Source organism: Gymnodraco acuticeps, unplaced genomic scaffold (assembly GCF_902827175.1).
Source record: "Gymnodraco acuticeps unplaced genomic scaffold, fGymAcu1.1, whole genome shotgun sequence".
Classification (NCBI taxonomy): Eukaryota; Metazoa; Chordata; class Actinopteri; order Perciformes; family Bathydraconidae; genus Gymnodraco; species Gymnodraco acuticeps.
The window spans coordinates 1531397-1603485 of NW_022989819.1; the positions used below are offsets into that span (position 1 = coordinate 1531397).

The following is a 72089-nucleotide window of genomic DNA, read 5'->3' on the forward strand; positions in this document are numbered from 1 at the left end:
GACGAAGTGTCATCGCGGCCCACACGCAGCAAACTTCCAGGAAAACATCTAGGGTGCAGAACTCAACGGTTACCAAACGATATGAAGTAGCATTTTTACAAAGAATCTGTTAATTTTTGCAAATTGTAGAGTAGTCGTATCAGAAAAGCATGAGTGGTGCTGAGGCCAACGGTATGCTACAAACTAAACAAATGACCTTGCTCTCGCTCCTCTCTCTGCTCAGACGAGTGGAGTGCGTGGGTTTGGGCGGCGTGGTGTAGGACGCACAAACCCTGCTGAGCCCCGTGGGCTACGCACACTCATCAGCACATGGAGAGCACTTCACGTTCTTCAGCAGAATACGCATAGTCCCCAGTTACACAAATGGGTCTACAGCAGTGGAAAAGTTGTCTCAGCAAACCGCTTGTTTATTTCTCTCTGGCAGGCTAATTGTTAATCATTTTCCTTTTAATTGTGGTGGCGGGCCCGGCCTCTCCATCTCCAGTGGCAGGCCTCCCAAGGCTCGCCCCGGCCTTAATGTAATGTTCAGTCTCATGCATTAAGCGTTGCCGCGGCAGCCTGTCCCCCAGCAGCCACTGAGCACAGCGTGATGGCCGCCCTGGAGGGACATTACCCGGCCACCCCCTCGGATGTGTAATGTGTAAGCTGCTCCTCACTGGAGGCAGGGAGCCTGGTTCTCCGTCTTGCCCCGGCTCTTGCTTCTCTCTCTGGGGGCTTGGCAGTGCCCATGCGGGGGTGGCAGTGATTGATGATGCCCTCTCCGTTTAACACACTGTGGAAACCCAGCGGCAGATGGGGATCGACTGATACATGCTTCTATGCAAAGCTACACACACCCAGGGCTGGAGGGAGTCATTGTGGCAACAGTGTGTCAGTGTGTTGTTTTACAATCGCACCATCTTTCCTCATGTAGATCATCCCTTTGAACATCTAATGACACGTGTCAGGAGAGGGGTGACTAATGATTTAAAGTATCATTCTAGAGGCATAAAGTGTGAAGCCTGTTTAAATATTCCACATTTTTCACAGATTTGATATGCATTAAGTGTCAGATTTAATGCATGAGTGTTATTATGCAGTTATTGGAGCATTATCACTCCGTGTTGGTGTCATGCAGTGCAGCGTCATGTCCGGAGAAATTGCATTTGTGCTGCAGGCTACCACTTGTTTATGCTGTATAACATTTCAAATGCCCCCCCCCCCACCCCCATTTCCTCCACCAGTTTGATTTGATGCTTAAATGTTATTAACTTTACAAGAGTGCAGATGTGAATAACTTAAAAGTCACACATTTTACATGCAAAGGGGGAGAAGGGGGTGGGAGGAAGTTATTTGTCGGTCTGCTGAAGTAGGAGGAAGTTCCATTTAATTGGATTTTGATGTGCCCTGTTGTCATGGCACCCAGATCCCATCCTTACACATGAACCTATGTGTACACTGTGTGTGTGTGTGTGTGTGTGTGTGTGTGTGTGTGTGTGTGTGTGTGTGTGTGTGTGTGTGTGTGTGTGTGTGTGTGTGTGTGTGTGTGTGTGTGTGTGTGTGTGTGTGTGTGTGTGTGTGTGTGTGTGTGTGTGTGTGTGTGTGTGTGTGTGTGTGTGTGTGTGTGTGTGTGTGTGTGTGTGTGTGACTGGGAGACAAGTGGGAAGAAAAATGGAGACAGGAAGACGGGCGGGAAACAAAAGGGGGAAGAATGATCTGACAGAGGAAATTATCTTCTGTAAAGAGCTTTTAGTAATCGGCAGTCGTATTGATTGAGAGCAATAAATGTGTTTGACCATTTGTCACAATGGGCTCAAGCTCTACAGCTGGTTAAGTGGTCACATATCCCTTCACCAGTGGCAAGTAAAATCGCAGCCAAGAGGTTTAGTGCATGTGTAATGAAGGGACACAAAGCCCATCTGCATCTCAGTCTGCTTTGATGGCTTTGATGTGGCATGTGCGCTATTTCGATTCATCTCCAAAGGCGACTCTATAAAACCGCAGATTAGAAAGACACACACATTACTTTCCTGTGATCGATGTGGAGCGCAAACACAAGTCCTGAGCATATTCCTTTAAACCCTAATTAACTGGTGAAGAAAATGTTCTTATTTAAAGCAACCATTTGAAAAATAAGTCATTCAGTAAAGTTACTCCTGCATTTTCTCACCTTTTTTATAGAAATGTTCCATTTTTTCTGGTGCTTTGCTTAGTGGCATGCCATTAATAGTTTGAATTCAAATTTCAGCTTTATTGTATTTATTTCAAGCAGTGTAATAGAACTGAATGAAAAGCATGGGCTCTGTCTAGCTCCGTGCCACACACACAAATATATATATTCAATAAATGCAGATTGAAGCCCTATTTGTATGTATTCTTTTGCCAGCTGAACAATCTTTAAACACAAATATACATACAAATCTTATTTTTCCTTCAGTAGACATGTATCTAACTTTCACTAACTTTGTGGCTCTGTTTTGGACTCCAACAACTCTTGAGAAAAATATCTGGCTCGGCTCATTTGCTGTCTGCTTTGGCTGAAAACAACATTGATAACAGCTTTGATTCTGAAACTAAAGAGTGAATTGCAGGCCTTTAAACTCAAATAAAGAGCTAAAAGATACTATTATGTTGAAATGAACTGAATTCACAGCCAAACTTAGTAGCCTATGTGCACTACTGATTTTACTGAATGTGTGAAGAGGTCATTACTGTTTTGGCAATGCCCTATATATCATTTGAACTACAGTTAACTTAGTGCTTTATACTGCACTGTACACACAGCACAGTAGTAGTCAATGCATTTCATCAAATGGCAAAGCTGCCTATTTCACGACTAATATGTCAATAAGATACTGACAAATACAAAATACAAATACAAAAGCATTGCACACAATTTAAACCAATCAATGTTGTGTAATTAACAAGGATAATCTGGTGTTTTTTAGTCGATGAGTAGTGCAGATATCACTGTAAAATCAATCGACAGTAAGAGGAATACTTACTTCCGGGTGTACAATTCTCCGTTAACCAATGGGAATGGACGCTCACATTGCCTTTAAGGGCAGCCGACACAAACGAATGCCGTGCTTCCATGAGCGACAAATCCCGCCGCAGATGGGAATACATTTCAATCAGTTGAAAGCTATTTATGTAGCTGAAGGAGCCTAGGAGCGTCACAACTGCACGCCACAGACACTGACCAAACGTCGCTCCTGGACGATTATGGAGTGAGAGTGTGTTGCCCATGGAGCTGGATAGACTTCATCACTATAAGAGATTTCCACAGTATCTGATACCTGATTGATTTTATTGTTGTGTCTTAATAGTAAACTGAACTCACCCACAGAGCTATAAGCATGAATAAAAAGCCATCGTCACTGAGGAAAAGAAAGCAGACATTACTGATTCACTCCACCAACACTGTGCTGAATTAATTGCTAGTCCCAGCCCACAGAAACAGTCATTAGTCTATAAATCCGGCCATTTGCCAAGGATGTTAAGAGTGACATAAGGCAAGATTAACCATCCATCCTCAGAAGTACCAAAGTGAGTCACAGTTGAGTGTGAATTGAAACACTAATATTGACATGGGGAGCTCTTGTAGCTTAACTGTGCACAAGGGAGCTGTAGCCAATCCACTCTCAAAAACACACACACATAAAGAGAAAGACACTTCTTTTGAGGACGCCTGACATCGTGAAAACAAGCACAGCCTACTTTTGTGAGTTGTTTGATTTCAAGAGGTGTTCCCATTGCAGAGAGTACACTAATTTACAGCAGTGTTATTTGGAAAAACCCTGCTGTTTGCAGGGAATAATGGAGGAGGCTTTTAAGAGACGAAATGAGTCTCGCTGCCTTAAATAATGGACTATGATGATGTTCACAGTGATGGCTTGATGCGCTCCTTATTATTTTTAGATCATGTATTTAAGTGGTGATATGTGACAAAGAACATTTACTCAATTACTGTATTCTTAAGTAAAATATATGGGGTATATACTTTACTTCTCTTCTTTATGTATGTTGTCTTTATGTAACATTTTACTTCTACTATATCTGGAACAAACTCCCAGAAACCTGCAGGTCCGCTACAACTCTGACTATTTTTAAATCCAGGCTGAAGACTTTTCTTTTTGTCGCTGCTTTTAATTGAACTATTCATATCTTAGACTGCACTGTAACTTTTATCCATGTACTTTTTTCTTTTAATGTTTAATTGACTGCACTGTAACTTTTATCCATGTATTTTTTCTTTTAATGTTTATTTTATTAGCTTTTCTTTTTAATGACTGATTTTAAATGCCATTTTCTTAATCTCTTTCATTTTTTGTAAAGCACTTTGAATTGCCTTGTGTTGAAAAGTGCTATATAAATAAACTTGCCTTGCCTTGCCTTGCCTTACTCCACTTTCTTTTAGAGGTCAATATTGCACTTTTCAGTATTTAGAATGTTTACAATATTGAGTAACTTGTTGCTTCTTTACAAATTGATGCATACTAAACATATGAGCGATGAATCATTGCATAGATTAACTGATTTATTGATGGACAGTAAATTAATTGAGCAAAATAGCTGAATATTTCCTGATTCAGGCATCACAAATGTGAGGATCAGCACATTTTGCTTAAAGGTAGGGTAGGTAAGAATGGAGAAACCAGCTTAAGTGCACTAGAATTTGAAAATACGCAGCCGAAAAAATCTGCCCCTTCCTTCAGACTTCCTTCCAGAGCCCCTCCTCCAACACACACGAACACGCACATGACCAATGAGGGCACGAGATAAGTGTGTGCACAGATGGAAGGCTGACAGGCAGGTAGGCCATCCATTTATTTTAGCCGGGCCGGCTCAAATGATTGGTCGTGCTTTTTACAGCGCTACGGCTTCCACAGATGACATTTTTTTAATGTATTTATTGTCAAAGCATTTAATGTATTCATTGCTATCAGGATGTTAAGAGCATTCCATGGAATATAACAAGTGTTTCTGAAGTGAATTACCCTACTGTATCTTCAATATAGTTTCAATCTATTTTAATAATCTTTAAGTTTTGATGATAAGATAAATATCAGGACTTGTGAAGATGTACCTTTGGCCTAACTGTGACAGATTTGTTTGCAATTATATACTAATTTTTACAAACCAATCAATTCATTGATTGTGAAAAATATCACAGATTTGAACATAATGAGAAATAATCATTAGTTTCAGTCCTGTATTTGTAATCCTACTTTTATATTATTGCATGAGTACAAATAGTTTAATGACTACATATATTATTACACATTTTAGCAGGACTTTTACCTGTAACTGAGTATTTCTATAGTGTGGTTTGAGTACCTTTACTTGAGCAATAAGTACAGGATGAATTCTTCCTCCATTGCTGATATTAAAAATAGATAAGGAAGCACCTCAGTGTTACGTGAGAGTACTTAGATCCCACAACAGTGCCGACGAGAATCTGGAGCATCCAAATTTAGTCGAACGAAATCCAGGGTTAATCACCCAGGATGCTGCGCACACACCCAAACATCTGTTAGGAAAGAGAGAGCACGGTGGCTTGCATGGAAAATGCATTTTGTCCTCAAATAAAAAAGGGGGGAAAGAGTGAAATTACTTTCCAATCTCTGAGCAGAGAAGAGACATTAATTCAGTTTTTTGATCAAGCTAAAAACTGACGTCAAAGGGGAAAGAAAAGCACAATGAAGCTGTCCACAGGGCAGTGTTTTAGTGCATTAACATGCATAACCTATTATTCCAAAATGGCCTGGCTTCTCATTTCTCATTTGAGAAATTAATTGGTATACATATAAAACTTAATTGCATTTTGTGCTGAAAACCGGCTAGACTATGAAGCTATTCAGTGCAAATGTTAAAGTCAAATGAAGGTTAGTCAAATCATTCATCACCTCCTCCCTCCCTGACTCTCTTGCCTACAGAGCAAACAGGTCCACAGACGACGCCATAGCCCTCACCATCCACACTGCCCTCTCACACCTGGACCAGAGGAACACATATGTGAGAATGCTGTTCATTGATTACAGTTCAGCCTTCAATACCATTGTGCCCTCCAAGCTGGTCATCAAGCTCAGAGACCTCGGGCTCAACAGCGCCCTCTGTGACTGGATCCTGAACTTCCTGACGGGCAGACCCCAGGCAGTGTGGGTGGGAAACATCACATCCTCCACCCTGATCCTCAACACCGGAGCCCCCTCAAGGCTGCGTGCTCAAACATCTCACTCACGACTGCGTGGTCATACACAGCTCCAACACCATCGTGAAGTTTGCTGACGACACGACCGTCATCGGCCAGATCACAGACGGCGACGAGACGGCGTACAGAAATGGAGGTCGGAAAACTGACATCTTGGTGACTCCATCTCAACGTCAGCAAAACAAAGGAGCTGATTGTGGATTACAGGAAGCAGCAGAGAGAACACGCCCCCATCGCCATCAATGGGACTACGGTGGAGAGAGTCAGCAGCTTCAGGTTCCTTGGGGTCCACATCACTGAGGACCTGACATGGACTCTTCACACCACCATCACCAAGAAAGCTCGACAGCGGCTCTTCTTCCTCCGCAGGTGCACCATAGAGAGTATCCTGACTGGCTGCATCACGGCCTGGTACGGCAGCTGCACCGCCCTCAATCGTAAGGCTTTACAGAGGGTGGTGAAAACTGCACAAAACATCACCAGGACGGAGCTGCCATCCATGGAGGACCTTTACTCCCAGCGGCTCAGGAAGAAATCCCACCGGATTATAAAAGACCCCATCACCCCAGCCATAAACTGCTCAGTCTGCTGCCGTCTGGCAGGCGTTACCGCAGCATCCAGACTAAAACCCCCAGATTCAGAGACAGCTTCATCCCACAGGCGATACGACTGTTAAACACCTGAACTGTTGAAACAACATCCATAACATTCATCTGCTACTTAGTAATTATTTATCTATTTATCTAATATATGATTCCAATAGCTTACATATAGACTCTTATTTCACTACTTCACTTTTTTTTAACTATTTTTCTTTTTGTATTTACTTTTTAATATTTACTTGCACTATATTTTTCTGTTTTTCTGTATTATTGTGTTGCACTGTTGAAGAAGCCTGTGACCTAAGATTTTCATCGACATAACTACTTTGTAGCTATGTCCGTATGACAAATAAAGAACCTTGAACGCCTATTTCTGGTGAAGTAACTTAAGGGCCTCAAAAAATCTCAATATTTGGACTTTAAATCTAAAGCATTGACATAAGATATGGGGATGTTTGTTTGCAAGGACACATGCAGTGGCTAACCCTGCACGACAAAAAACTCAGCTTTGTCTCTGGAGAGTTGGAGCTTTCTAATTTTATTCTGCTCCACTTTACCTGTTGTTTAAACAGTTACATCAAAATGCAGTTCTCTAAAGATGAGTTTTCCTGGCTGTTTAATTGTGAGTCAAATCTATTTGGCTGGATGCCCGTTAAGCTCCCGCTAATTGTCACATTCAGTCCAACCAAAACAGTGAAGTGTGAGACAGTGAAACTGACTTCACTCCACAAACTTAAGACAGGATCCTATGGGAAGATCCGTGCACATTCATCTTTAATGTATCTCAACTTGTGCTTCGATACTCTGAGGACTGACGATGGAGAATAGACAGAACGAAAGAAGAATGGGAAAGGGAGGATTTGGAAGGAGAGGACGAGGGGTTAGCTTACTGGGGAATAGGAGTATACTGTGAATGATTGATGAGCAGACAGGGCTGTTGGGTGCGTTTGCCAAGCAATAAAAATGGACTAATCCATCCTTTTCACTCCCTGAGGATCATAGCTCCACAGCCATCACAGAGCTGGTGGGATTTTTTGAAACGTTCCAGTCTGTTCACTGACCAGTTTTCAAGAAGCAAAAAACACTGGAGGAAGTTAGTGCCAAATGGTATGCAGCCCGCTGGAGTCCCTTCCTCACCTCTTTTTCAATTTCAGATTTGTATTTTATTCTAGCCCTGCTGTCCATCTCTCCCTTTTGTCTTTTTGAACCCGTCCATCTGTATGTAGCTCGGTTAATTTGCTCCGATCAATCTGTTCTCCCCTACAAATGTCCACACTCATCTCCTGTGTCATTTCCCCCTTGAGCACCGACCCTCACCCGTGTTATTTTCCCTCCAAGCTCACCTTCGTTCAAGCTGCATCCTGATTACCCTTTTCTCCCTCTTGTTACTCTTTTTCCCATCAGCTGCCGGTTTATGTGTTTTTTCCTAAACACAGAGTGACCCCTGTTGGTGGAGGATATACTTGCAGGGAGTAATGGCACATATTTCTCTTCTCTGGGGGACATCAAGCGTGAAATCAGCCTGGCACTGGCTACACTGTGACAGACCCTCTGTCTCGGGGCCATATTTGCCCCCTGCTCTCCCTCCTCTCGTGGGAAGTAGCACCAGTCAGCAGGTGGGGTTAGTCTCCTTGCTTCACATCTCCACAGCGTTTCCTTCTTCTCTTTGATATCTAATGTACAGCTGTCATTAAAAAGGCTCTACTCTAAATGTTGTAGCTGGAAATCAGTGCCTCCTCAGGTTTTATGTTGGTCTCAGATAAAAAATGTGTCTATAGATGTGCAGTTGTGTAAGAAGAACTGAGATTATTCACTTCATTACCCATAATACAACGCATTAGAATATCTTTAACGAAGATAGACTTGATGAATATTATAATATAAATATTATGTGTGCACACTGGCTGTTTTTTAAAGAACATTTGTATTTATTTTTTTGTATTTCATGCAAAGCTGCAGCCCAAAAGATCAGACAAAAAAAAAGCAATAGCAATGTTGGAGAAAAACAAACGATACATTAATCACACAACACATAATAATGCTACCAGCAATTTAACCCAAATAAAAAGCCACATTAAAAAGATACCTCTTTAATTGATTTGCAGGCTTATTAAAAACCAATGCCACAATGTAAGCTGCAGTTGTGTCTTAATAAACTAAATGTTGTTTTGTCCCTATCTCGTAGTTTAATTTGTTAATGTGAAAGCACCTCATGGATAAACAATAATGTAAAATCGTGCCACAATTTTTGATGACTATTGGCTATAGCTTAGAAATGATTAAGTCTGTCTATGTTTGTGTCTTATAGTGAAGTTCATTTAGCAGTACAAATAAATGTCATCTCGCTTTAAAGGGGCCCTATTCATCTCTTTGGGGTTTTCCCTCTTCTGTAAATATAGGTTTTTGTGAAATGAAATTGTTTGCAAAGGCTAACATCCCTGTGTACCCTCCTTGGAGAGTTTCTCCCCCCCCCCCCCCCCCGCCCGCCTGAAACGCCTCCTTTGGACTCCTTTGTTTACTACTTTAATAGTGACATCACTATGTAACACTTGTGCTTCAATTGGCTCGCGCTCCAATTCATTGTACGTGATAGGCTATGGGGCGGGACATCTGTAAGCAGTTGACCAATCACAACAGAGCAGGCCAGCTAACCAATATGAGCAGACTGGGCTCTGGTTTCAGACAGAGGGTGAAAAGAGGTGCTGCATCACAGGCAATATGAGAAAAAGAAAGAGCTTTTTGAATATTATGAACAAATATGAACCTGAACATTAGCATAATAGTCCAAGACTTTGTAGAATGGATTTACACTAATTCAAACAGATTGGACTTTACATTTGCTGCTGAAACCACTGAGTGTCTCACACACTGTGAGGAACAAAGTTGATATCATTGTATTTATCCTGCCGTTGCAAGTCAAAACAGAGAAGAGTGAATCATCTTAAATTTGCAAAAACGCTTAAGTTATGATAGAGGCAGCAGAGATTTCCTTTGAAATGTGGAGTGCAGGGTGTCATGCTGTCTACACTAAGTGAAGTGTAATTGGGTTTCAGTGTAGAAAACATTTCCCGAGTTTGACTTCAAGTTTAATTTGCTACATAGTGAAAAGAATGAATAAGACGTATGCAGATGGAAATGTTAATATGAACTAGGATTTTTTTCTTGGCTTTCATCATTCACTAAAGGCATCATGATATTACCGATTTTGTCAAGTAGATTCAGCTGAAGGAGTGGAACAGATGTCTTCTTGAAAAAGGTGAGGAGAAGGTTTGTAGGGAGCATCTGATTTCATGTACAACAGCACTTCTATTAGGCAGGACTCAAAGTTACTTAAATGAACTTATTTCCTTTTTCAGAAGGTCAATTATTAAAGGTCACCTATTGTGCAAAATCCACTTTTTCATGTCTTTTATACATCAACGTGTGTCCCCTCTGTGGAAAGAGATTCTGAAAGTTTCAGGAAAAAAGATTCTCTCTCTTTTTCTCCTGATCCATTTATATAAAAACCTGAAAATGAGCTGATCAGATTTTGGCCACTTTATGATGTCGTAACGATGTGTTGGCTTGTGTAACCATTAGCCAATCAGCAACCAAGGTAACCCCCCCCCCCCTCCTAGAGCACCATTGTGTTCTTTTTAACCAAATATCTCTCAGAAGGGCTCCTTATTTTCATCTAAAGCAGGGGTGTCTAACTCAATTTAATCGCGGGCCACATCAGCATTATGGTTGCACTGAAAGGGCCGGTTGTAACTTTAAGACTATATACAAATACATATATAAATATATCATATATTTAAAATAATGTATTATATTACATTATTGCCTCTGCATTGGATTATTATCGGATAGGGTAATAATAGCTTCATGATTGACTATGACTGAAAGCAGAAGAAGTATAGGGCAAATAATTGCAAGTCTCTTCAGTGAGAATGTCACAAAATGATTTTAAAAGAAAAGCCAAAAAGTCTGTCAAATTCTGAGAAAAGGGCACATTTGAGATGCATTGTGTTCCATGTATGGGCAACGTGCCTCTGTAAATCGGCATGCAACCTTATAATAAATATTATATTCTTTGCAAGCTCTTGTGGGCCACATAAAATGAAGTCGCGGGCCGGATTTGGCCCCCGGGCCTTGAGTTTGACACCTCTGATCTAAAGTAACAGACAGAGAATCAGCACTTTTGAAACAGGGCTGAAACAAAGGGGATTATGGGATGATCTGTTTGGTATTTAGATCCAAACATTTCAGAGACATGTTTTGTATATATCTGAGACCTATAATATATTATATAGTATAATAGGGGACCCTTAAATAACATGCACCTAATGGGTTCAGTTGGAAGTTACTCCGGACTTCCCAGCTGCCATCACGCTCTGCTGAGAAGACATGTTTTGTCACCAGATGAGACTCTCACACTCTCAATTACCTGACATGATTTATTTCACATTTCATTTGATGAGACTGACCCTTCGCTCCAGCCACAGAGAAGACTGAGTTATAAACGTCAGCCATGAGATTTTGATTTAGGAAGATCCAAGTGATTAAAAGGTAATTGTTGAAATGTGTCAAGGTGGAGGTTTAATTATGGCGAACGAGGCACTCATTTGGGCTCCGACTTTAAAAAGAGCTCAGCGGGTAACTAACACTGCGAGGCTCGCCTGTGTGCATGCGGCGCTGCTTTATTTACTTTGCAGAAGTCACCGCGATGACCCCTGGGAAAGACAATTAAGGGGGAATCAACATTTCATGCCACACGTGACGAGCGTATCAAGACAATTACGCTCTTTAGGAAATGGACAGAGGAGCTTGAAGCAGGAGAAAATGCTGATAACTAGAGTTACGCAGGTTTAAATTGCGAGGTATAACAGACAGTTTTGAGTATTCAGATGCAGCTTATCCCCAGGCAGCTGCTTACCCGGGATAATTAGGTCCAATGTGGTATCTGGAGGAGGAAGCTGCTGGAGTGGGAGTGCATGGATTCAATCAGACTGCATTTTTTACCGTATTGTTAAGCACTTGAGCTATTCCCCACTCAGTAAGCCAGTTCCACCCGATGTCACTGGGGAACCAACAGAACGCTCTACCATCTCCTTTAGATTTGTCGGGCACGTATTCACCGCCATTGATTTTTGTGTCAGGTCATAGTCCTCCATTGGCATTAATGTATTCCATCTTTTCCGCTGGATTTGAGAAGAAGAGAAGCTATGAGGAATTTTCTCGCCTCCCGCAAAGTTTGAACTGGGTCACGATAAAGACCCCGTAGGCCATTTCTCTTTGCATAAGTATTCCTTTAATGGCGTGCCAGTTACACAAGGAAAGTTCATTTTCATATGAACTATTGCCTCTTTTCTCTAAGCACATTCGACTATCAGTCAATAACGACACAGCGTCACTCCAGCACAAGATGCCGAATTCAACAAATAAAATCAATGTACGCCCCTGCAGCTCTGAAAGCAGCGCCTCCTGCAGGCTGTGAATACAACCCTACAAATGCTACTTTAGTTTCCTCTCAATATAATGCAACTAAAATAAAAGTTATTTTCATTATCAGCCATTTTGATTGAGTATATCCCTGGTTTAGTCTATAAAACATTATACAAATTTGAAAAAATTGTCCAAATCATATGTATTCATTTCTGCTGCTTTTTTATAATAATAAGAATACGTTTTATTTCGAGGCGCCTTTCAGGACACCCAAGGTCGCCTTACAGTGCATTTAAAAGTTAAAACAGCTAAAACAAAAACGGAACACAATTTAATCGAACCGACATGGCAATACAGCAGCATAAAAGCATAAAACAGGCAAGACAAGAGTGTGGAGTGACGGAGTGAGAGGAGGATCCGTGATAGCAGGTTGAATGTGTTTTAGAGTGAGGAGGCCAGTTTAAACAGGTGGGTTTTGAGGTGGGATTTGAATGTCGTGATGGAGTCAGACTGTTTGATGTGTGGAGGCAGAGAGTTCCAGAGCCTGGGTGCGGTGCAGCTAAAAGCCCTGGCTCCCATGGTGCTAAGGCGGGAGGTGGGGACAGTCAGGAGTCCGGCTGAGGATGAGCGCAGGGAGCGGGAGGGGGTGTATTCCTGGAGGAGGTTTGAGAGATACTGTAGGTGGGGGTGAGGTTGTTGAGGGGTTTGTATGTAAGCAGAAGGTTTTTGTAGTCAATCCGGTGCTGAACAGGGAGCCAGTGAAGTTGGATGAGGATGGGGGTGATGTGGTCAGACGATTTGGTACAGGTAATGATCCGGGCAGCCGAGTTTTGAATGATTTGGAGTCTGTTGAGTAGGTTTGTGGGTAGGCCAGAGAGGATAGCATTACAGTGGTCAATCCGGGATGTGACAAATGCATTAACCAGGATTTCAGTGCTGGATTGTGAAAGGGATGGGCGGAGTCTGGAAATGTTGCGGATATGGAAGAAGGCAGTCCGGGTGATGTTATTTGTTCAACTATTGGCCCAAATTCAGAGACATTCAGTTAATAATTATATAATATAGAGCCAAGCTAAAACTCTGAGATGTTGAAGCGGCTGGAACCAGATCATTTCGTAGCATCATTCTTTTAAAACACAAATCTTGTTGGCATATTTTATTTGTAAAATGACTCAAAAGGAATAGTGGAATATCATGAAAGCTGATTAACCGATTAATCTTCCATTTAATGAATCAACTAATCGAACAAGCATCAAACTTGGGACCTGTGTATAAAGTAAGCATATGAGAAGATGATGGACATTTCTACAATCATCATTCTGTGGGGGGGAAATCTAGTACAAATCTGTTGTTTATAAGTATACTATTATTAAATCTGAACCATCTCTCTCTATTAGCCTTTTAAGCTAACTCTGAGCCTTATTGCAGATATTAGGAAATGGAAATACATGATAAATCACATTATATGAATAGAAAACCAATCATAAAAGTCCCAATTTGCATGTTTCAATGGCATGAAAACACAAACACACGCACATAAACTCATTCAATATAATTGCAAAGCTAATTTTATGGTGGCCATGGGGAAATACGAATTATTTTATGTGTGCTGTACTCATTTCACGCCTGATGGAGTTTCACATTTAACCGGGAATGTGCATGTCTTTCAATGCAGTTTCAGGCACGGGTCTTTTAATAAATGAATAATGGAAGCATTCTCCCTTTTTAATTGGACATTGTAAGAATGACATATCAATCCTGCTGCCGAGATGCCCTTTCCATGTATACTGTAATTGAAGCGTTCCCCATTTCCCCCTCCAGTCCCGCTGCACACGAGATTGAGACTGTTTATGTCTCGCAAATCCGTACCGTCGACATGATTGTTTATTGTTGACTCTTTCTTTTCTGAGCGTCGTATCATTGTATCAATTTAGATTTATATTCTGACTAATATCTTGATGCTCATGTGATTTATACTTCTGGGTCGTAAACATTACTTGCGTAGAAACACATTAAAGTGCAATTCTATTTGTATTCCCACTGATATTAGCAAATGCTATTACTATTGCACATTCATCCGCCCTCATATTATTTGTTTTCTGCAATTTTACATTTGAAAAACTCTGATTCCCATTAGCATTGTTTTTGCAATTATCCAAAAATGCTATTAAAGTTATTGGCATGACAAGAACTCATCATCCTAATAAGCCCCAGGAGCTGAAGACAACATCATGTGCACAGTATTGTATGGTAATCATTTTCATTAGAGGGAAAAACTGTAAATTACTACCTGTGTTTAACCACTCAAATTCCATTTCAGGTATTCATGGCATGAGGCTGACAAGCTAACTGAAGCCGAGCAAATAAAAACTGGCAGCTGCCGGATAAATGGCTGCATGTTTGGGTCATGATAAGGAAGAATTACATTTGTTACACATCACTGAGGAGAGAAAACAAAGCCTGGTGTGGGGTTAAAAGCTCTTTAAACTCTTGGAAAAAACACCCAAGGAAAGAAAAAGCTAAAAGCATCATTCTTTCTTAGCGGTTTAAGCCTTTTTCTCAGTGGAAGACAAGTGATTTAGAGCTCATCAAAATCACTCAGTATGACCCCCCAAAGCACACATAGTAAAAAGCATGATAGTGGTCCGCAGGAATGGTGAGGTACTGTATCAATCTTTTTGGGGGGAGATCCTAATGGAGCTATTAACGAGTCACATGTCATATCCAAAGAACTTCATCAATCATGACATAAAACACCTTCATTTAGCACTAAAACTCCCAGCTTCTCCAGATTTTGTTTGATAAAACATCACTTGTTCATAAAAGACCATCAGTTAATGCTTTTACTCAGGAAGTCTGACTTGTATTCCCCCTTGCCTTGCTCAATGTCAATCTGCCCTTCACACATGTGTACAATTAATGTGGAAATTCACTAGCAAATCATAAAGAAGCAATTCCAAACTCTGGCAGAAAATATGCTGTCACATTAAATCCTTTATGTGTTTCAAAGTTTAGTAAAAAATGAAAAAAATACCCAAATAAAATTAAAGCAAAACATAAATCTTAAAGGTTGACAAGGTATGCTTATCCAGTATCAACAGCCAGTTAAAAAGATGTATTTTAAAGCTAAAACATGTTATATTAGTCAATAAAAATACATTTTGATAAGAATAAAGGTTCCAGCTTATCAAATGCTTTTTTAACAACAATTGTAAATTGAATTTGTTTGTTTTTTTGACTATTTCTCAGAAAACAAGACATAGAAAGACTCAGAAAATAGTGATGAATATTGATTCAAAAACAATCCCCAGATTATCCTTTATTAAAAATCTTTAGCTGCAGCTCTAGTTTCAGTCAATGGTCATAAAGGACAAGAGGGGGAGGCCTACTGTTCATGATCTCAGCCAGTTGGCAGCCTGGCTCCTGAAAGCCCACTCCCACTGGGTGTGAATCAGAAATCTAACAGCTAATGACAACAGTCGCCCCATGGAAGCGCTACTGACAGCAAACTAATGCCCACACACACACAGAGTGCAGCACAAGGGCTGTCAACACCCCACCATGACCCAGTGGGTATAAACTGGCAAAAGAAAGAAGGAGAAGAGAGAAAGATCAGCGTGACAGTTGAAAATGATGGCTGTTATTTCTTTTTAAAACACCTCTTTAGTCTTTTACCTCTAACAATCTTCAGCGTTTGGCTTCCGATAATTATAAGTGAAGGAGGGAGCGTATTGAATTGGTCGGGGAAGGAATATTTTAATATCAGCTTTGTAAACATAATTCAAACACTTATTTCAGGCTCTCGCAGTCATAAGGGCCATAAAATATGATTCACATCATTTTTATACTCATACTAGTCAGTGCCGCCTCGTGCTCAGTATGAAAACATCTGTTTCTGTTATGTTTTGCCACTCTTTTATTCAGGTTGATGATGATTTGGACAGATGTTGCTTTAAGCACAGTTTGTTTAAATCTTTGTTATGATATCCCTCTGCATGTACCACATTTCCAAATCCATATGTTAGGTTTTATAGCTATCCAAATATTGTCCTTATTTACATATTTTGCACCTTTTAGAAAACTTGAGTGATGCCCACACAAAGGCTTTGTTAGCGCTGAGTGAAAGCAAGACAATGTAATGTGGGATGACCAAATACTCAAGACCCTCTGTTACAAGCTTCCTTAAGGCTGGCAACAAAGAGGGAGGCTACACAGAGTTATATGCCAATAGGTTGCTTATTTAACACAATTAACTTAAATTACCTCTTAAACCCCGGCCACACGAAGACGATAACGGTCGTATCTGCTACAGTTCACTATCAGATAGACCAGTGGTTCTCAAACTTTTGTCAATAATGTACCCCCTTTGAAAAAAACAATTCAGCCAAGTACCCTCTGATCAGCGCAAAAACAATTTGTTAAGGAAAAAAAGCCTATATAAAGAGGTACAGCACAGTGCTGCACCATCAGTGTCTGATTTATTAAAACAACAACATTTAACTGAGAAACACTTAAATGCTACATTTCAAATGTTTACAATCCATCACTAAATTCATGGCAAACCAATTTTAACATCATGCAATAACACTGAGACGACATTAGTTGCATCGAACTGATCTTTTTAATAAGTTGTACTTACAATGTAGTGAAACATGGGCTTGTGCTTCACTGAGGATCTTTGTCATTCTGACAGGGAGGCAACCTTCAGTTATTACACTTCGCGTTTTGAAATATGTGTAAGTCTGTTCATATAAAACCCACAATGCTCAAACTTCGTTACTTTTCCTAAAATGTGTATATTTATTTATTTATTTATTTTGGGGCGTGGGGAATGAAGAGAAAAAAAGATATGAGCATTGGATTTTGACCCCTTATATGCATGCATGCATAATGCTATACTTTGCGGCCACACGCCGTTGCCAAGCAACGCTTATTGTTTTGGTCCTTTGAAAAGCAGGCAGTCATATCATTAACTAGAACTAGCTAGATCTGATAGATTTGGACAAAAACGCGAGTGAAGTCTAACCGGACGCGAGAGAGAGATCAGATATCAGATCAGCTGCTGCTGACGGAGAACACGCAGCTCTGCATGATCACAGCTCCCCCGCTGTGACGGACCGTTGAGTGGAGCAAAACACACACTAAGAGTTAGACCTAACACACTTAGCTAGTTTATCTACTCTGGAACTAGCTAAACTAGTTATAAATATATGTATTCTTTACTGTCGGGTCACTTATTACAGGTTCAGCAGCGAGCTGCACGAGACTGGTGGGCTGTCAGGAGAGGGAGAGGAAAAGAGAGCACCCTGTTTATTTTTACCATTATATTATCCAGAATTACTGTAAACCTTTGAATAAAGTAGTTCATCTACTATTAGTAGTTTGTTTAAATGCATTAATTATGTTTGTTTTTTTCATTAACATAAAATAAATCTCACGTACCCCCTGCAGTACTCCAACGTACCCCTAGGGGTCCGCGTACCCCCATTTGAGAACCACTGAGATAGACGGTTCGGCCACACCGCCGGCGTTTCCGACATGGAAACGCAGAAAACGATAACGGGTAGATCTGCAAACAAAATGCTCTGGGGGGATTAACGGCAACCATGGCAACCATGCGCGGGAAGTCTTCTTCGCTGCTTTTGTGGCAGGACTACAGCGCCACTTACAGGCCTGGCAAATGTACTACAGCGTCTCCAGCGCTTTCGAGCGGTCTCGTGTGAACGGACACGTTTCTGGTGCCTTTTGCGTGTGGACGGAAGACTTTTTTTGATAACGATTGCGGTCCGTTTGCGTTATCGTCCTCGTGTAGCTTCAGTCTTAGTAAGTTGGGTATGTAAGAATAAGATTGTCAGTCGTTTCAGCAGTGTGTGGATGTGTGAAAGTGTGCTGTAGGCATGTTGGATGGTGCATCAAACCCAAAACAGGAAGAAGGCTGAGGTTGCTGCAGCTGGCCAGGATCAGAGAGTATAAACCTTCAAATTGGGCAGACCTTTATGCCTTCTTGAAGCTCCGCCCCTAAATGGGCGGGCACAAACAGGACGACACTCCCAATACCTGCCAGAGGACAGCAAGGCAGGGAGCACAGACTGGTAAAAGGGGGAGGAGTCGTCACACCCTCTTACGTACATCTGACCTGTGATTTAACATGTGCCTTTAATTTGAGGATCGGCTGGTGCACAAACAAGGGCTTTAGTCTAACCTTGTATCTCCGATTTGATGGTAACAATTAATATTCACTGTTCAATACATGGTTGGGGTCAGAGATAATGTTGGCCAGCCTCAATATGTTATTATTTTGACCATCTATATTGCATACGCGCAAGGCTGACGTCATTTCAATTATTGGCTTTTTCGTCTAGTTTTCTAAGCGGAAGAACGAAATAAACTAGAGAATGCAATTCCTGAAGAAATTGCTAGTGGGACTGCTTTATACTGAAAAGCTGACGCTGAATTGCTATGCTGAAATGTAATGTGTAAGAAGAAAGTGAATAATTTAGATTGAAATGATACATTGAACACTGGGGGCTTGAATGTGTGATGAGAGAAGAAAAGAAAGTGAAAAGGCTTGGAAAAGCAGCAGAATATTTGAACTGCAAACTATTGAACTAACTTGATGGCGAATGATCTGTCGCCATGGTAACGGTATTTTATGACACCCCATAATACGCTTAGATGCGTTGATGGCTGCATCGTTACCAACCTGTGAAGTTTTGGGCTGTTTGGAGAATTTTCACGGAAGTTATGAGAAAACTGTGTTCCATGTCGAGCATTGTGTTGCCATGGCAACGTCATTTGAAGAAATCTCAAAACTGTCCCGTAGATGTCTTCACGGCTGGACTGTTAGCACACATGTGAAGTTTTAGCACTTTTTGACAATTTTCATAGGAGTTATATATCGTGTTTTATTGCAAGGGTTGCCATGGCAACAGCTTTTGAGGAAAACTCACTAATGGCACATAGACATGTTGAGGGCAGGACCATTAACCTTTATCTGAAGTCTGCTGCTCTGAGCATGTCAGTTGGAGTTATGACATCATCGTGTTCCATTACACAGGTGTTTATATTTCAGCTAACAACGTGTCCAGAGATCAAAGGTTGCCATGGTCACTTCATGCCCTCAAAAGGCATTTTGTAATTTTTGTTGCTTAATTTTTTTTTTTTTTCAAGCTACGAGATGTTTTCCTACGTTTCTCATGAAAAATTATGTCTCAGGAATGTAGGGTTTGGGAATTATGGCAGGTTTAAAAGAAAATATGAAGGCAAAATTAAATCTGTCCTCCACTCTAGCTGTGACATCACGCACTCTAAGATCTGAAGAAGGCCTCTTTACCAAGGCCTGAACAATGTTTAATATTTCTAAAAGGTATAAATCAGATTTAAAAGTTGTTTAACATGAATAATGTCAGAAAGATGTGTAACATTTTAAAGTTGGAATGAGGTTTCTGAGTGAAAGTATGAAGGAACAGTTATCAGTTGAAGTTGCATGAAGATTTTTCAAGTCTGAAGAATTTCTCCATTGATCAGCATTCCCACTAAATTATTTACTCTGTAACATTTTTCGTATTGGAATAAACTTCAGTGTTTTTATGTTTTATTCCACAGAACACATGGTGAAAGGATAAGATGTGTTTCGTGTCTGATACTTGATATCACATATATGATATAGTCAGACACTGTTATTTCAAATCAAGCCTAACGAATAATTAGTTCAAACTGGCTTTACTCACTTGAATTGCTTGCTCCTTAATGTAATTTTCCTCTGTGGTTTTCTATGCAACACATTTTTTTATTGTAACGCCAATTACGTATTTTATTTATTTGTGTATTGTAATGTGACATTGAATGTTTTGAAAGGTGCCCTCAAATACAATGTATTATTGTTATGGTATCTGTGCCTCTCTCACCCTGTTAATGTTAATCAAGGTTAATCCTGGTGTCAATAGGGAAGATCTGCACGGTTCTCTACAGCCATGTTCAGCTGAACAGTTGGAACCCCCACTATAACTTTGTCAAGGGTGGTCGTACTGTCACCAAATTCACACTGGTGTTTGCTGTTCACCTGTAGTTTGCTCACAAAAGCATTTTACTCTGTGCTCAGCAGGTGAAAAACTAAAGAGGGGCTTCCACATGTGGCAGACCAGGTGTTGGTGCTGCCGAATTTGGAACCCTCACTATAACTTTGTCCAAGATAGTCGTACTGTCACCAAAATCACACTGGTGTTTGCTGTTCACCTGCACACCTACCCTAACCCAAATTGTCTACATGTGTGGTATCTTCTCCATTGATTACATTAGGTTTGTAAAGCTAATTATAATACTAATACCAATAATACATTTGTATTGTTCTTAATATTAGTGTTCATCATTGTTGATATTGGTATTTTTGCACAATCATTTATTATAGCCTACATGTGCTGAATTTTTATCCCTGTAATCGTCAAATTAAAAATAAAGGTGAAATGTACATATATATTTTTTAATTATCATTTGCCTTTCCAAAGCATTACATCATTATTTACAAAACACGAAAATAACTTAATGTAAAGTATTTATTTCACCTTTACTCAGAACTACGTCATTAGTTGACAGCAAAACAATAAAGAGCTGCACCACGTGTTCTGCTGAACATGGGCTGTAGAGAACCGTGCAGATCTTCCCTATTGACACCAGGATTAATTAAAAAAAGAACATTAACAGTGTGAGAGAGGCACAGAATAACTATAGTAAATCATTTATTTCGTTCTTCTGCTTAGAAAACTAGACGAAATGCCCAATAATTGAAATTACGTCAGCCTTGCGAACAGGGCTTCAATCCACGGCACAACACTGGCGTGCCCCTTTCTCTTATCATGACTTGCTTTTCTGGTACAACAAAACAATATTCAAAGATTATAAATGTATTGTAAGCTATTGCTTATCGTGAGAGCAGAAGTAATAAGCCATCACAATGTATTAAAGCATTGTTTAATCAACAACAAAGCTACTAACACTGCAGGCTTGTGACAAGCATTGACTGGAGTGAACAGCTGCACTCGCCAAGATGAGCAGTATCTCCAGCGTTCAGCAGCACCAGCTAGCCGACTGAGGTTTGTGTTATCGGTAACACTAACACTGAGCACCGTCAACAACAAACAGGAGTCCTGAGGGGAACAGGCATCAAAGTAATCACCCGATGTGTGAAAGAAGAGAGAAAAGCTGTCACACCAAAGAACAAATCCACCTCTTTTCTCTATTTAACAAACATGACTTATTTTGCCATAAAACACGATCCACCACCATGATAAACCCGTAACAACGATACAAGACCGAACAGGCATCAGCAGAATCTATCTTGAGCCGCACAATGCGACACCGTCATGATTTTCAATTTTGTTATTTTTCAACGTGCACATATTGTGCGACTGAATCACCACAATGTGAGCGAAACACTTCAGCAGCAACTCCAGGTTCTTTTTCCCTGAGATCCCAGCAGAGAGTGCATTAATCATCACAGTCTCCTTTCTAAGTGAAGACAGAGAGCAACAGCTGGGGGAGAGGAGCTCGGCTTTAAACAGTACAGACTGCAGTAGGTTCAGCCATCACTTCTTGTTGTGGATTCTGACATCAATAGTAATGAATACCTTGGAGCGTTGCCTGGCTGCCTGAGCATGAATTGCGTTCACACATGAGGCCGGCCTTTGGAAGTGGTTTTCTTTGTCGGTCTTAGTGTGTGCCAGTGACCATCTCTGTGTCCATGTGTACTTGTGATGTGTGCACTGCTGTGTACCTGTACGTCCTTCTGCACTGTTGTGAGTGTGCGCCTTTGTATGAGTAATATGCAGAGTAAAAGGAAGAAAAAATGACCTAAACTGACAGGAACAATTAATCAGAGCGTTGTTGGTGCTCCTGGACGAGGATGGACCTCATGCTGAGGTTACACCTGCAAGGCAGTCATCACACAAGGATCTCTTAATGATCTATGGCCAGCTGGACCACATTTTTTTCAAGCAAGGAAGCAAGTGTTTGCATTGTTGTTGAATAGATAAAGACTCAGTTCACTCAGGGTACAAAAATGTATTTCCTCATGAAGAAAACAAGATTTGACATAGAAGCCACAAATGGGTGTAAGTTCAGAGGTTAAACATTAGAAAAATGTGATGACAATACACACATGGGTTACATGCATAAAATAAGTGGACACAGGGACATAACTTATTGGTTTGAGGGCTATGGGTAAAACACTTGGTTTTGGCTTTTTGGCCATCACCATCTTGGTTTTTGGCCGTCGCTTTTTTGCAACCAGAAGTGAGGGCTGCTTGTTTACCTTTTTTAAGGCAAACAAACAGGACAACTCTGTGGTAGTAACCTGACAATCACAAGGTTTTCCTGCCCTAAAACACACTGTATGACGTTGTCGACTGTCTATTTTACTCCAAATGGGGCCATAATTTACTAAATAAAAATCATGCCGTATTGAAAAACACTTAAAACTAGCCCCTCTGTACATGCTTATTCAAATTCCTTGCTCTATGATCGTCTTTCTACTCCAAAGATCGTTAAAGTCAGCAATCATGAAAGCCATTCCTGTGTTCCTGTTCTTGCTCTGAGGGTACATCAAACGGATCTGCATCACAACATGCCCAGCACTTTCATTTTGAAATGGACATACACATGACACTTCAGGTACAAAAGGTTTTAGATTATATTTCTTCTGATTCAAAATCTCTATATGAAGAAATGGATCTGTTTTGTCCAAAGCTTGATTGTATTTGTGTGTAAGTGTATGCCTCCTGGGCAATAGCTTTATATGTAACTACTCTTTGCAGGTTGACCCGTTTTGTTTTGGGGTTGGGAGTGCTGGCAATGTAGTGCCATTGTAAAACATATATATATTGATTTTAGCACCAATCTTATTAAGTTACCTTTCTATTAAGTCTGTATGTTTGACAGTGTGGCAATGACTCGACATATGGTCAGTAAAAATAATATCTTAAAGAGGCACAAGAAATAAAAAAATGTAATTGATTGATGGCCAGTAAGAAGGTATATAAGCCACTCACATTTAGAGAAACCAGTCGGTGTATGTGATGTGAGGATTAATGAAAACGCTTCAAGAGTATATCACAGCGGGTGGATGTCTATGATCAGCAGACTGCAGTATTCAATAAATTGTGATCACATCCTGCTCAGGGAATTCAGTTGTCACTAATCAAAGCAAATGTAATTAAACATAGAGTTAAAAACCCGAGCCCTATCCATTCCACTGCTCTTTTGTCTGGTCTTGTCCGATCAATCAGTGCTACAGCCACACAGCTTTAATGCCTTCTCTGCAACCCCACACAATACCAGGGGGTCCTTGCTTGCTGATCTATGTAGGACAAGCAGAGGGTGTCTTAAGTAATAAATGAACAAGATGAATGTGGGGGATATGTTAGTTTGAAAGCTCTTGTCACTGAGGGTTTGTCGTCCGGCTGCACAGAGGGTGGAGCCGTCCTGTCTGATTTACTTTAGATTCAAACACGGCTAAATTGGAAATCGTGAATCACTTTGACACCATTGGCGCAAGATGGATTACTCCAGTTAAAGGCTGCCTTTTCTTTACTTTGGTTATTTTTAAGGAAATCATACCAAAATTAATTTCGCTGACAGACGGATAACCCGGGCAGTCATCGAGAAAAGGAAAGCAAAGGGAGGCTAGCACTGAGGCACTACAGCTGTTTTTTTATCAGCACTGCACTGTCCCAGAGACATCCAAAAGCTCTCAGCAGCACAATGAGCCTGGCTGAATATTTGATCAACTGTCTCGGGTTTAACAAGCCTTGCCAAACTACACCTGCCTGGAGGAAAACGATATGCCTTTGAGAGGGGCAATGCCTCCCCCCAAGATGTTAAGGAAATAAGCGTTTGATGTTCACAATACCCAATCTGGACTAATCTCGTCCAATCTTGGGCACCTGGATTCTCAGCAAGGGTTGAAATTTGCATTACTGAACAAAAGCTTTTTGGATGCCAATGATGGCTTCCAATATAATCTTACCACACAATTATAAAACAATACACAATGCTAGCCGGAGCTTTTGTAGATCGGATTAAAAAAACTCACCAGTAGCCTACAAAGGTGAGACTTGACGTTTGCTCTCTGTATCTTTCTGTGTTTTAGTCTGAGCTTGAATGTGTGTGTGTGTGTGTGTGTGTGTGTGTGTGTGTGTGTGTGTGTGTGTGTGTGTGTGTGTGGTGTGTGTGTGTGTGTGTGTGTGTGTGTGGTGTGTGTGTGTGTGTGTGTGTGTGTGTGAGCGTGTGTGAGCGTGTGTATTCACCCCAACTCATCGTGACTGGTTGCAGCTCATTGCCCTGCAGTAATATCAGGCCTTGCAGACACCTGGGGCCGGTGGTGTGACCCTCAGAGGAGGCAACCGCCTGGCAACCGGCTCCTGATTACTTTCTCCACTCTCCGGAACTCAACTCTGTATATGCCATTAACCAGCTGCACGCCGTGTGATCCCAACTCGACCATGCCATCAACCCAGTACACAAAGGGTTGTTTACAAACGTGCGCGCACACACGCACACACACACTCCCACACTCGTACTCACACAGAACTTCACAGCTTAACCAGAGGCCTACTGAGACCACAACCATCTGCAGACCAACGTCTTCCATTAACTCCGCATTGAGTGTAAAGTGTGTTCACATGAAGCGTGGGTGACATCTAGTGGCCAATTTATAGAACAATCGTGTAAAGGGTCGTTGGTTGCAGTGTGTCATGAATACAAACAGGTTAAAAAGGCTAGGAAGATGCCCTCAAATTTTAAATATGGAGGTGTTTCAATGTGATTTCAGTATGTAGGCTACAGTATGGTTTTGCATTACCCAGTTTGGGAGACAATGTGTTGGTATTAACCTTTAGGATTTGGTCAGATTCACTGTATTTCCTCTTTTCATGTGGTCCCACTGGCTCCATTCTGTATTTGTAAAAGTTATATTTAGGATGGCAAAGTCATAAATGTTTTCAATATTGTAAAACGTATTTATGGGAGTAATTTATGTTTGAGTATGAGGCAGTAAGTAATTTAAACAAAGACATGTACAGTTTATTTAGTGACGTGTGTGGGTTCAGTTACATCCCAAAATAGTCTTACCCAATGTTTGACCTTTAATAATACATCATATGACTCATTTGGGTTTAATACTGGTAGTGCTTTGTTAAATAAAACTGTTGTCACCAGTAACAGATGGAGTTACCCTATTCAGAGCATTGTATTCCTATGTGTCATCTGAATGGGTTATTATTAACAATGCATTATTGTGTGTTGTAAGTCTTCCATGTTTGCCCTGATCCTGATAAGCTCTGGGTGGAGCCACAGGTGAACTTAATCTGCTCTGAATCAGTGTTTTTATAACATCAAAAAGGAAACATTTTTCTCTTTGCTTTTCCACTAACCCAACCTGTATTCCATGCTTGTTAAGTGTGTCTAAAGGTGAGCTATGGTTTATTAGTTTGATAGTACTATGTGTTTGTTAAGCCATTACTATATTATTATTATTATTATTATAATGAGCATACATTAATTAATGAACTACAGAAAAGATAGGGAGAAATCTGGTTTGGTTAACTAAGGCTACAATGTGATATGAAATTATAACAAAATAAAATACAAGTCACATGGCAGCTAATAATACGAATAATTATTCAGAAAAATTCACGTTTTTTTCCATAGGTCATACATAAACCAAAAAAGATAAGATACCCCACATAACAATTATATAAGTTGAACATTTTTTAGCCTGTTTGAGTTATGAAACATCTGATTTATTTAATCTTTACAACCAAAAGAGTGTTAAACTTATAACCTACCTTTTTACACTGTATGGACAGTCGGAAACTTGTATTAATAGCGATCAAAATGGTTAATAGAAAAGCAAGAAACGGTAGTATACAACATTATGTACATTATGTATCCTTTTATGGCCATTTTTTATAGTTTCAAGAATTACATACACGAAAATTGCTAAACTACTGGTTTAATGAAATGCAGTTCACAAAGAAAGTTAAATAATTAAGAATAATTAGTATAGATGAGTTAATACATAGAAACTAGAGACTGTGTAAACACATCACGCAAAGTTAAAGGAGGAAGTTCACATCAGAATAAAGTCCCTCACTCTCTCTGGCTCTGCTTCATCATGTCTGACACTTCCTCTACAATTACGAAACACCTCAAACAAACAGTACTTTAATCATGTGCTGTTGAGAAGTGGGTTGTTTTTTCCAACTGTTTAGAATACAATTTCTGCCAAAAGTTGTTTAATTAGCATTACATATAGGCCTACCTCAAAATACTCACTTACATATTAAGTCATATTTCCACACCTGCCACATAAAAAACCGGAAACATACAATATTATAATTATGTCACCATTTTCATTTTAAAGAAAGGTTTATGACTACATTTTGATGCATTTTTCATATATTTCTCAATTACTTTTTCTAAGAGTATAATTTACAATGACTATTTGTATCAATTTAAAATAATATAATATGTATTTTTCACATTAACAAAATCAGAATACTAAAAAATTAAAAATACGTTGGATGGATTTTGTCACTATACCCTGAATCCACAAGGGGGCGTCGTATATATGTTTTTTCTTTCGCAATATCAAAAGTAGAAGAGGGGATTCACAGATATGTAATATAGGTGTAAGGTTCCAGTAACAAACTTTGAGCTTAACTCCAACACCACCAACCATTTTATAATATGCCCCAAACTAATGGTTCCTCACATGAATCTTCCCATCATCACAATTTGTAATCCATAAAAGAGGTCAATCAAAATGTATTATAAACTAGTGAACATCATACATCCCAAATATAACCTCAGTATATTATATATATTGTTTAATCTTTTTTTAATGATATTTAAATGAAATAAATTAGTTTTTTATATTTTTAATTTGGTCTGATGTGATTTTAATTGTGGTTGCTACATCTATAATACTTCAGATTCCTTGCTTTCATTTGTATTTTTGTTTTATTCCGTATATCGCCTGAAAGGTCAACAGCAACAACAAAGACATAAACAAAACTACACACGCACGCACACACACGTAGTGAAAGGAAATAACCGGTGTACTACTGCGTTACTGACTGACAGCCAAAGGAAAAGCAGCACCTCATCTTATCTCTGATATGCAAATATTTCAAGGCTCAGCATGCCTCCGTCAGCAGGAGGAAAGGGGAAGAAATTATTCTCTAAGAGGGAGGCGCTACAAAGTCTGAACCGTTTCAAAGTTACTGTACATGTAACATTAATGGGACTTGTGAGGGACTTCTGACTGACTGAGAGACTTCTGCGCAGATACAGGACACGAGGAGACAGACACGAGCAGTCAAGGTGAGTTTTCGGTTTAACTTTTGTTCACGGTATGAGATGTTACCCAGAATGCCTGCCGGTTTTCAGCGGAAATATCCCGTTGGAAAACGTACCTGAGTCAGGTAGATTCCTCCTTGTAGGGTGTGTATTTGTCGTTTAAAAGTATCATAGCCGAGAAAGGATACGGTGAAGCGGCGTAGAGTTCCCTGTTGTTCAGCTGTCACTTTGTAACATGAGAGGGAAGCAAGTTTTACAGTAAAGTCTAAGCACGGCCCTCATATAGGCTACATGGAACTGTTTGGTAGGTGATGTGAGCTATTTGCATGTTATTTTAATCTCTCATTCTCAAATGTGACAAAATACACTTTTAAAGACATAGACATATAATTAATTGTTATTATGTGGAGATTAAGCATATTCGTACACCCACATAATAACATAAAAGCCAATTGATTATTATCACAAGAGCATATGAAGAAGTGTTGGAAATGATTGGTAGACCTTTAGCCTACAGGAAATTATTTATGAAAATACTTCATTTAAAAAAAAAAGAAGTAATTTAAAGTATTAAGTGATATTAGTTTTATATTATGTTAATCAGCCTATTATGTTCTTGATCAATCAATAGTAGTTTTGTCTATAAAAAAAATCTGTATCCTTGAGCTGGATGGTGACATCATGAAATGTCTTGTGTTGCTAAACACTCACAAACAAAATACAAAATGTACTTTAATATAATACTAAGAACATCCAAATCAAAATGATGATTAATGGACCTGGCAGAATTGGGGGGGGGGGGGTGTATAACATGATACAAAACTGGATTCAGTCTAATAAACATTTAACCCTAATTAAATGTAATTTTCCTCCAGTCAGTCCATGAGTATCCACCACGTCTTCTATGCCGATGAAAAGAGGCCCAAATGCTCCAGGATGGATCAGACACTTCCCAGCCAGAGCCCAGCGTCTGACCTGCTGGACGCCGACAGCGAGGAGCTGAGTCTCAGAGTAGACTTCTTCAGGAAGCTGGGGTACTCCTCAGCAGAGGTTAGGGCTGCTCTGAAGAAGCTCGACCTGAACACAGACACTAACTCGGTGCTGGGGGAGCTGGTTCGGAGCAGGACCGGCACGGCACCCTGTGGCTCCGACAGCGAGGACAGGAGCCAAAAAGACCCTCTGCTGCCCCCCAGTTGGGCTGTTGGACCCTCCCGAATCACACAGAAACCAGTGGAGTGGAATCATTCAGATGCTGAATTGAGACCTATTGTTATTGATGGCAGCAACGTTGCTATGAGGTAATCTAAAGCTTTTTTCTTCTTTTATTGGATTAATTATTATGATTTAAATCCTAATTTACAAACTACAACATAAATATGACGAATAAAGCAAGTGTTGTTAACCCTCGGCCTGTCAATTGTTTGTGGAATTTAGTTGAATCAATCATTGCCTTGTTGTCATTCAACCCTGACCCTGAAACATGCTTTGTTGTGTCACTTTAAAATGGGTATTTACCACCTTGCCTGTGCATGTCTTTTTTTCAAAGACACTGCTGCAATATGCAAATTCTAGGCACACACCTACAAATCTCCACCCTCCAATACATTTTAATTGTTGTAAAGGAAGTTCGCTTCATGATAGCCCAGAGTGAAGGTTCCCTCTGAAAGAACATTTGAAGGCGTGTGATGTTTACTGTTTACACAGATCAACGGGATTTGTACTTCTCTCTTTCAATTTATTTATAGTCAAATGATTTGACCTCATCCAACCCGACTTCTTTCTTTTACAGTCATGGCAACAAGGAAGTGTTCTCATGTCGAGGCATCCAGCTCGCAGTAAACTTCTTCTTGGACAGAGGTCATAATACCATTACCGTGTTTGTCCCAACTTGGCGCAAAGAGCAGCCCAGACCTGATGCCCCGATAACAGGTGAGGATCCTATAAGTGTACAACCAAGCAGACAGATACTACTGATGTTGATGTAGCCAACAAACCCTTCCCAGTCAAAGCAGAAACAATCGCATTGATTAAGCCATGACCAAGTAGAGGCTGACCTTTTTTAATTTGAATTGCTTGAACCTTGAAGTCATAAACTTTAGGGGCCAGCAGGTCAACTAGGCTAACTAGGTGAGGTTAGGCCACAGGACTGGACTTTGTACTCTTAGCATACAGGAGAGAGTAGAGGGGCACATCCTAAATCACTTCACTCAGTCGACTCACTAAGTGGCCTGATTACCATTCAAATGTAGTGTATACAAAAGTAAACAAAACTCATCTCTAATTACCAAGGCCCAACATTTTTGCGGCTTATCTGAATTGCAGATCGTTTCTTTTCCATACTGTTATTTGGTTCAGTACAAAACTAGCTTTATAGCTCAATAGAGCAACAGTCTATTCATTTAATGTGTACGAAAGATTTTCTTTGGCTTAGTAGCTCTTTTGCTAAAAGCTACAGATTTGCTCACTGACAATGTTGATCAATACAGTCGTTTCAAAATGTGTTCAAACTGATTTGTTCATACATGTTCTGAACATCCATTGGAGATAGTAAACAAATAATTAAAGTCTCTTCAGTGAGGAATACACAATCTGGGCTGTATGCCAGAGTGCATAGCTTGCACGGCGGTTAGAAATTGTGGTTATGCTTATATCAAATGTACCTAACGCAGACAAAATATTTTGACTCACTGCCAATAAAAAGGCAGTCTAGACAAACCGCAATGTCAGTGATGATCCGATGTAAGAGCTGCTAAGTGCTGGTTAGCTTAGGTGAGTACGGAGATGCATTACATTACATTGCATTTAGCTGACGCTTTTATCCAAAGCGACTTACAATAAGTACATTCGACCAGGAAGACACAACCTTGAAGAAAACAGAATCATATAAGTACATCAGGTTTCATAGAGCCAAACAGGAGAAAACTGTTAAGATTAAGGTGTGAATATATAAATGGGATATTTTACAAGGGATTTAGTCTCCACACAAGAAATAATTCAACACATAATCCTCATTTAAATGAATTGTTTTTTACACTGTGTTTGGTTAGATTAAACAAACAAGATGTAATGAGTCAGGTTTAGTGTTGTGGTGATTTTCCAAAATGTTTACCCCTTCCTTTAACTATTCAGAAACGAGTTGTTCTTTTGCATTGTCTGTGTGATGTATAAATGTGACATTTGAAGGGGACCTATCATGCAAAATGCACTTTTTGATGTCTTTTATACATAAATATGTGTCCCCGGTGTGTCGGGGAACTCACGCAGCGTCAGAAAATAAAACCCTCTCTCTTTTCCTCCGTACCCAAATCTCTAAAAACGGAGCTGATCCAGATTTGCGTCCGATATGACGTAATATCGGAAATGTAGGCTGGCTTTACGCCCACGGCCCTAACAGAAACGTTGCTATCAGAAACAATGCCCGACTGTTTTGGACGTAATATGGTCGGTGCATGTTTACATTAGCATCGCTAACACTCAGAGCTAACCAGTACTGCACAGAGCATGTGTGTGAAGAAGCAGGAAATAAAAAGGAACTCACATTGTGGTATAACCGGCAAGAGAGAAAGCCTTTGAGCTCCATACTGTTTCAGAAAGAATCCTTGATAATCCATGATATGGCGTTTCATTACTGCAGTATTTGCCGGTAGAATCTCCCGCGTGAGCTCAGTCCCCTCCTTTTTTTTAAATCAAATGTCTCTTTTTTTAAAGCTTTATACCCCAAATCAGCACTTTTGAAACAGGAAGTGAAATAGAGGGATATGAGGCATGGCTAGAATGGGTGATCTATTTGGTATTTTGAGCAAAACTCTTCATAGACATGTTTTTTATATATTTATATATATCTGAGACCTATGCTATTGCCTAAAAATAGCATGATAGGTGACCTTTAAATCTCCCCATGAAACTGGAGCTGTAGGTATGCATTTTGTTTTATCTGTGAAGCAATACCAAATTATCCATAAGCCACTGTTTCAATGTTCAATGTTAAAACACTGAACTCATGCCAAAGCCATTGGGAAACAAATCAAATATTGGGCAACAGGTTTACCCAATTGGCTCCCAACTGATGTTTCCATATGCTGACAATTATTTGAAGCAATAGTTTCTTTGTGGGTTCATCTCTTGCAGAGGAACACAGTGAACAGCTCTACATTTCAGACTGCTGAATCACTGAAATGTTTGGGTGTATCTTTACAAACCAGATCCATATCATATCTACACTACCCCATCTCAAACTACAATAATAAAGGGTGGAACGTCCTTACAAAAAACCATGTGGCTCTCACGAGTTAGTTAGTGTGAGCCTGGGTGGAGCAATCCAAAGGTTCTATTTTCAATCCGTGAACAAGGAAGTAAAATTCAGCCTGCATTCATTCCTGGAAAAACCCCAACAGGAAGTACAGCTGTGTTTTTTCTTCCACACCTAGTGTACTTAAAGAGCTTGGGTGAAGACAGTCTACCTGAGAGACACTCAGTTAGAAAAGTGGCTTTATTGTCTGAAAAGTAGTTGCTCAGGCATCCAGCTTTCATGAGACGTGGCCTCTTGTTCATTCATTCAGATTTGATGGTTCATTTAACTTTCGAATTACCTAAAAAGCACTTATATATTGTGTTTTAACTCATATTTTGTACCTAGTCATATTACAGGTAGAGTAAAATGATATAATGTACATATTAGATAGTTATGTTTGTACAGGTGATACTTTGTTTGACGTCTTTTGTTTCCTATATTTGATTGTTGTGGCTTTGTAAAATGCTCAGTGGTTTATGTATCTTCTACGTGTGGTTTTGGAACATGGCAAATGTGTGTCATGTTACATAACAAAGCTATTCTCTTTATGTACCATTCAACAAATAGGGGAGAACATGTACCTGCTATATACTGTACTCTCCACAGCTATTTCAACAGTGATTGTTTGCACTTTCAGATCAACACTTTTTGATGGAGCTTGAAAAAAGGAAAATATTGGTCTTCACTCCATCGCGCCGTGTTGGTGGTAAGCGGGTGGTTTGCTATGATGACCGCTTTATCGTCAAGGTGGCATATGAGTCGGATGGAGTGATCGTATCCAATGACACCTACCGTGACCTCCAAGGAGAAAGACCTGAGTGGAAGAAATGCATCGAGGAGAGGCTTCTCATGTTCTCCTTTGTGAATGACAAGTAAGCAACAGATAATCATGCAGCACCCAGCTGATTTGTCTCAAATAAAGAAAGAAATCAGCAATTTATCATTTTTCCCCCCCAGGTTCATGCCCCCAGATGACCCTCTGGGTCGCCATGGCCCCAGTCTTGACAACTTCCTGCGGAAAAATCCTCTGCCTACAGAGCAGAAGAGACAGCTCTGTCCTTATGGTAAGATTTGATAAGCTCTGCTATTTTAAGATTTGGACAAGGAAGTAAACTGTATCCTAAATTACATGACCTTTAACTTATTTTTGTGTATCTGATTTTGTTTTCCTCAGACAAAAAGTGCACTTACGGCATCAAATGTAAGTTCTACCATCCAGAGCGGTCGAACCAGTCTTACCTGTCCTTGGCAGATGAACTGAGAGAAAAAGCCCAGATTTCTACTGTAAAAGAAGAAAGAAATGCCAGATTATCACCAAGACAGCACCAGTCCGATCCTGCTCATAATGCCTTTTCCTATCCTCTAGACTCTACCAAAGAGCACACAAGAGACAGGCAAAGTCCTTCACATCCCAGTCAGGTTTGTGAAAATACACTGCTGTACTGGGAGGATCAGAGAAAAAGTCCTAATCAAATGCCCTGTCCTGTAAGCCAGTGTCACACAGATTGGCCTGGGATGCACTCCATGCCCAGTCATTACTATGCCAACGTCTCTCACGAGTACCTTGATTCTGGCCTTGGCTCTTATGACAGTCAGTACTCTGACTATTCGCATTGCCTCAGTAACCCCAACAGACCCAGGCCCCAGCAGCTAAGTGCCCTCGCCGGACCCAGACAGGCCCCAGTGCATTTAGAGAACAACAACAGCAGCCAGTCTTGCAGGTGCTGTTCCCATGTAGGCCCCTCAACAGTTTACCAGCAACCTCATGGAAACCCAGACTGCAAGGGTCATTCCCAATATGACAGCTACCCTCCTCAAATGTTCCCGCCTATTGTGCCTCCCCAAAACAGCCATCAGCATTACGGTGGAGCCCCGCATAATCAGCAAAGATACTGGTCGGATCCATTTCAGGGGTTGCCCCAAGCCAGGACACCGTGTAGTCTCCCCTCTTCGGCCCACTCCTCACACTCCAACAGCGGCTCTTACAAAGGCCAGCAGTACCACTCCTGGGGCCCAACGCATGGATCCCCTGATGCGTTTGACCCACAAAAAAGGATGGATCTCCGTAAGAAACTGCAAGCCATCTTCAACCCCAGTCAGGTGGATACCGTCATGGAAATGTATCCTCATGTGACGAATGCGGAGAAACTGGCTGCAGAAATCCTCAACCTGAAGGCTCAGAGAGGGGTTTTCTGATAATCCTCTGATGATTTTCTACCAATGCTTTCTTTTAAGTCAGAACTATCATAACATTTGTGTTGACTCTATCAAAGCAAACAAGGATTTGCTTGAAAAGCTTAATTGTGTCTATGGATACGATACGATAATACTTTAATGGTCAGATCAAGTCGGAAATTTGACTTGCATCACAGCAGCTCCATGTGTAACATCAACATAGACACATATCAAGACACAATACATGAAAAACATAAGAGCACAATCACTGAGAGAAAACATGTTCAATGTCCCTTTAGCGTGCATTTGATCTGGGATGAATGATCATGATCGTGATAAAGCGTTTGAATATATTTAGTTGCTAAGTTGCCAATGCAGAATTGCAAATGTGCCTTCCTATTTATGAACAGTTAAGACATCTGTTCAATGTATGTGTATGACATTATAGTCAAATGTGACCTTGTGATCCAATCATTTGGATGAAATGTGTCACTTTACCAAAAAAGGTTAAGCCTAGTGCTTCTAGAGTTTTGACTGTTGATGCATATTGTGTCAAATGTTATATATTTTAATCTATTTCCAAAAAAAGTTCCCATGCAATAAGAAATGGCTGTTTAAAGTTTTATTTTTGTATTTTTTATTTCACTCTAGTTCTCCAGAAAATTGGGTTTTTCTATATTATACCTGAGAAATAAGTATGTTGTATTTGTTAAGCTTTAGCCACATTAGGATGGTTGAAGCTGGATCCCGCTCCAAAATTGTATTTATAATAAATCATAAGGAACAAGGAAACTGTGAAGACTTTTATAGAGTCCAAGCGAAAGTCATTTCCCTGTGTGTCATCAACCTTTCCTGTAAATCTGCATCAGTTTCATGAAACACTCCCGGAACAAGTGTTGTGTAAATATGTTCTGTTAGATCAATTTACAGTTAGCATGTCTTAAAAAAACATATTAAAAATAAAAACATGTCATGTATGAAATGGAGTGTGTCGTACTTTTTTGATCTTGGCTAATGCCTCTGTGAATAAGTCTCTAAAGTTTATCAGGAACTTAATATTGGCAAATACTTTCGCTTACATCATAACACATTGCCTAAGATCTTTCTACCAAACTCCCTTACTCAATTTCACAAGTAGGTCTCTTACTTCAATCATTTTTCATAAAAGTCTGGAGTTTTACAAACTGAGTAATGTTCACTGATGTTGCAAGCTGAATAAAAAAACTGCCTGAGGGGGGGGGAGGTCAGACTGCGTGTGTGTTTCTATCACTTAAATAAAATACTTATCGAATTAACACAGTTTATGGCTGCTCTTGAGTTCCTGTTGATTTACACAGTAAGCTTGACAACTATATGGTTTTGATTACATTTCGCACAGATATACAGACTTCAGTGATCTTCTGAGTTTACCTCTAGAAACACTGTCAGGATGGATTACTTGGAATGTGGGTGAACACATTCATGGTCCCCAGAAGAGGGATAGTAACTCTAATCTCCTGACAGCATTGGTTTTCAACCAAATACCTGAAACACTAATGACGTTCCCATCAGTCCCTACTTCAGTGATATTTCTGTGTTTGGTAATCAGCACATTTGATCATGTTTTCAGGCTAAAATAACACAATTGTGGTAAAAATCCCTACTAAACACAAACATGTTGTTTACATTGTGAGCATGTTTAAGTGTTTAGCTTAGGGCATGAAGCAGATTTTGTGCACAGTGCACAACCTGTTTGTATGACCTATGACCAAGGGCTGTCATTGTTGAAGTTTTTCAACCAAACATGTCCTTGCTCTCATTTTTCAGTGGGACTAAGACACTGTATGGCCTGTTTAGTGAGAGGACTAATCCACCGACTAACTCAACAAAAGAACAGCCATTTATTTCTGCATGTCCAACATTACTGGGTACCAAAGCTCACAAAACAGAAGTATTCAACAAGGTATTGTTATTGGGAATAAGACATAAGACAATACACACTTTTTTTAAATACTTTGATACAAAGATTTATCTCTTTATAATACATTTTTAGAATGAATTAATGTAACTACTCTTTTGCTTTCTTGGCCCTCTTGCCATGCATCCAGTTGGCTCTAAATCAGGAGTCTGTACTTCTGTCACTCCCAGGCCATCAGTAGTTTGTGGAAAGGTACAAAGGCGCCATAGCCAGGATTGCTTTAAGGGAGAGAAATAACACATTTTTAAGACATAAATGAAATACAGACACTACTGAAAAATCATCAAGATATCGCTATGAAGACATATTTCCATTACAGTCCTGAAGTCATACATTAAAAGTTAATATTCATGAGTTAATGAGCTTTCGTCACAAGAAGGTAAAGAAAAGGCACATAGACCTAGTTTTAAAGATATTGTTTTCAATTTCCCATGTGTAGTTCATGTGTTTTTTGTATTTCCCTACTGGGTCTTTGAAGAAAAGACTACATACGAAACCTGTTTCCATGAAGAAGAATGTGTCACGCTACAGGCAAATTAGTTCATACTTCACATGACAGGTTTATGCTTCACCTCGAAAGGCTGTTATTGAGCAGTTGACACGTTTACCACTAAGTGCAAAGAATTTGAGTAAGTGTGTCTGGAGGCAGCTGAATACCTAAGGGCTGTAGTCTTATGTCTTAACTCAACGAGCCAGATGTTCGACAATAAGAGTTTAATTTCAGACGATCCTGCCAGAACATTTAGTTAATAGCAAAGATATCTGTAATGTGATATCCGAGTGACGCAGTGGGGTACCCAATAAATCCCGGAGCAGCACTGAATGCCAGGTCACACACCCTGAGATGCAACGTGTAGCTTGTGTTCACACAGTAGGCAAATGAGATCAGTTACCATTCAAAGTAGCTGTGTCCCCTGTGGCTGCCACCATGCAATCCGTGATCAGGTGTCAGCAGCTGCACCCCCAGATGGAGCTCTGCCTCCCCCTGCAGGTGGCCCAGGTAACGGATCGTTCCCGTGCTGACCCGTCCCGACGGCAGCATGATCCTGACCCGGTGACCCAGCTCCAGGTCCATGGGGGAATGGGGAACAAAAACCCGGTGAGGACCTTTGGACGACCTCCATGACCTCACACTGGAGGGAGAGAGGGTTTACTTTTATGTCCAGTGAAATACATTTAAAAATATGTTACATTTATTAAATCTTAGACCACTTCACCTCAGCAACATCAAAGGCTCTATGCATTACATGCACACAATGTTGACAATATCTGGTTTGCTTACTGCACGTATTTTATATTTTATTGCATTCTGTTTCAATGTAAATTACTGCTTTATATTATTATCTATTTTAATATATTTTGTCTTTTTTTGTAATGTTATTATAGTGTTCTTAAATATAGTTTGCTATCTGTGTTTATTTTTATTTTCCCCACAGATGATTTCACTGCGTCCGTGGGAGCTCAGACCCCTCCTTATGGGAGCTCAGCTCCCATTGGCTCCCACATAACTCGAACCCTGCCTATAACCAAGGGCTGTCATTGTTGAAGTTTTTTCAGCCACACATGACCTTGCACCTACAATTTATCATTTCTCAGTGAGACTAATTAGACACGTCCATACAGAAAATGTGAAGCTGTGTACAGCAAAGTAGTGAAATCCACCTCATAGCAGCTGGAAATCCTATAATTTGCATTATTCGCCTCTGTTAATCTGCACATAACTGAATAGTAAAACATGATTTTACAGAACTGGACAAGTTCCTGCCTGGAAGCAGGTACTAGGAAGCCTGAAAGTAATGCTCCCTCCCTCCTAACCAGGAAACAGTCCTGCACACAACCCTCGTAAACTGTTGTTTTTTTGGGTGCAGTTTATGCAAATCAGGGAAAGAATCAGGTCACGCCTTGTAAATTTACACAGACATGGAATTTACTTTAGGTGATAATGGTGTATGCATTAATCTAGTAAGAGGAAGCAAGAAGTTAAGAGCATATATATAAAGTAGTGTGACATGTATTTTGTAAACATTTGGAACATTTAAAGTAAAGAAGAATACAAAAAATACAAAAAAGGAAAAACAGTGTGTGCAGTTTTCATAATTTAAAAGTGATATAGCTGTGTCGTTTTAAAGAGGTCAATAAATGAGTGACCTATAGAGGTCGCTGTTTCCCTTTTTCAGGTCACTGTGCTGAGATAATCTAACTCTAGCTGCTGCTTGTTATGTGCTGTACAGATATGAGAATGGTCAATATTAATCTAAACCAACTCTCCACCAATCACTGTACCTGGAGGCTGAAGATGAGGAGGAGGAGGAAGGTCTTGGGCTCAGAGTCACTGATGAGAAGAACTGGCTGCCTGACAAACTGCTTACGTCGCCTCTTGTTGACACATCAGACCCTTTGTGTTGGTGCATGATTCTTGTGAGACCTCCTGTACATGAGAGTTGACATTGTTATTGAATTTAGAAAGCATACATCTGAATGAGCTCACTGTGTTACTGTCATTTACTTGAACACTCCTCAAGTGTTTCTCCATTGTTCCCCACCGACTCTTCATCACAACCAGCCTCTCTCACCAACACAGCCTGAGAGGCCAGCTGGGGAGAGAAGAGAAATTATTATTACCACTGGTGGAACGTAACAAAGAACATTTACTGAAGTACGTAGTGCTATAGATACCTTCCAACTACATATTAAAAAAAACATACATGAAAATATGATCAGGATCTAAAATATCATCATTGTTACTGATTAAACTGTGAAGTAGTTCAAATCAGCTCTAGATAGATAGATAGATAGATAGATAGATAGATAGATAGATAGATAGATAGATAGATAGATAGATAGATAGATAGATAGATAGATAGATAGATAGATAGATAGATAGATAGATAGATAGATAGATAGGAAATGATTTAGTTACAGTAGCAGCAGTGTGTTTAGGTGTTAAAAAACGTTAAAAGTTGGAAATAAGTTATCAACGTAATGAAATAAGAAAATAAAAACAATAAACAGCGGCAAATAAACATATCTACAGTAGAAAGTACATGAACCACAAAGAATACGAAACATAAAATGTTCAAGATAAGTTAGACAGTTCTATGAAAGACCAATATATATGATTGATTCTCTCACATTTGACTAGAACACTGACAGTAGCCACTCTGCTTTGTGAGTATTTTTATTATGGATTTTTGTATGTTTAAAACTTCTGCTTCCAATACTTCTGTACTTTTTTTTTTCTTACATGAAAATTGTGGATGCAGGACTTGGAGTATTTTTATACTGTGGTATTTCTACTTAAACTTAAGTAAACCATTGAATACTACTCACTACTTTAACACACCTGATTACATAGATCCTCGTGCTTTCTCTGCAGCTGCGTAAACCTCCTCTCCCATGATGCTTTCTCACAGGCGGCCCTGGCCTTGATTGCCAGAATCTCTTTCTCGGTTTTTGTCAGCCTTTTATGAAGAGCTCCTTCGTGGTCTGGGCTGCCTGGTATGACTGCAAACCCTTTACTTTCAGAACCTGATAAATAAAGTAAAATTAGCTCAACACATCATATCTCTGCCTACACAGATGTAAAGTGTAATTATAGTAGAATGCAAATATACCTTTGGCCTCACAAACTTGATAAGACAATACAGCTTGTTGTTGGTTTACCTTGATATATAATCTTTTTTCCGTCATTACATTTTAATTAGAGTGATACCGGAAGATTCACTTTTATTGTCTCCCATAAAAAACCATAAGGACCAATGCACATCCCTTTCATGCATGAATTATGAAAGCCTCACTCAGGATTGTTTTTACCAAGTGTTTTTATTGCTCTTGGGGCATGACAAACAAGATTTTAACTTTAATTTATTTTTATCTAGTTTTTTCAAATTTAGAAAAAAAATGTTTTATATGTCCACTCAGGTGGACAGTATGCGTTAAAGTCTGAACTGAAAACATGTACATTTGGAAAAAATGATAAATAAAGATGTGCAAACTTAAAATTACATTATAATAACATAAGTATATTGATTTAAGGCCCAAAAAGATATTGCAAATGAAGTATTTTCAAGAAGAACAGTAGCAGTACAGTATGAATTGTTGTTGAAATATAGCCAGTGATGCATGACGTCCACTTTAGTGGACAGGTGAATAATCATAATTTCCTGCAAACATAAAATCAATACTTTAATGAAGTAAAATTCATACAATTTATGAATTATATGATTCCTTAGTTGTTACTTGATGTCACCAAATGTGTTATACCTGCAGGGGACGCTTTCCATAAAAGGATTGGCAGGATATCGGCAGGTGACTTGATCCATCTGGCTTTCTGTCGTTCATCTTGGTTTAGAGAAATGTATCATGCACTTGCACTGACTTTCCACTGAGTGGCAGTGTATGGGATGATGCAATAGGGTCCTATGATGGCTGATGGTCCAACTATGCCATCAAAATCCATGCATATACAAGAAAACACCTTTTGAAAAGCTGTCCACTGTAGTGGTGAAAGGGTTTGCTTGTGGAGCTAAAACACATCAGCATCTCTGAATATATTTAAGCCTGCTAAATATGTTTTAATTAAAAGTAACGATTTTATTGGGCAGTGTTTATTGCTGAGTTTATGAGATCCTTACCCACAAATTGTTTCAGCTGTCGGCTCGTGTGTTCTTGAATGTGCCTCTCCCTAGGCAAGAATTTGATGGCATTATATGGGCATATCTGAAATGCAAATAATGACGATTTATAGTCACCATAAAAAGTACAACAATTATCAAAATGTGTTATTGAGAGAACATTTAAAGGGCACATTTCACAGAGCTAACACTTACCCAGAGGAACCTGCAGGTGCACAATATCCCCTTGAATGTCCAGGTAAACGCAGTCAACAGGATATATGAGGTCATGATGAAGCATGTTCACTTCACATTGTGCTGTTCTGACTGAGATAAACATGATTACTGTTAATGTGATTTACCTGCTACAGCCAGTGAACAGTAACGTCATACACTTACTCAATTGCTGTTCTTTAATACAATTAACAAGGTAATCCTACTTTATTTTTATATCTATTTCCTGCTAATTTATACCTTTATAGGCAAATACTGTTCTTTTTACTCCTCTACATTTATTAGATAACTTTGGTTACATTGAAGATTCAGAATATTAATACAAAACATTCAATTCAATTCAATTCAAAACCTTTATTTATACAGATAAAACCCATTGAGATCATAGACTTCTTTTACAATGGTGACCTGCTTCAATTAGTTCCAAACATTAATACAAACATGACAGAAAACAAAGGACATTATATGATACTACAGTTTGTATACTAGTAGCATTTACAGACACCAATATTTTCTGATTGTATAGCGTCTATCCTAGCTTTAAAAACATGAAATGGAATCAAACTGCTTAGCTTCCATTCCTTTTGTAGACTGTTCCATGCTAGCGGCGCTGCGCATCTAAAAGCTGTATTTCCTAATACAGTCCTAGCAGTTGGCACATGTAATACAACCACAGCTTTAGATCTCAGGCAGTAGCCATTTACAATACGCTGTGAGATCAGGGAACAGATGTAAGACGGAAGTTTCCCTAACATTGCTTTATAAATAAAAAGATACCAGTGATTTAGCCGCCGTACAGTAAGTGAAAGCAACCCTGCCCTTGTATACAGGGTACAATGATGAGTCAAAGTCTCATCATTCAACTTTAATGATCCCTTGGTCAAATTCACCTGGTAGAACATGTCATAAAAAATACTCAAACTTAAACAACTGTAAAATTAAAGTGTTAAAAAACAATAATGCATCAATTATTCGATAATATAATTTGTATATGGACTGTTGTGTAGAGTGATTACTTGGTATTGTTATGCTTATACTTGTGTACTTTTACTTACATTATATAATGCAAGACTTTTAGTTGTAAGTATGTCTACACTTTGGTAATGCCACTTTTGCTTAAGTAAAAGATCTTAGTGCTCTGTCCCCGCTCAGATTGAAGCTCATAAATAGGAAAGGTACTTAATCTAAAATTAGGTCAGATCTCTAAAATACAGTGTATTGATGACCAAAGTTGCTGTTTGTGGTTAGTTGAGTCTAGAGATCAGGTAGGCTGCTAAAGAAAAGAAGGCCGTCTGCAGCGTGGCGCTAACACGCTATGATCTTAAACACAAACAAACAAACACACATGCAGGGAAGCTTTCTATGGGAATAAACAGATGGAGCTAAACACTGACCTTTGCCAGAAGCTCAACTGTAGGATGGGAGGAAAAATCCCATGTGTGGTCACAAGAAAATGGCGCCCATGTCTGCTCAATGCTGTCCTAGTCCATTGTGAATGCTAATGCGGCGCACAAGGCTAACTGACCTGTTGATATGCAGCAAGTGTGTGTGAACCTGGTAGGTAAATCTTCTCTAATCCTCTTAGTCATGCTCTGACACAGGCCAGTTGCATCCAGGTTGCTTAATTTGGGCTACTGAGCTATAAACAATGTATATAAGCCTCCACATGCAGTGCAACTGTAACTCCTGTTAGAGGATTCAGGATCCTTAGGTTCAGTTGTAATAGCTGAAGACATACTATGCTAAATGTAGGCCAACAAATATGCTTCTTTTTTTAAATCTAGATTTCCCACTTATTTGTCAACATACTTGGCGTACATTTTACAAACTGTGACATCACACATATGTTTTCTTCTGCCTGTACTACCTCGTAATTTGACTCCTGAGTTTTTACTCTAAGTCAAATATTAAAACCCAAAGGACTTTAGACTTTAGACTTTTCCTCAATGGTCATGGAGGTATGTGTGCATAGTTTACCATAAAGGACAGATAACAGCTTTCGAGTAAGTGCAGTGACACTTGCTGTCCACTGATAAGTTAAATGAAAAATATTAAGCCAGTAAAATAAAAATATTAAGCCTAATATACTGTACTATTCAAGATGTCTTTGTGTTATGCTTTACAATTGTTCCTAAAAATCAACCAGTGTTAGCAACGTTTATACAAACAACATGAGGTATTTTTAAAGACTGAACTAATGCCCATTGCAGGGGAGTAGATTAAGCATGTCGTGGGGATGAATTGATGTCTAATGCTGTTTATATTGATTGTATAATATATTTAGTTTTAAGGGACAACATTGTTTGATATGATCATCTGTAAATCAAATAACCTCAACATCAGGGCTTAGAGACTTGAAGCTAGGAATGTTGTCTGGTTGTTTTTTGTTACTGCATGCATATCTGGCCTGTTGCTGGAGCCGTTCTTGGCGTCAGGGAATGGTCCTAATACACGACTATAAGGACATTTATTATTTAATTTGTGTATTCCTTGCTGTCCTTTACATTTACTTTAATTTGTTTATTCCTTGCAGTCCTTTAAATTTGCTTTAATTTGTTTATTCAATTGTTTACATTCATTCAGATTTGGTGTATTTTGTTGTTTTCTTTTGTTTATCCTTTTGTCAGAATTATAACCTTTTATCCTGTGCCGGACAGGTGCTGTGGGCCTGAGGCGGCAGCGCCCTGGTGGTGGCAGTGGTTTTCTTCACATATCCGTTTTGAGTGGTGTGCAGTGATTTATTTTGGACCCCTTACTCCCCTTTTTGTTAACTGCCGCCATGGGAAGCCAAGCCCTGTCCGTTTCCCCAAAGTGGGTATTTTATTCAAATGTATTGTGTGTGGTGTTTTTAGATATTTTGTATGTTATAAATAAAACTGTATTCTGACCCTTAAAACTGTCTCTGCCCGTGGTGTAAAACGAACCTGATTGTCCTTAGCAGTATTAGACCTAGTCTTTATAATTTCCTGGGGGCGAAACTCCCCCAGGTGGCGTTGTCCGCAACCGACTTTAAACACCTACCCTCACAACCCATCCTCACTCCCAGGTCGGCCTATGTTGACGTTATGTCAAGTTCCCTGTCGGCTTTTTCCAACGCAAGGGGGGGGGGGGGCCTTAGCGTCCATTTTCAGCTTTCCGGGATGTCCATATGCTTCTATGGACGCTCATGGAAGCACGGCGTTCGTTTGTGTCGACTGCCCTTAAAGGCAATGTGAGCGTCCATTCTCATTGGATAACGGAGACTTGTACACCCGGAAGTAAGTATTCCCCTTACTGTCGATTGATTTTACAGTGATATCTGCACTACTCATCGACTAAAAAACACCAGATTATCCTTGTTAATTACACAACATTGATTGGTTTAAATTGTGTGCAATGCTTTTGTATTTTTCCCCTTCGATTCGGAGAAACAAATGTTTTTTCGGAGTAAAGGATGGCAGAAGACACTACACTACCCAGAATCCCCAGCTATCGTTTGGACTACACCATGTGCTCTGTTTGACAAACCCCGTGATAGTCCTCAAGCTCTGTGATTGGAGAGTGTGCTCCGAGGGTTACGCCGAGCCTCGAACAGCACTTGAAATGGGATGGAACCATGCACGGCAGACTGTCCAAAACTGGATTTGAACGGGTCCACCGCGTCCCCCCTCCCCCACCCTGTCCCCAGAACTACAAATGCTGGCTATTTTGTTTCGCAACATGTTCTGTATCTATGGCACGTCTCTACTGGGAGTTGTAGTTTTAAAAGACGTTTTCGTATTTCCCATAATAAGAAGTTGCCAGTATTAAACTGTGTACATCCCTGGAGGTTTAGGGGATAGGAAACACTCACATTTAAAACATATAATTAATAAATGGGTGAAAATTGCTTGTGCCCATAATGGGCAGCATTAATATATATATATATATATACACACATGCCAGCTAAGGTCAGAAGAGCTTTATTTAACAGCTGGTAGTAGTTATACACATACCACTTTCGTCTCATTAGTATGCATAGAAAGTGACAGGTCACACCTCTCCCTACTTATTAAGCCCCGCCCACTTCCGGCTAAACCCCGCCCACTTCCGGCTAAGCCCCGCCCACTTCCACCGGAAGTCCCGCCCACTTCCACCGGAAGTCCCGCCCCCATAAGCCCCGCCCCTTCCACCGGAAGTCCCGCCCCACTTCCGGTTTTTCAAAATAAAATTAAAAAATATTTTAAAAATGATAAAAATAAAAATGCTGCCCCTACCGGTCACCCCCACTTCCGGTTTTTCAAAATAAAATTAAAAAATATTTTAAAAATGATAAAAATAAAAATGCTGCCCCTACCGGTCGCCCCCGCTTCCGGTTTTCAAAATAAAATAACATGAAATGTAACAACCATATATTTTAAAAGTAATGTCTCAGCTCTAAAGAGCAAGGTCCCGCCACCTAACCACTTCCTGTGCCCCTGTATACAGCAGTATTGACTGTAACTTACAAATACTTGCAAATAACATGAAATATACAACCATATATTTTAAAAGTAATGTCTCAACTCTAAAGAGCAAGGCCCCGCCACCTAACCACTTCCTGTGCCCCTGTATACAGCAGTATTGACTGTAACTTACAAATACTTGCAAATAACAAGAAATATACAACCATATATTTTTAAAAGTACTGTCAATCTCACTAACTCTCTCTCGCTCTCTGCTATTCTCTGCCGTGAAAAGTTTGGTGAACAGTCAAGACAGGTGTGGGGACCATAAAACCCCCAGACATCCTCTGCGGGACAAATGGTGGGGCGATGGGGAGGACACACACACACACACACACACACACACACACACACACACACACACACACACCACTCACCCCCTCTTCCGTTCAGGATGTTTCTTTTCAAGTTTTTGTGAAACTGCTAAAGAAGTATTTGTTTTGCAAAAGAGGTTATTTTCAAAAGATCTTATTTAGGTTTTAATAGTGATACCTAAGGGTATTCTCTTTCAGTATATGGATTTGTGAACTAATGTGTAATTACTTTTATTAACTATAATTGCACAGGATCATTCTAAGAAGAGTGAGAGGGCTAATGAGCCAGCACCATACCTCCTCTATGCATTTTCTTGACCTGTATCTGATCATGAAAAACTTGACTCTTTTTAAAAAAGTTATTTTTCATCTATCATTTTCAACCATGCAACAAGAGATCAAATTTAAGAATAAGTAATAGTTTGTCACGATTTTACGGGAAATAGTCAGTGCGCAATGTCACATCTTAAAGACAGCTTTAACTGGATAAATGGTTAGTCTTTTTTCAAAACATACCGTACGTTCTGCATGTTAGTATATTTGGTCAATCGATTAGACCCTACTGCCCTAGACGCATGCCCTCAATAGGGAAGTCACGCTTTGGGAAGAGGTGTTTCATTTCACAGATCCACCTTGATTTGTTGTTGTGAGGGGTGAAGGAAGAGGGACGGGGGAGGAAAATTCAGAGGATGAAAAAGCAGAAAACATAACTTGTTTTTGTAAAACGGTCAGCACGTCAGTTTCAAGAAAGACGTTTGCATACATAAAAAAGTGTATCTTACAGTTCCTTTTGTGAGAGAATTACACACAAATCTGCAGAGTGTCACTAAAAAGTTGTAACACAGGGACTGACATTCTGTATGGGGTTTCACACGGACACAAAGTCTACTTCATTATCTACTTTGTCAGCTTTTATACACAAAAGTGTATCTTTCAGTAACTTTCTCAGAGAATTTAAGCATAAATCTGTCAAAGATTCTTAACGAAATCTACTTCATTATCTACTTTGTCAGCTTTTATACACAAAAGTGTATCTTTCAGTAACTTTCTCAGAGAATTTAAGCATAAATCTGTCAAAGATTCTTAACGAAATCTACTTCATTATCTACTTTTCAGCTTTTATACACAAAAGTGTATCCTTCAGTAACTTTCTCAGAGAATTTAAGCACGTCAGTTTCAAGAAAGACGACAATAATTAGTAGTTAGACATTTTGGAGAAATGTTCTCTGTCGTTCTTAATGCAAAAACAAATCATCTCTACTCCCTTTGGGTGAAGTCCAGGAATGTTCTCGGGGGGAGTGGACACTTGCTGTTACATGGCATAAAGCTTCTGCAGTGTGCCAATAAATGTATAGTTTCCCTAAAGCTCCATACATTTACACATATTGACTAATGACTCAGCACATGAGGGGTAAATACAAAACAAATCTAAATATCACCAATTATTCCAGAATGTGACTAGAATAGAGTCTAGAGAATGGACCCAGGCTTTGTCTTCAGCCATCAACTAAATAGGGGCGTGCTTTTTTTTTTTGAATCACCAGTATGTTACTCACCATTGAAGACAGTGTTGAGGGGGCAAGCAAAGTGTACTCAGCGGCAGATTGCATGGAAGCAGAAAGGCCTGGCTCAGACACCATGTATCCAAAGGTTGACGGGGAACTTCCAACCAGTTCCATCACCTGTTTAGCTTGAGGGAATTTAAACACCATTCAAAATATGGATTACAGAAAAACAATATATGTAGTAAATCGGGTAATCATTAATAAGGGGAAAATGTGCAAGTCTAACCTGAGTCTGGCATGAGCACTTGATCAATAAGGTGGATGACAATGTCCTTCTTGAGCACCATCTTGATGCCATTGACTGTTAAACTCTCGCCATCACAGCCTTGAAATCAAAGTAACGCTTCTAAAAACATATATTTTAGAAAAGTAATGTTAGTCATGTCAAGTTATCAAGACTGCTGTGTTTCATCGAAACAGTGTACAGAGCAGAAAGGGGAACATTTGTCGCCACATTAACATACCGACTCCTCTATCAGTTTTTGCATACATAAAAAGTGTATCTTACAGTTCCTTTTGTGAGAGAATTACACACAAATCTGCAGAGTGTCACTAAAAAGTTTTACACAGGGACTGACATTCTGTATGAGGGTTTCACACCTGAGCTGCTGGGGGGAGGGCGTTGAAAAGGGGGTGAGTATGTTTGGCTCTCTGGTGTGTTAAGAGTCACAGTCTTAAAGAAAAATCTGGTCAGAAAAAGTACTTAACTTTCTACCAGTTGTAAATTGTCTTACATATAAAAAAAGTAAGAGACTTACTGTTTCCTTTGTGAGAGAATTACACATAAATCTGTAGAGTGTCTGTAAAAAGTCTCAAAATCACAAACTGCAGACGCCTCAAGGAGAGACTTGAAAAGATCCATGCCGAGTGGGGGGAGAAGAAGAAGACTAATAACCAGCAGTTGACTGAAGCCAGGGACTTTTTTCTTTAAAGTAAAATAAAAATGGGAAACTACTATGCAAAACGCTCTGTATATATTGATCAGAATGTAGTCAATACCCTTTTAATAAGTGTGGTGATGAGGACGATTGAAAACAGAACGAGTAGTGACCCCTGTGTAAACAGAATGGCTGAAGTTTGTAAACTAGAAGACATTTTGGCTATCGTGCGTTCTGGCAGTACTATCCCCGGTCATTGGGAAACGATTGTAAACGAAACATTTAAAGTGGTCCTGGAATCTTCATTTTCCGAAACATTCTGTAACATTATCTCAGAAATGAAACAAACATCAAAAGTGTATCATGTGCTATCAGTGTATGCTCTGTTTGTAGATGTAATGCATCTCTGTGCAGAAAGCAGCATACACATGAATATTCTGACTGAAGTGAAAAAACTCCATCACGATATCTCCAGTCATATGGGGAATTCTAAGCTGGAGACGGTCCTGCGGATGTTGCAATCAGTATAACTATTTGATTTTTGGGTGTGAAAAATAAAAAAGTGTTTTTTACATTTAAAAACTGTTGTCTTCATTATAGCAAGGGGGAGCGTGTCTCATACATGTGTATTACAGTCCTTCTTTTTGTGTTTTTCAGTGTTTTTCTGTGTGTCTGTGTGACAAAGCACAAATCATTTCAAACAAACCCTGAATCAAATTTAGAGAGGACCATTAAGAGTCAGAATCTTAATGAAATCTACAGACACAAAGTACTTCATTATCTACTTTTCAGCTTTTATACACAAAAGTGTATCTTTCAGTATATTTTTGAGAGAATTTAAGCATAAATCTGCCAAATGTTTCAAAAACAGCCTTGTTTCACTGAAATAGCCTCAAAATCACAAACTGCCATTAAGAGTCAGATGCTTTTACGGAATCTAATAAAACAGAGTATTTTCTACAGATGACTCCTCCCACTCAACGCAATAAGTACCATCCCATTCAGCAAATCATATAAAACTAAGGACCCCCACTAAGACGACCGTTGAAAGTAGCCATGAATCTGAGAAAAACCAAGTCTGATATAGCCTCCCCTTATTATCACCAGGATAACGGATATGGGCTTAATGACTGGATGTTACAAAGTAAGGGGGAGGATGTTCCCGAAGAAGAGCCCTCCTCTATATCATATCCATGTAAGGTCTTTAGGACAAAAGAGGACCACGATAACATGACATATGAAGAATATCTTTCTTTAAAAGAGGGTATTATAGATAACCTTGATAGAAACAGTATATCTCATACCACTCGCCAAGATCGCAAACGACAATTAGCAGAAAAGAAAAGAAAAAGTAAAGAAAAACGAAGAAAAATGAAAAGGAGAAGAAAAATGAAAAGCAAACGCAGAATGCGAATGAAAAGAAAAGGACGGAAAACCAAAAAGACAAAACGAAGGAAGGTGAAAAGAAAAAGGAACAAAGTGAAGAAATGTAATGGTGTTGTTGAGTCATTACCGGATCATAATAATCTTATAGATCATCTACCGCTAACCGACTGCTGCGAATGTGTTGAACAAATACCAAAAGCAATGGCAGAGCTTTGCTTCAATATAATGAGAGAAAAAGCACGATACTGTGGAATTGCCCAAATTGGTGACAGTGCCAGAACATGCATTAAAAGACTGTTGGAGGATTTCTATTCTAGTATCGGTTTTCATTACATCGAAGGATATGCCAAAACGTGTGACGACATAGACAAAGCTTTTGAAGACAATTATATGGTACCTGTCCTTACAGCTAAACAAATCCTACGCCAGGTATTCAACAGACCACAAGAAGCACAAGAAGCCCCAGAAAGGATTACATTCAGAGCTAATAACGGTGAAACCGAAGAAGAAGCAAAGCAGATTATAATCGTTGCGGGTGAAAGGATAGAGAATTTGCATGTGATGTTAATGCATTTATCTGATATAAAAAATGCATTTGTTTACTTCCAAGAGACCCCTAAACATCTACTTTGGCAATGTGAATTGAACGATAAACCGATCACTGTCAATGAAACGCGGAGAGAAGCAGCAGTGCAAATCGTTAAGTCTATTACCTTGTATGCACTACGGCATTAACTTGGTCAAATGTAATGTGTTTTTATGAAAGTGTGTTGAATGTTGTGTTTTCAATTAAACAACCATTACAAAATGAAAATGTGTTTTTTTTTTTTTGCTCTCATATATAGTAATAGTATTGTAAACGAAACATTTATAATAAATCTTCGACAGGCTGCCACACAGCCTGCAGTCCGTCACCCCGACCCTCAGTATGTGCACTAAAGAATGGGCAAAGATTACGGCTTTTTCGGTTTTCTAACCACCATTAGGCGTCTAAAAAGAGTTGGTTTTACTGAGGCACCATTTTTTGCACGTAATGGATGTCCTGTGGTGCTGGTCAGTCAGAGTTGAATAGACCTGCGTCAGGGGTTCACACCAAAAGCCATAAAGGAGTCTTTTGTCATTGATGAGCGAGGTCATCTCTCTCCTCCACTGGCCAATAAACTTTCACATTCTCCACTTTTTTATGATTTTGTTTAGCTCACGGACCCCAAACAAAAGTGCAAAGAATTGAATTAATCACAGGGAAATGAATAAAGGATTAATTTGCATTGATTTTTGCTCCACCACAAATGGAGTCATTTTCTTGACCATAAGGACCTGAGATGTGCACCAACCTGGTGACCAAATACAAGAAGCATCTGACCTATGTGCTGTCCAACAAGGGTTTCTCCACCAAGTACTAAGACATGTTTTGCAAGGGGATCAAATACTTATTTCCTCCACTATATTTGACTCTTCATTTGCTGTAACAAATATGCATTTCCTCTCTGGGGGACGAATAAGGGTATTCTGATAATTCCTCATACATACTCCTTTAAACCATTTTTTAAAAGTTAAGACATTCAATGGTAACCTTGTTAACAGAAGTGGCAATAACAGAGTGATATTGACTTTTAGTGATTTATTTATTATGCACTTTTTTCCTGCAGGTGTGGCTTGAGGAAGGAACACAGCGGCGGAGGAAAATGCCACAATGTCAATGGGGGTACATGAGCCAACCACCTTAGGTATAAAGGCAGGGTTGGGCTTCAGCAACACTCTCGTTTGCCCCGGGGCAAACTGAGTGCACGAAGGATGTACAGGCAATAAGGCTGTAAAACTCCTGAGCTCTGTGAAGTGTTTTCACTTATCTTTTTTATGTCTTGAGTATATTGTATGTTGCATTATTGGAGAAGCTTAGGACCCAGGGTTAGGGCTAGGATTTTCATTGCCTAAACAACGCTGTTGTGCATACAGTATGTCAATACAACTTGGTATGTTGAATTGAAACTTGTGTCCAACAGTATAATCAACCAGTGCTGCTATAAGCTCCGTGGCAGGGGGAGACGTGATGGCAGTTTATAGCAGCACTGGTTGATTATACTGTTGGACACAAGTTTCAATTCAACATACCAAGTTGTATTGACATACTGTATGCACAACAGCGTTGTTTAGGCAATGAAAATCCTAGCCCTAACCCTGGGTCCTAAGCTTCTCCAATAATGCAACATACAATATACTCAAGACATAAAAAAGATAAGTGAAAACACTTCACAGAGCTCAGGAGTTTTACAGCCTTATTGCCTGTACATCCTTCGTGCACTCAGTTTGCCCCGGGGCAAACGAGAGTGTTGCTGAAGCCCAACCCTGCCTTTATACCTAAGGTGGTTGGCTCATGTACCCCCATTGACATTGTGGCATTTTCCTCCGCCGCTGTGTTCCTTCCTCAAGCCACACCTGCAGGAAAAAAGTGCATAATAAATAAATCACTAAAAGTCAATATCACTCTGTTATTGCCACTTCTGTTAACAAGGTTACCATTGAATGTCTTAACTTTTAAAAAATGGTTTAAAGGAGTATGTATGAGGAATTATCAGAATACCCTTATTCGTCCCCCAGAGAGGAAATGCATATTTGTTACAGCAAATGAAGAGTCAAATATAGTGGAGGAAATAAGTATTTGATCCCCTTGCAAAACATGTCTTAGTACTTGGTGGAGAAACCCTTGTTGGACAGCACATAGGTCAGATGCTTCTTGTATTTGGTCACCAGGTTGGTGCACATCTCAGGTCCTTATGGTCAAGAAAATGACTCCATTTGTGGTGGAGCAAAAATCAATGCAAATTAATCCTTTATTCATTTCCCTGTGATTAATTCAATTCTTTGCACTTTTGTTTGGGGTCCGTGAGCTAAACAAAATCATAAAAAAGTGGAGAATGTGAAAGTTTATTGGCCAGTGGAGGAGAGAGATGACCTCGCTCATCAATGACAAAAGACTCCTTTATGGCTTTTGGTGTGAACCCCTGACGCAGGTCTATTCAACTCTGACTGACCAGCACCACAGGACATCCATTACGTGCAAAAAATGGTGCCTCAGTAAAACCAACTCTTTTTAGACGCCTAATGGTGGTTAGAAAACCGAAAAAGCCGTAATCTTTGCCCATTCTTTAGTGCACATACTGAGGGTCGGGGTGACGGACTGCAGGCTGTGTGGCAGCCTGTCGAAGATTTATTATAAATGTTTCGTTTACAATACTATTACTATATATGAGAGCAAAAAAAAAAAAACACATTTTCATTTTGTAATGGTTGTTTAATTGAAAACACAACATTCAACACACTTTCATAAAAACACATTACATTTGACCAAGTTAATGCCGTAGTGCATACAAGGTAATAGACTTAACGATTTGCACTGCTGCTTCTCTCCGCGTTTCATTGACAGTGATCGGTTTATCGTTCAATTCACATTGCCCAAGTAGATGTTTAGGGGTCTCTTGGAAGTAAACAAATGCATTTTTTATATCAGATAAATGCATTAACATCACATGCAAATTCTCTATCCTTTCACCCGCAACGATTATAATCTGCTTTGCTTCTTCTTCGGTTTCACCGTTATTAGCTCTGAATGTAATCCTTTCTGGGGCTTCTTGTGCTTCTTGTGGTCTGTTGAATACCTGGCGTAGGATTTGTTTAGCTGTAAGGACAGGTACCATATAATTGTCTTCAAAAGCTTTGTCTATGTCGTCACACGTTTTGGCATATCCTTCGATGTAATGAAAACCGATACTAGAATAGAAATCCTCCAACAGTCTTTTAATGCATGTTCTGGCACTGTCACCAATTTGGGCAATTCCACAGTATCGTGCTTTTTCTCTCATTATATTGAAGCAAAGCTCTGCCATTGCTTTTGGTATTTGTTCAACACATTCGCAGCAGTCGGTTAGCGGTAGATGATCTATAAGATTATTATGATCCGGTAATGACTCAACAACACCATTACATTTCTTCACTTTGTTCCTTTTTCTTTTCACCTTCCTTCGTTTTGTCTTTTTGGTTTTCCGTCCTTTTCTTTTCATTCGCATTCTGCGTTTGCTTTTCATTTTTCTTCTCCTTTTCATTTTTCTTCGTTTTTCTTTACTTTTTCTTTTCTTTTCTGCTAATTGTCGTTTGCGATCTTGGCGAGTGGTATGAGATATACTGTTTCTATCAAGGTTATCTATAATACCCTCTTTTAAAGAAAGATATTCTTCATATGTCATGTTATCGTGGTCCTCTTTTGTCCTAAAGACCTTACATGGATATGATATAGAGGAGGGCTCTTCTTCGGGAACATCCTCCCCCTTACTTTGTAACATCCAGTCATTAAGCCCATATCCGTTATCCTGGTGATAATAAGGGGAGGCTATATCAGACTTGGTTTTTCTCAGATTCATGGCTACTTTCAACGGTCGTCTTAGTGGGGGTCCTTAGTTTTATATGATTTGCTGAATGGGATGGTACTTATTGCGTTGAGTGGGAGGAGTCATCTGTAGAAAATACTCTGTTTTATTAGATTCCGTAAAAGCATCTGACTCTTAATGGCAGTTTGTGATTTTGAGGCTATTTCAGTGAAACAAGGCTGTTTTTGAAACATTTGGCAGATTTATGCTTAAATTCTCTCAAAAATATACTGAAAGATACACTTTTGTGTATAAAAGCTGAAAAGTAGATAATGAAGTACTTTGTGTCTGTAGATTTCATTAAGATTCTGACTCTTAATGGTCCTCTCTAAATTTGATTCAGGGTTTGTTTGAAATGATTTGTGCTTTGTCACACAGACACACAGAAAAACACTGAAAAACACAAAAAGAAGGACTGTAATACACATGTATGAGACACGCTCCCCCTTGCTATAATGAAGACAACAGTTTTTAAATGTAAAAAACACTTTTTTATTTTTCACACCCAAAAATCAAATAGTTATACTGATTGCAACATCCGCAGGACCGTCTCCAGCTTAGAATTCCCCATATGACTGGAGATATCGTGATGGAGTTTTTTCACTTCAGTCAGAATATTCATGTGTATGCTGCTTTCTGCACAGAGATGCATTACATCTACAAACAGAGCATACACTGATAGCACATGATACACTTTTGATGTTTGTTTCATTTCTGAGATAATGTTACAGAATGTTTCGGAAAATGAAGATTCCAGGACCACTTTAAATGTTTCGTTTACAATCGTTTCCCAATGACCGGGGATAGTACTGCCAGAACGCACGATAGCCAAAATGTCTTCTAGTTTACAAACTTCAGCCATTCTGTTTACACAGGGGTCACTACTCGTTCTGTTTTCAATCGTCCTCATCACCACACTTATTAAAAGGGTATTGACTACATTCTGATCAATATATACAGAGCGTTTTGCATAGTAGTTTCCCATTTTTATTTTACTTTAAAGAAAAAAGTCCCTGGCTTCAGTCAACTGCTGGTTATTAGTCTTCTTCTTCTCCCCCCACTCGGCATGGATCTTTTCAAGTCTCTCCTTGAGGCGTCTGCAGTTTGTGATTTTGAGACTTTTTACAGACACTCTACAGATTTATGTGTAATTCTCTCACAAAGGAAACAGTAAGTCTCTTACTTTTTTTATATGTAAGACAATTTACAACTGGTAGAAAGTTAAGTACTTTTTCTGACCAGATTTTTCTTTAAGACTGTGACTCTTAACACACCAGAGAGCCAAACATACTCACCCCCTTTTCAACGCCCTCCCCCCAGCAGCTCAGGTGTGAAACCCTCATACAGAATGTCAGTCCCTGTGTAAAACTTTTTAGTGACACTCTGCAGATTTGTGTGTAATTCTCTCACAAAAGGAACTGTAAGATACACTTTTTATGTATGCAAAAACTGATAGAGGAGTCGGTATGTTAATGTGGCGACAAATGTTCCCCTTTCTGCTCTGTACACTGTTTCGATGAAACACAGCAGTCTTGATAACTTGACATGACTAACATTACTTTTCTAAAATATATGTTTTTAGAAGCGTTACTTTGATTTCAAGGCTGTGATGGCGAGAGTTTAACAGTCAATGGCATCAAGATGGTGCTCAAGAAGGACATTGTCATCCACCTTATTGATCAAGTGCTCATGCCAGACTCAGGTTAGACTTGCACATTTTCCCCTTATTAATGATTACCCGATTTACTACATATATTGTTTTTCTGTAATCCATATTTTGAATGGTGTTTAAATTCCCTCAAGCTAAACAGGTGATGGAACTGGTTGGAAGTTCCCCGTCAACCTTTGGATACATGGTGTCTGAGCCAGGCCTTTCTGCTTCCATGCAATCTGCCGCTGAGTACACTTTGCTTGCCCCCTCAACACTGTCTTCAATGGTGAGTAACATACTGGTGATTCAAAAAAAAAAAGCACGCCCCTATTTAGTTGATGGCTGAAGACAAAGCCTGGGTCCATTCTCTAGACTCTATTCTAGTCACATTCTGGAATAATTGGTGATATTTAGATTTGTTTTGTATTTACCCCTCATGTGCTGAGTCATTAGTCAATATGTGTAAATGTATGGAGCTTTAGGGAAACTATACATTTATTGGCACACTGCAGAAGCTTTATGCCATGTAACAGCAAGTGTCCACTCCCCCCGAGAACATTCCTGGACTTCACCCAAAGGGAGTAGAGATGATTTGTTTTGCATTAAGAACGACAGAGAACATTTCTCCAAAATGTCTAACTACTAATTATTGTCGTCTTTCTTGAAACTGACGTGCTTAAATTCTCTGAGAAAGTTACTGAAGGATACACTTTTGTGTATAAAAGCTGAAAAGTAGATAATGAAGTAGATTTCGTTAAGAATCTTTGACAGATTTATGCTTAAATTCTCTGAGAAAGTTACTGAAAGATACACTTTTGTGTATAAAAGCTGACAAAGTAGATAATGAAGTAGATTTCGTTAAGAATCTTTGACAGATTTATGCTTAAATTCTCTGAGAAAGTTACTGAAAGATACACTTTTGTGTATAAAAGCTGACAAAGTAGATAATGAAGTAGACTTTGTGTCCGTGTGAAACCCCATACAGAATGTCAGTCCCTGTGTTACAACTTTTTAGTGACACTCTGCAGATTTGTGTGTAATTCTCTCACAAAAGGAACTGTAAGATACACTTTTTTATGTATGCAAACGTCTTTCTTGAAACTGACGTGCTGACCGTTTTACAAAAACAAGTTATGTTTTCTGCTTTTTCATCCTCTGAATTTTCCTCCCCCGTCCCTCTTCCTTCACCCCTCACAACAACAAATCAAGGTGGATCTGTGAAATGAAACACCTCTTCCCAAAGCGTGACTTCCCTATTGAGGGCATGCGTCTAGGGCAGTAGGGTCTAATCGATTGACCAAATATACTAACATGCAGAACGTACGGTATGTTTTGAAAAAAGACTAACCATTTATCCAGTTAAAGCTGTCTTTAAGATGTGACATTGCGCACTGACCATTTCCCGTAAAATCGTGACAAACTATTACTTATTCTTAAATTTGATCTCTTGTTGCATGGTTGAAAATGATAGATGAAAAATAACTTTTTTAAAAAGAGTCAAGTTTTTCATGATCAGATACAGGTCAAGAAAATGCATAGAGGAGGTATGGTGCTGGCTCATTAGCCCTCTCACTCTTCTTAGAATGATCCTGTGCAATTATAGTTAATAAAAGTAATTACACATTAGTTCACAAATCCATATACTGAAAGAGAATACCCTTAGGTATCACTATTAAAACCTAAATAAGATCTTTTGAAAATAACCTCTTTTGCAAAACAAATACTTCTTTAGCAGTTTCACAAAAACTTGAAAAGAAACATCCTGAACGGAAGAGGGGGTGAGTGGTGTGTGTGTGTGTGTGTGTGTGTGTGTGTGTGTGTGTGTGTGTGTGTGTGTCCTCCCCATCGCCCCACCATTTGTCCCGCAGAGGATGTCTGGGGGTTTTATGGTCCCCACACCTGTCTTGACTGTTCACCAAACTTTTCACGGCAGAGAATAGCAGAGAGCGAGAGAGAGTTAGTGAGATTGACAGTACTTTTAAAAATATATGGTTGTATATTTCTTGTTATTTGCAAGTATTTGTAAGTTACAGTCAATACTGCTGTATACAGGGGCACAGGAAGTGGTTAGGTGGCGGGGCCTTGCTCTTTAGAGTTGAGACATTACTTTTAAAATATATGGTTGTATATTTCATGTTATTTGCAAGTATTTGTAAGTTACAGTCAATACTGCTGTATACAGGGGCACAGGAAGTGGTTAGGTGGCGGGACCTTGCTCTTTAGAGCTGAGACATTACTTTTAAAATATATGGTTGTTACATTTCATGTTATTTTATTTTGAAAACCGGAAGCGGGGGCGACCGGTAGGGGCAGCATTTTTATTTTTATCATTTTTAAAATATTTTTTAATTTTATTTTGAAAAACCGGAAGTGGGGGTGACCGGTAGGGGCAGCATTTTTATTTTTATCATTTTTAAAATATTTTTTAATTTTATTTTGAAAAACCGGAAGTGGGGCGGGACTTCCGGTGGAAGGGGCGGGGCTTATGGGGGCGGGACTTCCGGTGGAAGTGGGCGGGACTTCCGGTGGAAGTGGGCGGGGCTTAGCCGGAAGTGGGCGGGGTTTAGCCGGAAGTGGGCGGGGCTTAATAAGTAGGGAGAGGTGTGACCTGTCACTTTCTATGCATACTAATGAGACGAAAGTGGTATGTGTATAACTACTGCTGGTCTTATGTTTGTGACCCCTGTTGTTAATTGATAACATTACATTACATTACATTACATTACATTAATTGATAAGCCTGAAACATGCACTTGTTAAGGTTCAGAGGCACATTTTACAAATATGGCAGTATAGCCATCGATCAGCTTAAGATAAGATATACTTTATTGATCTCAAGTTGGAACATTTGCGTTACATCAGCATGTGTAACAGTTAAATATGCAGTGGTGTTTATTTGTAAATCATTTAGTATAATCACACAAATTCTGTGTTTTATATTCAACAATTCTGTGTTCTTTATTTATTGATTGTTCAATACCTGACAAGGTCGGAGATTAAATATCTACATACATCTTATAAGAGTATAATACATTATGTATAATATCAGTTAAAATAAGTGCTTCAACATAGTTAACATTGCTGGAGGTACGCACAAATATTGATAGATGTCTTGTAATGCACTATTGAGGAACCTGCGACCCAAGTTTTTCATTCAATGCATAACTACACCATAGTTGTGTAGGCCTATATGATATGTCAATAAACCTTAGAAAATCTTGAAATCTTGAAAGGGATGTGCAAAATAGTCATTATATACAGTCTTTAATTAACTATTAGTAGAGAATAAAGAGTAATGAATATACTTTATAGGGATCCTATTAATATCTAATAATAAAAATAATGAAATTCAATAACATGCTTTAACCACTAGGTGTCCCTTTATATCAGGTGTGCACCTTTATGGTGTAAATACAGCCTATCTACCAATTGGATCAAATATAAAAGTCAGCCGAATTAGTGTTGATACTGCAAGAAGACGTATTGTGTGAAAAGAAATGTAAGATGTTGTTTAATGGCTGATATATTTATGATCCACGTCACGTTTTCAGTTCCTCATGTTTGTCTAGAAGTCTTCTCATCAGGGCTCTATAAATACAGAACTACGGCAGATATGTAATATTTAATGCAGCCGAACCGTGTATTACAATGCCGTTATGTGATGACTTCCAAAGAGAAAAGCAAGCACACTCGGAATAAAGTATTATTGTATTTTTAAAAAATGTTTTCGGTCTGTTTCCGTTATTTGTTAAAGACGATGTGCTGTGAGATGTGAGACTGGAATTGCACAGGGGAAAATAACGTAGGCTATCTTTAGATGCGGATTTTGTTAAACTAATATGTTTTCGCTGTGGACCAACACTATACATTGACGGGGAAGGGGGTAGCAATAAAGATAACACCATTAAACAGTTACACAACATAACAGAAATAATATCGATAGCAGCGTCCCTAGCAACCTTGGTAACAATGAAAACGTTATTCACGCAATTTCCTGAAGTAATCTTCGTAATAACTAGCAAACTAAAGATCATGTACATCCACTGCACACATAATCTGAAATAACAACTCATATTTCTCGCATCAAATGACATCAAAACGCATTTTAATGGCCAAACTAACTTTAATATAGGCATTTTCCATCGAGAATAAAACGAAGTTCGGCCATGTTTTTTTTTTCTTCAGGGAGAAATGTGAAGATCACGTGACGTCAAACAGAGCACATGGTGTAGTCCAAACGATAGCTGGGGATTCTGGGTAGTGTAGTGTCTTCTGCCATCCTTTACTCCGAAAACATATTTGTTTCTCCGAATCGAAGGGGAAAAATACAAAAGCATTGCACACAATTTAAACCAATCAATGTTGTGTAATTAACAAGGATAATCTGGTGTTTTTTAGTCGATGAGTAGTGCAGATATCACTGTAAAATCAATCGACAGTAAGGGGAATACTTACTTCCGGGTGTACAATTCTCCGTTATCCAATGAGAATGGACGCTCACATTGCCTTTAAGGGCAGCCGACACAAACGAATGCCGTGCTTCCATGAGCGTCCATAGAAGTATATGGACATCCCGGAAAGCTGAAAATGGACGCTAAGGGCCCCCCCCCCCTTGCGTTGAAAATGGACGCTAAGGCCCCCCCCTTGCGTTGGAAAAAGCCGACAGGGGACTTGACATAACGTCAACATAGGCCGACCTGGGAGTGAGGATGTGTTGACCCTCAACACTCTGCCACACATACAAAACCCTGCTGTTCTGTGTTTAGTGTGGATGTTAAACTCAAATTTGACATGTAAACCTTGTATTAATATCCAAATTGCTGGAGCATGAACCCAAAATGTGTCTCTGTGTGGATACGGTGCTTTGCGTTTATTATTTCACAAAAAAAAAATTATACATGTATTATAAATGTATTGCCATTAACAAATCCTCATGTTGTGGTTTAGATCACAACATGAGGATTTTAGACAGGAGCTTAGTAAAGCCTTGTCATTTCTTCTCTTTCCTTTATTAGCTTTCATCTACTTCCCTTTTCTCAGAGTGCTGAATCTCGCTTTTAGCTTCCTCCTTTCTTGGCCATTAACAGTGCTGGAATTGGGCCGGTACTCACCGGTACGCAGTACCGGCACTTCTGGTTCTGACCCATGGAGTACCGGCACTTCTTGCTCAGTACCGGCATGCTGGCGGTACTCCGGTACTCATGCACCGTGCCAGTACTCAACACTCTCCCGCCGTTCTTATTATACATCCATACAGTGCTGGAATTGGGCCGGTACTCACCGGTACGCAGTACCGGCACTTCTGGTTCTGACCCATGGAGTACCGGCACTTCTTGCTCAGTACCGGCATGCTGGCGGTACTCCGGTACTCATGCACCGTGCCAGTACTCAACACTCTCCCGCCGTTCTTATTATACATCCATATATATATATATACAGCCGCCCGGTACTCAGTAGATGCGTCATGAGGTGCCGAACGGACATTCTCATCGCTCTAACCGCTGGAGTTTCACAGCGGCTGTCAGCTGTTTACTCCTGTCATTCAAACAGAACGTGCTGGAGAGGGGGCGGGGCTTATCTTCTCCATGTAAATACTGTGGTGGAAACGACTATGTCAAAATTAACCTATTTGACCGTGATTTAATAGTAATACACGTTTCAAAATAATAATAATAATAATAATGCCGAAGTAACAACATACTGAAAACTGTTAGTAAAACCATGTTTTAATGCTTTACAATTTACATACCTAGATGCACGTGTGTTGTGTTTATGCAGTGCAACTACCACCCAGTGGGTGGCTATGTAGAGTGATAGAACAGAGCAGGCACGCCCCCGAGAGAAGGAAAGCAAGTCACGTCACAAATTAGCATTTCAAAAATGTTAGGGTGGATTAATAAAAGTGCAAAAAGACAGCGGTTGTCGCCGGAAGAAACTTCAAATACAGAGAAAGCTGTGCCTGTGTTGGAAATTGTGTCTGATGGGGAGCTTTCTTTGGTTGATCCTCCTGCTCCAAGTTCTAGTGCATTAGCATTAGCACTAGCTCTGCCGCCTCCTCCAGAGTCTCTAACGTTAGCTGCTGCTGGCTCAACTGCCACCACCAACACCGGGCAAAGCGATGCACCTGACTGCTGGACAACGGACCAGGTGCAATATTTTTGCAAGACCAATGCATGGCTCCTTCTTAAAGATAAGAAGCTAGGATGTCGGATATGCAGAGATGTCAAATCTTTGGGAATACACACTGGACAAGGACTGAAACTGTCAACTGAATGGGGTGAGTGTGCAGTGTCTCATTTCGGTGTTGACAAAGACAAACAACAAGCTAGCCTGAGAAAAAAAATCAAAGAACATAAAGAATCACAAGCCCATGTAAAAGCTGCTGACATCCTTACATCTGCTTCACGTGAAACTATGCAACATCAAGTGCAGTCTATGCATAAATCTGAATTAGACACCACTATCAGAGTTTTTCGAACGGCATATACAATTGGCAAACATAGCCGGCCATTCACAGACATGCCAATTGATTTGAATGTACAGAAACTGAATGGGCTGAACGTGGGCAGGGTTTTGCACTCCAATAAAACCTGTGGCGAAATCATCGACCACATAGCTCATGAGCTGAAGAAAGAAGAAAAAAATGGCAAAAGACATTACAGAAAACCAAAGAAAACTCTGTGTTTTGGTCGATGAATCTACCACTATTAGTGGTAAAACGGTGCTTGTTGTGTGTCTACGCTCAGCATTAGCTGATGCTGAGCCCGAAACGTTTTTTTGGGAGCTGATCGAGTTGGATGGAACAACGGCTGATGACATCACAAAGGCGTTAATGGAGTGTCTTGGAAGAGATTTTAACGAGGACTTTTTAGGTCAGTGTTTCGTTTCTTTTGCATGTGATGGGGCTTCAGTCATGCTAGGGAAGAGAACAGGCGTTGCTACCCAGTTGTGTAGTAAATTCCCAAGCCTGTTTGTGTGGCACTGCTCCAATCATCGTCTAGAGCTGGCAGTTGGGGATGTGGTCAAGGAGGTCTCAGGGCTCAATCATTTCCAGATCTTTTTTGACAAACTCTATTCCTTGTTCCATGCCTCCCCCAAAAATCAGAGGCAGTTAGCGCAGTGTGCGCAAGCAGTCGGACAGCGTCTCCTGGTGATAGGGCGTGTTTTGTCCATCCGCTGGGTGGCTTCAAGTGAAAGGAGCGTCAGAGCAGTCTGGGAAAACTACCGAGTGCTTCATGATCACTTCACAAATGCTGCAAACGACAGGAGCAGGGATTCCAGAGACAGAGCAAAGTACAAGGGCCTGGATGATGTGCTCACATCTGCAACGTTTGTCAGCAATCTGGGACTGATGTACGATGCGCTCACAGAGCTCAGCGACCTCTCTCGGCAACTCCAAAAAAGAGAGATGACACTGCCTACAGCAGATAGGCTCTTAACTCGAGAAATACGAGTTTTTGAATCCATGGTCACCATGCCTGGCCCACACATGACTACAGTTCATACAGCTCTAGCTGAGAAGTCCTTCAAGGGTGTTGCCCTGCGTGAGAATGGCAGGCTTGTACAGATTCATGCAGGTCAGTTTTTCCGCAGTATGGTAGAGAATCTGAGACACAGAATGACTTCCACAACCTCCTCTCATGTCAGCACAAGAGAAATCCCATTACATGGCCGGGAAGCCCGGGACAATCAGCTAATCCAGGACATGAAAGTTATCCATCCTGGAAGTTGGCCTGAAGAGGAGTTAGACGTACAGTATGGGGACGTAGAGGTGCTACGTTTGTGCGAAGTGCTGAAAGTGGACAGAAGAGAGACTGTTCAGGGCTTTCGCGAATACAAGGAAACCAGGGCATCCCGTACACCTGCTGCCATGGAGCCTCTACTGAAAGCAGTCCGAACCATCGCTGTCTCCACTAGTGAGTGTGAGCGGGCATTCAGCTGCATGAACGATATCCTTACTGCAAAAAGGAATGCTCTCTCTGTCAGCCGACTGTCCAGCCTGGTTTTCATTAAATGTAATGGACCATCACTAGGACAGTTCAATCCGGAACAGTATGTGAGGTCCTGGCTGGCAAAGGGAAGGAGAAGTGCTGATGAAAGAGCCTGTCCAGCTCCAGCCCCTGATACTGATGTCCCCAAGGCCTTCTGGAGCCTTTTCTAACAATGTGAAGTATATTGCAAAGCAGCTCACCCAGTGAGAAGACTTTTGGCATAATGTGCCGATTTGTACAGATCCTGGAGATAGAAGGACTTCAGACCAACCAGGGAGTTATCTGATCAGCTTGGTGTTCAATGTAACTCTTTACCATGGCTCAGACTTTGTTACTTGCAGTTACAGTTTCTCATTTTAGATTGTGCAAATTTTGCATTTGTTTTTACATGTTCTTTGTTCATGCTCTTTATCATTTTTCTGAGTTGGAAAGTTAGATTGCATCATAGTTTACTTTATACATATTTGTATTCTTCAGTGGTGAAGTATATTGCAAAGCAGCTCAGCCATGTGAGAAGACTTTTGGCACTTTTTCGTTTTTCGTTTTCTGAGTTGGAAAGTTAGATTGCATTCAAAATGTACAGAAATACTTAATTTTGTTAAAGCTTTTTATAAAAAATGCTTCTGACCAGAGCTTTGTTTCCTTGTCATTAATGTTGAACACCACCAGAGGGGCTCTCACCGGAAAGGTCTCTGCTTCATGTGTCTTCAGCAGAAGATCTAGACTTTGATTGCTATATTTTCAGTTAATATTGACCTTACTGAGCTTTAGCCATATCCGCTGCCTATCATAAAAAATGTTAAGTACAGTGAACCTTTCTAAAATATACAGTAGTAAAGAGACAAACCCACCAGCATTATAGTAGCCAAATTCTTGTTTGTGGGCTGTATATATAACATTTACTTGAAAAAGTTGCTGATTTTAGAGTACTGGCACCTTTTTCATTCCAATTCAAGCACTGGCCATTACAGGATGTCTTTAAGTCACGTAGGGGGTCTAAAGATAACATTTCTTCATTCACTCTCAATGCTCTAAAGCACATGTGTCAAACTCAGGCCCGGGGGCCAAATCAGGCCCTTGGTGGATTTAATTTCGGCCCGCAGGATCATTTTTAAATAACTATTAGATCTGGCCCGCCGGTATATTGCACGCACACCTTCCTCAGCTCAGAGCCTGACCCCAAACATTGATGAACTTGCACCCAAGATGAGATGCCAAGTATCTGGCTTAGTGTGCATCACAGAGCAGCACACTGAGTTTACATGGATGTTTCCTTTTGCACTTTTTTTCTTGCGACAACAGGGCATGTTTGGTTTTTTCTTTGAGGGAAATTGTTGTTGGCCTGTGGAAAAATGTAATCATAAGAAATGACTGAGGAAAAGCTGCAGATAGAGCCATAAGAAATGAATGCAACTGATTATTTAATGTTTAATGTTGTTTTATAGACAATAATTTAAGCTTTGTTAGTTCCAGGTTTAATATGTGCAATAAGTTCATTTCAATACGTTTTGCAATAAACATTGAACCAGTCCGGCCCTCGAGTACCGATTTTTTTATTTTGGCCCACTGTGTATTTGAGTTTGACACCCCTGGTTTAGACCATTCATTTCATTAGTAAAAAAGATTTGGATAGAGAGCTTCACACAACTGAAATAATGCCATCAAAATTCCACTTTGTATATGACATTGTACAGAAAGTCTATAATTATAAGACCGTTCCCCAGAAAAATATTAGAAGTAAGAATGCAACCCAGATTTACATTATACTAAAAACATTTACACATCTTGACCCTCTTTATTATAAACATAGCCAGTCAGAAACCTTATTAAAGATATGTTTTAATTAGTGCTGTCAAAATTATCGCGTTAACGGCGGTAATTAATTTTTTGAATTAATTGCGTTAAAATATTTAACGCATTTAACGCATGTGCAGAATGGCCCGCCCCATACGTGCCACCAGTGGCAGCGCCAGGGTATGGCTGGGGTATGCTACACCCATACCAAGAAATGGCTTAGCCCCACCATGAAAAATGATGTTAAAGTAAGCAAAATAAAGTCTGCCAACTCGCGCGGAGTAAATTGCACAGACAGCTGTTAGTAAGATTGATTTCAGCAGCCACGGTTTTGAAAACTTTTGTCACGTAGTGATCGTCTTCTCAATAGAACATCTTTGATAACGGCGTGGTGTTGTTGCAGGAAGTCCCGACGGAGAATACTTTTGCTGTAGTACGGGGGGCACATAACTGGTACGCAGGTTATGTGCGTAATCTGAAATGCGTACCGTCACTTGTGTCACAAAGCGCATTTGCATACCGACGTACTTGTGAAGCTTTTCCAGAAGGCGGTTAGATCACCGGACGACAGAGTCGGTCTCCGTGTGCACAGACAGGGCTGCTGTTAACGTCGGTCTGTACAACGGAATTGTGCCAAAACTACGCCAAACGGCTGCGGAGGGAGACTCCCCCCTTCACTGGAGAACTGCGCTAAAACAGCTGATCACAACGTTCACACTCTGTGGTCACGAAGTACTCCACTAGCCCCCCCCCCCCCCCCTCTGTCGACTTTCCTGAAGTACTCCCCCGTTGATAGAAATCAACACGTAATGAATTAAGATCCCACGGTTTGATGATTGATAGGTGTGTGGGTTGTCTTTCATTTTGACACGCAGAAAAATGTTATAATAAACATAGATACTGTATGTTAAATGGATATATCCGCCTTCTTTCCATTCCCACAACAATATACATAAATAAATGGCATATTTTGGACATAGTTCGAATGGTGATTAATCATGATTCATTAATTTTAAAGCTGTGATTAATCTGATTAAAAATTGTAATCGTTTGACAGCCCTAGTTTTAATGTCTTATTGTTAGGAAATCAAGTGTGAAAAGGAGGCAGCATTTATCCATGGTTGAATCGTACAAAAGTATTTGGTTTCAAAGTAAATCTGGGCATTCAAGTGAAATACGAGCCTGCGGACAATATCTACATGGTTAATTGTTGTACATGAATAGCCGTTTAAATTCATCCCTTGCATGGTCAGCTTGTGTTCAGTGTTCTCCGTCTCTCTGAATGAAGACAACAGATACATACGCAGCGTATGTATCTGTTGTCTTCATTCAGAGAGACGAGAACACTCGGGTCATGTACTCATTCAAAAGTTATCCATGTGCCTGCAAACAAATAATCTAAGTTGCTCACAGTCACAAATTTGACTATGAGGCGAACTTTGGACATGCTATTATGGAACTATGCTAATAATGAGGATAGTTTTTTGCATAGCTAGGCAAAAAAGTGCGCAGGGCTTTGCATGTATGCTTTGTGTATATGTGTTAAACAAATCTCCCTGATGGGACATTAAAGACTGTAGATATCTACTAAAAGACTAATATGTACAGTCTTGATAGGTCTTGCACTCTTGTGTTTAAAAAACAGGTTCAAATGTTAGAAGTATGTCTTAACCCTTCTCTTGCGTTTCGGGTCAAAAGTGACCGAGTGACTTTGTTTTTGATCATAAATATTGTGTTTTTCATCCAATTGCCTCAAGACCTTATGTTATCCTCCACACTAGGCCTCTGAACATATACAATTGATGATCACCACTTGCATTGATTTTATTGTGATTTATTCAACAGTGAAACACCCATGATGTTTTCGGAATTGAATGAGTATGAGTGTATTATGTTCATCCTGCAGATGGAACATCTCCACACATACACACACACACACACACACACACACACACACACACACACACACACACACACACACCACACACACACACACACACACACACACACACACACACACACACACACACACAGACATACACACACACACTTCTCGTGCTATGTCCCCCCACACCTTCCAGAAAAAACAATTTACAGGAACCTCTCACTTTCTCGCGCTGTATGATACAATGTATCATACCTTCTCACAGGTGCGAGCTCTGTGCCCCTCGAGAAAGAAAAACCTCACACTTTCTCGCAGTAAATGCGCCTCCATTACTGTCTCTCATGCAGTTATATTTGTGCCTTGCTCACATTTGACTCATTGACAAAATGAGTAGGCGACCGATTAGGCGATTTTCTGTCAGAGAGGCTGTGGAGTAATGTTTTGAACCAGATGAAGAGGAGATTGAACCAGACATAAAGGACGATGTCTCAGAAATGGAAGACAACAGCGATCCAGACTATGAGCCTGACCAACAGTCAACAGACCAGGAAGAGGCCCCTGAGGGAGAGGCCGCTGAGGGAGAGATTTCTATAATATACAGTAATGTACAGTAAGCACTATCTTTGAACTTACTGCAAAATGATAACTTGAAATTCACCCCTTGTGTCATTCTGTCTGCCACCCCTTGATTCTTATTGCTTTGACTGTTCAAATGAGAGGTCAACCATCAAAATTGGATTAGGGGTTCCAGAGATATCACTGTGCAAAACACACCGAAAATAGTATGACCTAACGCAAGAGAAGGGTTAAAACAGTACTTATATGTTGAAGTATATTAAAATAGTTATTATTTAACTGTATTCCAAACAGCAGTGTGGGCACAAACTGCTTCCGTCACGTAAAAGGAAACCTGCAGATTTTTGCATAGAGACCAAATGTTCCATCAACAAAAGTGATTAATCCTTTGTGTTTGCGGCCTGTGATTTGGATCTGGTCTCAAATTAAATGGGTTTTCCCCCATTGATTCACCTTACAACCAGGTTTCATGTAAATTGGGCTCATAGTAGTGCAGTTATCCTGCTGACAGTCACACAAACACACTGAACTTTACCTCATTGGCAGATGTAACATTACTGCTATACTGACATATATGAATAAATGTTAGTACTGTTTTAAAGTCATTTTGTTACACCTGCTGTACATTTTACCCCACTGACAGCAATGATGTACAGATGGTGCAGACACATTCTTTTGGACACATACTTTACATAATTTTTGTTATTTTTAATTATATTTGTATCCTTCAAGTGTTTTCTGATACGTAAAAAGCTTTTTTTCTGACTGTATACAACTCCAGAAATATTAAAATATCGTACATCACAAGTAGAATTGCAAGCCAGACTTGATTTTACTAACATAATTTTCTCTTGAACCTTTGTGTATCATTTGTATCAACACATTGAATAATCCAAACACCGCAGACACCATTTTGCGTGTCTCATGGAGCTGTGATGTAAAAAGGAAGGACTTCTGTCACCTGAATTGTGCCTTTTGTGTGGTGCCCAAGAATTCTACGGTCTTTAGTCCACAAAGAGGTAATTGTAGTGTGTGGGGGCTTTATGGCAGAGGGAGAGAGAGGGTCTGATTTCACATTGTGTTGAACAGAAACCAGGAGTTTCCTATACAATCACCCCACAGGGCAGTGAAATCTCACCTGTACTCGTATAGACTCACAAAGGCGTAATCCGCTGAGCTATTTGAGTAAATCTTTAAATGCTGGGTGCACAGTTTAAACAAACTAAAACCAAAGCAACCGAAACAATGCAAAGTACTGTCACCTAATATCATCTTTTATGTTGATTCATACTGTACAGTGCACTTAAAAGATATTTTGATCCCTGAAGGTAGAAACGTTGTTTAAAAGTGTTTATTCACCTGTTGATCCCATGTAGCAATATGAAATACAGCACATTTTTTATAAATACTTCTTTACAATTTCAATTAATTGGTGTTTAAATCAAGCAAGTCATTCTATGTTCACATCAAAACTCATAAAAGGTCATTTAGCGAAAATTATGAAACACTTTTTTATGATGTATTTTCACCTTAATACCCAAAGTACCTGTTTCCAAGAATCATTTCCACATCAATTATAGGGCAACTTTAGACCCACCCAGCAACCGCAGGCCTTTAGTCTCCTCCTCTCACAACATTAAAGCTGTGCAGGTGAGATTTTCCTCTTATTACGTTACCACTTGAGTGTCGGCAGGAAACGAAGGGGTGGTGGTGACAGAGAGCAACAGAGATAGGAAAGCCAGAGAGAGAGAGAGGTCCTTCACTTCAACCACAGCTGACAACAAAAAAAACAGATATTTCACAGCAGGTGAGTGGTTCTGATTTTAAATGTTAGATTTTGTGAGCATGATTTGAATTCAGCTAAATAGAGCTTTGATGCTTGTGCACAGGGAGATGCTGGTCAGAAACAGTGGTGCTATTGTAGCCTGAGAATGATACAGCAGTGGGGGAATTTGTGGTATCAGTTATGTTTTGATGCTTCTGGTCCAAATGTTTCTCTAAAACAATAACTTATATCGAGAATTATTCATTTCATTTACAATCATTTTCACTTCAGAGTAAATCTGTCTGTATTTCAGGCAATTTTAACATGTTTTGGAGTCGCTAAATCTCATAAGGATGAGTCATATCCTTAAGATTAATGTTTTGGCTGATTGTGATAAACTCAAAACTTGTCCGGTTTTCCGCTTATAGCCTTTCCTCATTTCAAAAATGATATAGACACAAATATTTACATTACATTTGGATTATGTTGAGGGTTCATTTGTTTTCGTTTGAATAGTCCTGAAATTCAATCTTGAATCCGATCACCAGTACAACATAATTAAAATGCAAACCCCAGGAAGGTGTAATTAACAGCATGAAAATGTAACACCTGAACACACCTCTTGATGCTGTTCATCAATCTGAATATTCTCTTGGATATAGTATCTTCACTTTTTCCAATTAAACTCATACATTTTCACACAGAGGCCAAAATGGCCACTGTTGTCACCCAGTTTCCAGGGTGTAGAGCCCATAGGAGGCATAGGAGGCTGGGTTCCAGGGGAGAGCGGAAAAAACAAGCCGTGCAGCTCAGCAACTCTCCCAAGGGGACTGATGGAGGAACAAACACATTTTAATTGTCTTCAATAATAAACCACTGCAAACAGATATATGATATAATTGCAAGTCACTACACAGAATTAGTCTTGGCAAAAATGACCTCATGCGGGGGAGACCATTGATGGAAATTGCTTCTCATGCTTGATTTAAAATGTTATGACTAAGCTTTTGTTCTAGATGAAACTAGGTTCAAAGGCTTTGAGTTCATATGCACAGTAGCTACAGTGTATAATGGAAAAGAAACCTCCAACAAAGCAACATAATTATAAAACAAATGGAAGAAGAAAACTATAAATATAATGCAAGACAAAACAGAGTAATAAATAGTGCTGATAATGTTACAAGACCAATATCATGTGAGAAACGGTGGGTACAAATATAAAAGAATATTATTGTAGCTTTAAATCTCACATTTAACAATGTCTTATTGTCAACTAAACAATTATCAGATCAGTTTACCTGAACAATAAGAGGATTGTAAACAGATAAGACTCAGCTGAGTGTCATATCAAAAGAAGTGCCCAGGTGGGATACAATGAAAGGTCATGCATGGCTAGCAATGGTAAACAATTTCCATTGTGCCCATATTACCATCCCTCACAAAGATCTAATGTCAGCACTCTTAATTCTGTTTGTCATAGATAGCTCTGTTTATCCTGCATGCAGACATTTGTTATTTTACATCTGTGTACTAATAGTGAATTACTAGCAGAACTTCTCTCAGCTGTCATGTAAGTTGTGTATTTTTCTCTTCCCTTTATTATGATTTTTAGGAAATAACTTCAGTACACACTGGACAAAGAGCTCTCTCCATTTCTGCTAATGTGATGATGGCCTCCGCTACTTTCATAAAAGACACAGGTATGAGTGTGTGTTTGCTCATTTAAAATCACTGTCAGTGCTTACATACATGATAACACTTTGAGGTACATAGAAGAACGAGCCAAGCTTGTCAGTAAAGTTAACTTTGTTTGCGATGCAAGAATCGACATTCTCTATCTTGAGATTCTAAATTCAGATAAGGAAAATTATCAAAAGAAATACAGCAAAAAGGGACAAACTAAAGTAGATATCGTATTAATGGAGTTGAGAATTCGAATACCTTTATTCGTCCCACAGAAGGGACATTTGCATTTGTTACAGCAGGAAAAGAGCCAAAGACAGCTTCATGTTAACTGAGAAACATGCATAAAAAAAACATTAAAGATTAGCCAAATTTAAAAAAGAACATTTTACACAACCTAAAATGTCTCCAATGATAATGTTTTATATCCGAAACATCTCCTTTCTATTTCTTGTACTGCTTGTTGTACATAGTGTGCCATGTAGAAAATGTATACACACTGTAATGGTTGTCTAAGTCAAAATACAGGTGTTTGTTAAAAAATAAATGCAGTTAAAACCATTGAAACTTTGGGACTCAATTGCGTCAGTCCCAAAAGCAAAGTTGTCATTATGTAGCTCTCTCGTGAATAGATGACACATGCATGTCGGCATAGTTACAGTGCACAGCGCTCTGTGCGTGGACAAAACAAGTGCAAGCATACATGCCTATTAGTTTATATTATGTCTATTTGAGCTATTTCTTTACCGTTCTCTTTAGGAATCACTTAGTACTTGTATTGTTGAACCTAAATACACTTTTTAACTCACGGCTATTCTAAGAAAATATTTGAGGGTCTATTTTTTTTGGGTAACCAGTGTAAAACAAATATAAT

General features: G+C 39.6%; 3 protein-coding genes across 3 annotated transcripts in view; 2 read left to right on the forward strand and 1 right to left on the reverse strand.

Moving 5' to 3' along the window:
* The first annotated feature begins 27454 nt into the window (after positions 1 to 27454).
* Positions 27455 to 35025, forward strand: LOC117556970 (endoribonuclease ZC3H12A). Its single transcript, XM_034232612.1, has 6 exons — positions 27455 to 27597; positions 28449 to 28871; positions 29363 to 29502; positions 32502 to 32736; positions 32822 to 32928; positions 33039 to 35025. The coding sequence occupies exons 2-6, from the start codon at positions 28456 to 28458 to the stop codon at positions 34058 to 34060; spliced, it is 1920 nt and encodes a 639-aa protein (XP_034088503.1). The 5' UTR covers positions 27455 to 27597; positions 28449 to 28455; the 3' UTR covers positions 34061 to 35025.
* An 880-nt stretch (positions 35026 to 35905) lies between these two features.
* On the reverse strand, positions 35906 to 42346 carry LOC117556976. Its single transcript, XM_034232626.1, has 8 exons — positions 42238 to 42346; positions 40826 to 40936; positions 40631 to 40715; positions 39340 to 39524; positions 38503 to 38590; positions 38280 to 38424; positions 36890 to 37129; positions 35906 to 36214 (listed from the first exon to the last, which is right to left on the reverse strand). Exons 2-8 carry the CDS (start codon positions 40898 to 40900, stop codon positions 36157 to 36159), a joined length of 876 nt encoding a protein of 291 aa, XP_034088517.1. The 5' UTR covers positions 40901 to 40936; positions 42238 to 42346; the 3' UTR covers positions 35906 to 36156.
* Positions 42347 to 69445: 27099 nt separating this feature from the next.
* The window catches only part of LOC117557337 (mucin-5AC-like), a 6957-nt gene continuing 4313 nt past the window's right edge, over positions 69446 to 72089 (forward strand). The window contains exons 1-2 of the mRNA XM_034233142.1: positions 69446 to 69574; positions 71145 to 71232. Of these exons, the coding sequence (XP_034089033.1) occupies positions 71199 to 71232 (34 nt within the window). The 5' untranslated portion in view covers positions 69446 to 69574; positions 71145 to 71198. The remainder of the gene's footprint in view (positions 69575 to 71144; positions 71233 to 72089) is intronic.

Coding starts and splice junctions, on each gene's coding strand:
- LOC117556970 (XM_034232612.1), top strand. CDS start 28,456: ATGAGTATCCACCACGTCTTCTATGCCGATGAAAAGAGGCCCAAATGC. Junction 28,872..29,362: donor GGCAGCAACGTTGCTATGAG/GTAATCTAAAGC, acceptor TTTCTTTTACAG/TCATGGCAACAAGGAAGTGT. Junction 32,737..32,821: donor TTCTCCTTTGTGAATGACAA/GTAAGCAACAGA, acceptor TTTCCCCCCCAG/GTTCATGCCCCCAGATGACC.
- LOC117556976 (XM_034232626.1), bottom strand. CDS start 40,900: ATGACCTCATATATCCTGTTGACTGCGTTTACCTGGACATTCAAGGGG. Junction 40,716..40,825: donor GCACCTGCAGGTTCCTCTGG/GTAAGTGTTAGC, acceptor TTTGCATTTCAG/ATATGCCCATATAATGCCAT. Junction 38,591..39,339: donor ACGAGGATCTATGTAATCAG/GTGTGTTAAAGT, acceptor TTCTCTCCCCAG/CTGGCCTCTCAGGCTGTGTT.